The sequence below is a fragment of the Amblyomma americanum genome, chromosome 5 (genome assembly GCF_052857255.1).
Source record: "Amblyomma americanum isolate KBUSLIRL-KWMA chromosome 5, ASM5285725v1, whole genome shotgun sequence".
Lineage (NCBI taxonomy): Eukaryota > Metazoa > Arthropoda > Arachnida > Ixodida > Ixodidae > Amblyomma > Amblyomma americanum.
Window position 1 is genome coordinate 174018990 of NC_135501.1, and position 71898 is coordinate 174090887.

At 45.4% G+C, this 71898-nt stretch overlaps 2 protein-coding genes and 1 long non-coding RNA gene across 3 annotated transcripts; 1 reads left to right on the forward strand and 2 right to left on the reverse strand.

The window, feature by feature from the left end:
- Window positions 1-14429: 14429 nt before the first annotated feature.
- On the forward strand, window positions 14430-27947 carry LOC144134364 (uncharacterized). The gene is made up of 7 exons (XM_077667288.1): window positions 14430-14611; window positions 16783-16936; window positions 18324-18445; window positions 19864-20011; window positions 21509-21685; window positions 23889-24005; window positions 27792-27947. Exons 1-7 carry the CDS (start codon window positions 14451-14453, stop codon window positions 27939-27941), a joined length of 1029 nt encoding a protein of 342 aa, XP_077523414.1. The 5' UTR covers window positions 14430-14450; the 3' UTR covers window positions 27942-27947.
- A 2406-nt stretch (window positions 27948-30353) lies between these two features.
- Window positions 30354-45257, reverse strand: LOC144135319 (uncharacterized). Its single transcript, XR_013315448.1, has 2 exons — window positions 45143-45257; window positions 30354-30748 (listed from the first exon to the last, which is right to left on the reverse strand). It is a non-coding gene; the product is annotated as an uncharacterized LOC144135319 (long non-coding RNA).
- Window positions 45258-46599: 1342 nt separating this feature from the next.
- Window positions 46600-58187, reverse strand: LOC144134365 (uncharacterized). The gene is made up of 4 exons (XM_077667289.1): window positions 58025-58187; window positions 54735-54948; window positions 51630-51783; window positions 46600-46719 (listed from the first exon to the last, which is right to left on the reverse strand). Exons 2-4 carry the CDS (start codon window positions 54902-54904, stop codon window positions 46600-46602), a joined length of 444 nt encoding a protein of 147 aa, XP_077523415.1. The 5' UTR covers window positions 54905-54948; window positions 58025-58187.
- Between the last annotated feature and the right edge of the window lie 13711 nt (window positions 58188-71898).

Below are 71898 nucleotides of genomic sequence, written 5' to 3' on the forward strand. Positions count from 1 at the left end.
GTACTTTTAAAGTGAAATTATCTGTGCTCTGTGTTGTTCCCTTGCTGCTGGTCAAGCAATTTGGTTGTCTCCTCAGACAACAGTAAAAATGCAGCTTTGTTTTTATTTCAGTTTGCGCGCAAGGAGTCTTCCGTGGTTGCCGCCTCGTGCGCCAGGTCACTATTCTCTACAAGACAGCATCATTGCTCAAGCAGCAAGCTTCAATTTCGGCCTAACCATGGGTAAGCAGGGCTACAGCCTCACTCTACGCAGTCATCACCTTTGTCACTTTGATATCATTGGTGACCCCCTTAACTCGCTACGCGCCGACGCTGCTGACACCCAACGCTGTATTTTCAGGTGAACTGTACATCTACAATGCTGAAAGTAAGTGCCGAAAAAGATTATAGATCGCAACATAAACCCTTGTAGAAGCCAAGTCCAAAGGGGTATAGCTTGAAAGGAGCCTGAATCACCCTTCTTCTCATACTGAAAACTGCATTGAGGGGTCTAAGGCATAAGTAAAGTAGTTTCGTAACCTAAGAGGCTGGAGGGCCACCTAGGTCACGTGACCTTGTGGCGTCATCACAACCTGCCCACCGGATTTTGAGCAAACTGCCCACCATGGTGGATAAATTAATGATTGGTGGCTAGAGGTAGTTCGGCAACAGCAAATAGGCCACGCAAGCCCCACCTGTGGCAGCGTCTGCCGTTGCAGGGCAGTGGCGCATCACTTAACCGGTTAAGCACTTTGCCAGGAATGGTATAAGGACTCCCAGGGATCTTTGAATGCTAAGTGGAGAAGGAGAAATTCTGCCTATATTGGCATTATTCCATTACGCAATCGCTTCATACCTTTAAGGCGGAGCTTAAGTGTCCCCTCCAATTTTTTTTTCAGATTTGATGTCCGGTAAGAACTGCAAGTTAATGGAGCTCAGTGATATAATGAGGTCATTTTTACACCCTACACTGTAAACAAGAATCAACCGAAATGGAAGTTTAAATTGTTTGCGCCAATCTTTTTAGATCCATATGCGCAAACATTTACTCTGTCAATATAGAGTAATAATGTGCTAAATTACCTATTTTACTTCCTGTGCTAAATAAAGGGGTATAAAGGAGGAATCTCCTCCTTATAATTCTAATTTTTATATAGAGTTTCTTGGTCTCAATTCGCCCCAAGTCCACAATGGAGTAAACAAAAAAAAAACACCATTTTGCGCCATCCTTCCCGACACCTAGCGTGTCGTCTGCTTCGGTTCAGTCGTCTGATAATGGCGGTGAGTGACGACCCCCTGGTTACCACCGTCGCTGGATCTCTGTTCACTTCTGCGCCTTCACGGGCGCCTGACGCGGTACAAGGTATCGGATTGTCTCCGCTTTTCCTTACAGTTTAACCTACATAATTGAACTCCTCTTGAGAAGCCTCCAGTGCTCTAACCATACCTGACCTTCTTTTGTTAGTGTCTCCACCCCGTTAGAGTCTCCGATTAGGCCTAATGCACACAGTAATTTCATTGTGGTTCTTGCGGTGTGTTGCAGCAAATTATAGTGCGCTGCATAACATGGAAATGTGATAGAACATAGGTTCAACGCTGAGCTCTTGATTGAGCTGATGAGGCTACATTTTTCCTCCGTCGTATTGAAATGCCGAGCCTTAAAGAAATGAATATGAAAGCGAACACTCCCTACCAAACTGCTTTCAGAGGTATTTTTATTTTTAACTTATTCTGCTCTGGTTCTCAGTCAAGTATAGCGTGGTGCATGGCCGTGAACACTTCACCGCGACTCCTCAGTTTTGAACTACTGATTCTAATGCTACATCCTTTTATCTACGAACACAGCCAACCAAACAGGCTCGTACAGCAAAAGCAGACGACAAGCAGACGACTCCTGCTGCCTCCGCCTACGCAGCCGCTGGGCTTGCAGACGGCGAAAAGAACGCGTGACGCGGGGTCCCATTAGGACAGCGCAGTTTCCCAAGTTGAGTTGCCGACGGCCTCCGCAGCTACTGCCCCTTTCCGCCCCTGGCACTGCTGCAAGGATGAGCCTGGATGAGGATGAATAAACACGCCGACATTGCGGGCTCAATTTCAGTGGGTAGTAAAAAATTACTCCATTGCACTCCCGAACAACTCCCTTGTATAAGGGAGCATATGAAATTCTATATTTATATGAAGTAAATAAAACCTCCTTTTGGGTTTGCGCTAGATTACAAGCCATTTACTCCCATTTAGGTGTTTTTTGTTAACAGTGTATGGAAGCACGGTGCCATCAATCCTATAGATACTTCACCTGCACACGTTATTACACCGCTACCAGGAAAAACACGGGCATTCGTCTTCTAGCTTAACATGAAGTTTAAACCAGCCTGTACTTACATACGGAACAGATCTGAGATACAGGACCCGCAGAGTTCCGAGCTAACCTTCGCCATTTAAGTTTTTCGTGTGGTTAGGAACGCAAACAAGCCTGAACACCATAATACTCGAGTAAAAATATGAATATTTCGAGAAGGAAGAATCCGCTTCTGCGATTTGATCTCGCAGATCTGGACTCCTTCCACTTTATTCTTTTTTAAGCGTTCGGGTGTGTTTGCGTCAGTCGGCAAGCGAAAATACATTGGGCGGTAGTTGGGCGCTGCCACCTCCGGGTATGCACTATGTACAGTGTAGAACGACTTCTAGCAGGGAACCTCTTTGGAAAATCGTTACCTTTAGAGAGCCGCTTTAAATCTCGCTCCGGCGTTCGCAGCTGTCAGGACGATCGCCAGCAACTTGATTGCCGGCTTTTGTGCAAAAACGTTAGCGGGTCGAGCTAAAACAATTTGCGAAGGGTAGGTTTGAGGGCGGTGTAGAGAAGAGGAGTAGATTGTCAAAGCTCCACCTGCCTGGCTATGGACATGTCAATGCTGTCGAGTTAGCGAGTGGGTTCAGATTTACAGTAGTGTGGGCAAAGAAAAGGAAGTAAGAATAAAGTTTTCCTGAGGGACGCCGTAGTAGAGGTCTTCAGATCAACTTAGACCGCCAGGGGTTCTTTAACGTGCGCTGACATCACATAGCACAATGGTGCCTTTTGCGTTTCGGCTCTGGCAAAGCACTGGCCGCCCTATTTCCATGATTTAAAGTTTCAAGTTTCAAGTTAATTTTATTTACATTATAGATGTGGGTAAGTCCAGGTAAAAAGTGATCGCAGATCACTTGAGGGACCCCCGGACCCCCCTTTACATGGCATGGCATACAGCAGGATAGATGAGTGCTATGTAAAAGATTACAAACGTCGGAAGATCGGCCAACGCTATAGACAAAAGTTTTTTCACAGACACAGATATACATACAAAATATTTTTTACATAATATATATATATATATATATATATATATATATATATATATATATATATATATATATATATATATATATATATATATATATATATATACACTGAAACAGCGTTTTATTACTTATGTAAAGGCTGGGGGAAGCGTAGCGAGGCCGCGCCGAGGCTGACTAGATAAGATGGCATCCATGTAAACAAGCAGCTGTCGCGTTAAGGCGTGCTTGCTTTGCGCGACGAGAACAGCTTCTGCCTGGTTCACGTAAATGAAGCTAATGAATGGGGCATATTATTGTGAAGCTCGATGAGGTGGAGCTGAGGTGGATTGCTGCAGTAAAGCACATTACAAATTTGAACTTGATTTTTCAGGTCTGGAAGCCAGTCAGTTCTCAGGTGAGTATGAAAAGCTTACAATTTTCATAGTAAAGCGGTGACCCACGGAGAATACTAACTTATAATGCGTGCATGGTTTATGGTTTATGGCGGTTTAACGTCCCAAAACGACTCAGGCTATGAGGGACGCCGTAGTGAGGGGCTGCGGAAATTTCGACCACCTGGGGTTCTTTAGCGTGCACTGACATCGCGTGCATGAACTTAAGCCAAATATGCTGGCGCAACAGGTGTTTGCAACATTAGAGCCGAGCTATGTGAAGGATGACAGGGTACTGTTTAAAGGGACTTGACAAAATTCGCTTGCGAGTACTCGTTACGCAGTAAGTAGTTAAAGTAAAGCATTCGGTGTAGAAACCAGGATAGAAAACTTCTGATGCATTTGTTTACCACTTGAGTTTGCGTGTTTATTAAGTCATCACCAATTACGGTTTCCTAAGGGACAGCGAAAGGGGACATATCTTGTTGGAAACTTAAAGATGCTGTGTTATTGCATTACTGTGCCATAAAATAAAAACAACTTTTATTGTTCTTAGAGTGTCATTTTTTGAAGTGAATACAGCGAAAGGGGCGACAAACGAGAATATAGGGTGATCAGTTCTACAACATCACTCCACCTCCCCTGTTTGTGCGCGCTATCTTGCGCTGCTCTATGTTGAATGTGTGCCAATCATTTTTCCCAGCCTTTGGTGGAGGACAAGACAAGGAGAGGTAAGCCGACTATTGAAAATTATGTTCTATATATGGCGCACCGCTAATATTGACAGTGCGAATACACAGTTATTGAACTCCTTTCACAATGCGCAGTCTGTAGACCGCCAATAATAAACTGCAGGAACTATTTTCCCAATGTTTTTTCATCTTCACACGACCTGCGTCCCGCTCGTCAAGCCTGGATGGACAAGTCTGATGATGGTAGCGTAATTTGAAATTCCATATCGTACTCCCGTTAGAACAGTGAGCTACATAAAGAAAAAGCATAGTCACTAAGCTTAGAGACCAAAATATAGCACCATGAATCATAAAGTGAGCATGAATTTTATATCCTATTTACCACCAAGATGTGGATGGGGCATGCACTGTGGGGGAGAGATAACAGACTATCCCTCGCTGGAGTGGAATGGATTCCAGGTGAAGTTAAATTTACCAGAGCAGAATATTCAGGTGGGCAGATTAGATAACGAAGTTTTCGGGGCCAGTGTGGCCGGAATCGGACCAGGAAAGGCGGAATGGGGGTTAGTGTGGGATGTTTTTGTCCCTACTCTAACGTTATTGGGCTGATAAATACCACGTCCACTGATGCGACGTGTTTTGTTCTCGCAGCCACGTCTACAGCTCTTCACAAAGCGGAATCCATCCGACTCGGTGTAGCATAGCGCCATCTATACACGAATTAGCCAAACAATTCATGACAGCTGAAGACAATATGCGGAGAGCAATCACATAATGCCACCAGGAGACTAATACAACATCGCTGCAGAGCTCTTTGCACACGCACTCTGGAGTCTGTTCTATGACAACGTACAGTGCGGGGTATTCGCAGTACCGGACAGCAAGAAGCCGCTGGCAGAAAACACATGGCGCGCGAAAACAAACATGTTCGCCTGTCCTTGCTGTCCATGTCTGTGGCTTGCCTCCATCCACATTCCTTATGTTTTGCAGTTCAGTTGGGATCAAAGTGATAAAAGTGGCTGCAGTCTAGTAAGAAGTCTCATTTAAGAATTCTTAAAATACTCTGTGTTCCTTGTGGCCTATATGAAAGGAACATGGCTTAAACATATCATATGTGAAAATTTGAAATACGTACAGACTTTGTATGACAGCAAGCAAGTCATACGGAAATCCGAAAGCAGACAGAAATCTTGTCAAAAAGTTATAGAAGGCACAGATTTTCTTACATTTTCTATTCTCATACGGGCTCCGCAATCCCTTACTTCTATATGCACGGATGGTATAGAGCGTTTCACTGCAGAGCCAAGCTTCAGTTAGAAAGACTTTGGCAACGTCTATTCCACTGTTCCACTATGCTGCTTGAATAAGCGATACGAAATTTAGAACGGAAACCAATATTCCCTCAATTATCGATGTCGCACTGCACAAGAATTATTCCCTTTTCTAATAAATGACGGAGTTTATGGTTATATTACACAACTGCGACGACAAGGCGCTATACACTTAAACTTGGTCAGCTTCGCCGTATGGGTTATAAGAGCTACGCTGTTTTGAGGGGAAAACACAATTTTGGGGTAATTTTCCGAGGGGCTGAATTTTCTAATGTTGGGGCTGAAAACAGTTCAATGTACTTGGAAGACTGGATATTCTTATTTCGGGTACAGATTTATAAGCATCGTTTCCACAGCTGGCGTCTGCGGCGCCCTTTTGAAATGAAATGGCGTCTACCGGCTGAACATTTTCGTTGTTAGCATCCTAATGGACACACTGGCGTAGAGATGCCTAACGTTTCCTTTGCTCAAGTTGCTTTGTACGGATATCATTGCAAAGACAAAGGTATCAAACTGACTGGAGCATAACAGAAAGCCTTAGGATTTCTTCTGTAGCGGTCGGTTGTGGTGATTAAGGACAGTGCTAACTTTTAAATCCCTTAATTGCCCGACGCATGTTATATACTCTATTATAGGCTACTGTTAAAGCAGCCGAATTTTTCAATATATCGTTTTACCGAGCCATTCCTTGTTCGTCTACCACTGACAGGTGGACCTTGAGGTGCTATGGCCGACATCTAAAAAATAAGGAACACTATTAAGCTCCGCTTTTTAACGCGATAACGTTAAAGGCCCTGTTAGCCAGAAAGTCCGGTGTCGGCATTGTGAGCGATAGATCACGAGCATGGACCTGGCAGGTGGTCCTCAGAGAGCAATCTAGGAGGCAGGTGAGCCACATAGGTCACGTGACCTTGCGGTCTCATGACAACATGCCCACCGTGCCAGGTGGCAGTTAAATTTATCATTTCTCGCTCGGGAAAAGCAACCTGGGCCGAACAAGGCCCACCGCTGGGAGCACCTGCCATCGCAGGGCAGTGGCGCATCGCTTAACCGCTGCACCATTGCACCAGGAGAAGTATAAGGACTCCCAGGGATCTATGAAAGTAATAATAATAATAATTGGTTTTTTGGGGAAAGGAAATGGCGCAGTACCTGTCTCACATATCGTTGGACACCTGAACCGCGCCGTAAGGGAAGGGATAAAGGAGGGAGTGAAAGAAGAAAGGGAGAGAGAGGTGCCGTAGCGGAGGGCTCCGGAATAATTTCGACCACCTGGGGATCTTTAACGGGCGCTGACATCCCACAGCACACGTGCGCCTTAGCGTTTTTCCTCCATAAAAACGCAGCCGCCGCGGTCGGGTAAGAGAGAATTAATTTCTGCATATATAGGAATTAACCCATTAAACTATCGCGTCATACCTTTAAGGTGGAGCATAAGTGTACTCTCTAATATTTAGGGTATGATGCGATAGAGTTAATGGCTCCCATCAGTGGTTTACCATCGCACTAAGTCATATTCTTTTTTCTTATTCACATATTTATCACACTTATCCCAACACGTACAGTATCCTTATTTGTATCTATCAACTCTCTGACACTGAAGTTTATGCCCATAATGTTCTTATATTTAGTATCTCGCTAATTAGGAAATCTCTAGTTGCCTCCACTAATTAGCACAATAAAAAACTTAAAATTTATGCCAACACCACACACACATCACTCCATCCCCTTTATCTCTGCGGAATCAATTTGTCTACGTGGTCTAGTCGATAGGACGCCTGGCTGGCGACCCACAGGGAGTCGGTTCGAACCGAGGTTAAAATTTATGGAAGTATTTCTTTGCCTAAAATCAGTCACATTATAAAGTTATGTTGTGTGAGACACACGGCGACTTTAAATTCTTATTACGAGTCCTCTCTTCAGTTAATTTCAATCCATATTTCCACGCGTAACGCGCTTTTCAGAACATCATGCCAACGCTGCCGGGACGAAGAAACACTACAATAGTTAGCGTGTTATCATTGCAATCATACTAAAAACAGGCGAATTTCAAAGTTATTACTTTAAGTGCTTATATTTCTATTATAAGTCGACATTGAAAGCTGACGGTTATGATTTCATTGCGTCAGTTTTTGACACGGCGTCTGAGAAGAGCAGCAGACCTATAAATCGATGAATACGGAATGATCGTGCCTGCTTCGGTAAGGGCGCGCAGGAAACAAACCAAAAGAAACCCCTGCTCTCTGAATAGTCACTCCAGAAATTAAACTTGCAGCGACATCGCCTTGCAAACCGTTTCCGTCGCCCTCTTGGCCATCCTGGTGCTGTTCGGGTTTGCTGCGGTGGTCGCCTTTGCCTTTGTCGCAGATTACGGTCAGTGCACACTACCATCCTTCTGCTGCAGACTGCGTAGTGTGGTGAAAACTTCAGGAAGGGAGGAGCAGAAAAAGCTCTTTGGGGGCTGGACCATAGGTCAATGTTAACAAAACGGTCATGGAAATGAAGATGCACCTTACAGAAGACGTGAAGCCGTGCTCCGAAAACAAAATATCCATGTGCCCACAGATGTGCTAAGTTTTGCCACGCTCAGATACGGCAGGGGTTGCTCCTGAAGCCAACTAAAACTATTTTCGACTGCACGCTTTTCACGCACGTGGCAGGTGCCTCCGCAGATTATGCGTTATTGTTGGCAATGCCTACTCCACTTTGGGGGCTACCCCTAAAGAAACTTTGCAAACTCCTGAGTCAACCCTCAGCAACTAGTACGCGACAGCGTGGGAGAAACTGCGCGCAGCTTGACATAGGCCATTTAGCAACTTCTTCTTCTTCTTCTTCTTCTTCTTCTTCTTCTTCTTCTTCTTCTTCTTCTTCTTCTTCTTCTTCTTCTTCTTCTTCTTCTTCTTCTTCTTCTTCTTCTTCTTCTTCTTCTTCTTCTTCTTCTTCTTCTTCCTTTTCTATTTCTTTTTCTTCTTCTTCTTCTTCTTCTTCTTCACCCCGGGTATATGGCACATACCCACGTGGGGGGATTGGCCAAGGTGTAGTTGAAAAACAAAGAAGCCTCCTTAGAACCTCTTCTTTCTTTTTGCTCCTTACTGCTTCTTCTTTTTCCCGCGTTAATTATTCCACAGCCTGCGCTGTCGCATTAAATCGACTGATGGGAACTTCGTTAACGTAGCAGTGCTTGCCGCCGAACGAAATTTTGTTCTCACACCACCAGGTCAGCCGCCGAATATGTGCTCTAGCATTAAGACACTGGACATGTGCTATCGCAAGAGATGTACTGTCGCATTAAGACACTGGACTAAGACCGTTCTCGCTTCGAGTTGTTGATCAGTATCGTTTCGCGGTGCCAATTGCTAGCCGTCCTGGCTCGCGGCGTTGGCAGAACGACTAAACAAGAATATCGGCGGTCACAAGTTCGAGCCCGAGACCAGGAACTGTGAATTTTATGAGAGAACTGCATAGTTTTACTTTGTAGACGTACGACTTACGCTTAGTTGGGTGCGAATAAGTAACTGCTCATATAACTCATAGCTACATCTTCCAGGCAATGCATTTCATATAATAGGGAAACATGGCCCGCAGCTTTTCTTAGGTAATATATGCTACCAGACTGATTAAGATGACCTACATGAAAAACAAATGCACAGTCTGCGCATGAATTTTGAAGGGCGCTTCATCTACCACTGAAATGCTGGGAAATTTAAACTTCGTATTTCATCCTTTTTTTACAGTATTCGAAGTAAAACATGGATTATTCGGCTGCAAAATTGTAGCTTCTCGGCGACTTAGGATGTGATTACAGGATGCTTTTGTTTAACCTTTACTTAGAGACAGTAAGAGATACATCAGTGCCGTCCGTGGAGATGGATTGTAAAGCAAAGTGGTCATTCTGTACTTGGTGCAGCACAACAAAGACGTCTAATTAACTGAAGTTAGCTAATCAGCTTTCGAATACCGGGTTTTTGGGGTACAAGATTATACTGCGAAATTGAAGGCCCTCCAGATCGGAGGCGAGCGCAGTTTTTAGACTTTCGGAATTAAGGCAAAAATACTGTTTAGAAGCCTCATTCAGTTCGCTTTTTCACGTTGCATATTTGTGAAATGGCGTCATTGCGCTTAGTACCCGCTCCCGAATCACACCAACGTCTTCAAAATCACAAAATACAAAAAAACGTGGTCTGTATTTGCTGCATTAGAAATCCGAGCTGCGCCATTTTTTCAATGTGCAAAGAGGAAAAGCCAACTTAACGAGGTTTGAGAGGTCCATTGCCCATCTTCAATATTCGGCACCACAATAAGAATTCAGACCATTTGAAAGCTGCGCTCGCATACAGAGTTGAGCGCCTTCAGTCTGTGGATGTAACCTAACGCCCTAAAACCAAATAAGAGTAGCCTGATTTGTCAGTTTTAGTCAATGATTTGTCTTTTAGTTGGCCTATCCTCACAAGTTCGTCTTGCTGTGCAATCCACATGCATAGACTGCAGCAAAGTACCTGTCAGTTTTTTTTAATGTAAAAGCTTGTAAAGTTGAAAAAGTCATCGTTATCCCAAACAAGATCAATTAAAACTTCAAAAATGGTAGTTCTAGCTTCACGAAGCCCCTAAGATATTTGCTGTCCTGACATTTTCTGAAGGGTAATCCTTAGATGTGCTCCAGTAAAACAGGCCATATTTAGCACGTAAATTGTTTGGGGGCAGTTTCCTGCAAATAAAAATTATAAGTTTTGCACGCCCAGGCACGTGACTGTATAGGTTCGTGTTGGTTTATTGGGGCTTAACGTCCCAAAGCGACTCAGGCTATGAGGGATGCCGTAGTGAAGGGCTCCGGAAATTTCGACCACCTGGGGTTCTTTAACGTTCACTGACATCGCATAGTACACGGGCCTTTAGAATTTCGCCTCCATCGAAATTCGACCACCGCGACTGGGTTCGAACCCGCGTCTTTCGGGCCAGCAGCCTAGCGCCATAACCACTCAGCCACCGCGGCGGCCGTAACTGTATAAATTAGAAGGAACTATACGAGTGAATAGTGGCCCTCGAGAGATTAATGTTGAAGTTTTCTCGCGAGTAGTTCTTTAACGTTTGGCACAGTTCCAACAAGTTCCAGCTGATCATCTATTGGCACTGAAAAAAAATATATTGGCATGCCATGTGTTCGTTCGTTATGCGAACGCAGAAGACAACGATGACGAAGACATCACTGACGATCCCAACGCCATTGGCGATGACGGCGGCGGTGGCGGAAGCCTTCCGGCACCTCCTTGGCCAGTGGAAGTTGTGATTGGCCGGCGAAGTAAGGCGACTACTACGTCAGGTGAATATATGACTCTTCTTCTTTTCAGCATGGCATGTATTCGTTCACATAATTTCCCTGTGGGGAAGTTCTCATATCAGAGCACAGGCCGGAGTTCGCATGTTACACGGTCACGAACTCAGGGCCAACGAATAGCACTCGCGGTTCGGGATTTAATCGCGGATAGGAGGCTGCGCTAACACTCTGCGGTCCCATTGTGAGGTTGGCATGCTCTATGTTACAAAAACACTCGCAGCATTAACGACCGAATGCTTCAAAAACGGTTGATTTAAGTTTAAGATGACATATTTAAAGTTGTAGCTGCCAACCTGAAAACTAGTTCAAGAGGTCTGCCTGAGAACTTATATTTTCTGGCGATAGCGTACATAATGGTATCAATTACAATCGCGCCATATTAGAGCGCCATTTATTGGGTTCGTCAAGCGGTAGGTAGCCAAGGAACGCTACCATATTGGTTGCCGCCGGTGTTAGCGAACATGAGCAGAATTCAAGACTGAAAACGGCGCGAAAAACGGGACAAGATAAAGAGAAGCAAGACACACAGCACCGCTTTCCAAATTCCTGCGGCGTCTACACTGAAAGCTTTCTCGAGCTGCTGTCCTTCTACCTGCGTTCTACCTTCGTTGAGTTTGAGGGAGAGCTGTACGTCCAGCGAAAAGGGGTGTGCATAGGATCCTGCATTGCGCCCTTGCTAAGTGACCTTTTGGTTGCGCGAGCTGACAGAAGATTGAACGAGGCCCTTCACGACAGAAATGTCGAGCGGGTTTTTTGGTTCGTTGACGACTACTTGATAATCTTCAGGCATTCAAGCGGCGGCTTCTCAAAGGAAGTTGAGGACTTTCATACCCTATTTACAAGCATTTTTCGTGACATTGAAGTCACCAAAGAAGTGCCTGAGGAGAACCAACTGCAGTTCCTCGATACAAGGCTCATTTTGGAAGACAGGCACCTCTGTAGGAAGTACGCTGCACGTTTGCAGAATGGCTTTCTACCCTATTCTTCGGCGCACTCCAAAGTGGTGAAGCGCGGAATAGCTGTGAGTGCTTTAAGGAATGCCCTCAACAGGTCCTGTCACCACCGCATTTTCGAAAGTGTAGAGGCGCAAGCTCAAAGACTGAGTGCTGCTGGTTATCCGAAGGCTATCGTCAACAGCATTGCCAGCCATCTTTTGAATAAACTGCGTAGACCAGTCGACTCCAAACAGCCTGAGCGAAGTTCGGTCAAGACAGCGGCCATCCCTTATGTCCATGGCGTCAGCCATCGGCTGAAAAAGATTGCGGGACGAGGTGGTGTGCGTGTAGTGTTTTCGGCACCCAAAAATTGCGCACGAGAATCCTGCATCACTAAGCACGTGACGCAATATGTTGACTGTCAAAGCAAGGTGATATATGAAATCCTTCTGTCATGCGGTGCCACTTATGTTGGCCAGACTGGCCGCTGCTTAAATGACAGATTTAGAGAGCACGCTAATGATGTCAGAGTAGGCAGAGGGATCACACTCGCCAAGCATGTGACAACATGCAAATGCACTCTCCAGTTCAACCAAAGCAAAGTGCTGCGCACGTGCGCAAGCCAACAAAAACGAGAACTGTACGAAGCTTTCGTCATCCACACGAGAGGTGACAGGAGCTTGAGCGTGCCGTCTCTTCGCATATCGAGAAAAGAGATAGCCTTTTTAGATATTGACCTGCAATAGTATCAATCTTATATAATGGTGTTCTTTTAGTTTACTTTATGTGTACTTCCTGTATTTATTGCGCTTTCGCATGAAATACACTCTGTTGTAAGTTCGGTGCTGTGTGCGTTGCTTCTCTATATCTTGTCTCGTTTTTCGCGCCGTTTTGAGTCTTGAATCATGAACCAACTGGCCCTACAATCCTCCCTTTTTATGAGCAGGATTTCAGAATAAAGATTTACTTGATAGTAATGAACAAAAAACCTGAATGGATATAAACTTTTAATTAAGTCAAAAGAGAAGTACGTACAGATAAAACAACTCAGGTGTCTGCGTCAAGGCTGACTTTGTTTTTCCTTCCTGGTCTGCTGTACGGACTAGCAGCCGTAATAACCAAACATAAATAAAGAAAAATAATATTTGCTTTTTTCGCGATTGCAGTTTCTAGTTTGTGTTTAACTGTTAGTGTCTTGTGGCGTCTATCCAGTTTTTTGTGGGGCTTTAAATCTTGGAGCCTTTGTTCATTTCTCGTGGCATTCTGTGAATTTTCTCCAGGCGCTTGCTCTGGACTTTGCCAGTAACGCAGCTGTGAGCAGTTACCCGTAGATCGCACGGGATTGGTAGCAAATTTCCCTTTTGATATTGCCACAAAAGTGTCTGCTCGCAAAGACAGACGGATAGTAATTGAGGGCGCCGCACCCCCCTTAGCTTGTCAGCATTCAGGACAGGCGGCTTTCTAGTTACACTGGTATCAAGTCTTCATAGACGTTTTCTTTCCTGCTTCCACAGGACCACTGGTGCCCGGTCCGGGTGTGCCGGCACCACCTCACGTGCCGCCAGTTATACCAGATGGTCCTCCGCACGGTACGTCGCCTATGTCACCAGGGACGCCCATGCCACCAATGACAACATCGCAGCCACCGTCCCCGCCTCCGTCTGGGTCTTCTAGCTGTAAATATATATATGCGTTCATGCTTTACACGCGGAGGTTAAGCTCAGGTGAAGAGCAGGGCGGCGTAGACCTGACGTCACGGAGCCATTTCACGCTATAAGTACTGTGAAGAGCAATATGAGAGACAACAAACTTTTTGCATAAACTTGCGAATTTACCGGTTATTTCTTCACTAAATTTGAGAATGATTTCTCATATAGAAAGTACGGGATAACCAGGGCGTTGTTTTTAAAGTTTGGGTGGCTTTTTTGGTCCTGGTGTGCTCTTAAGAGAGCATTCAGGAGAAATCAGTCCAATTTTCTTCTTTTATTACTCAATACTATGGCTCCCACCAGCCTGTTCCCCTTGATGCCTAGCTGTCCGGCAGCAACAGGCGTGCTTGTGTTCAGAGAATTAGATATAAAATTTTCCCGCCACTTCAAACAAATTCATGATGTCATTAGCAAATAGTGGCTACATTTTCACCGCTAGGACTTTAAGGGCAGTGTGGACTACCCGCGTGGATCCTCCCGCTAAAAGCAGTTCTGACGTTCACAGTTTGCTTAGAGAAATGGCCGGGGGTAGCGAAAGCTACACTTCATGTTCTGAAAAATTATAGCTTGTGAAAGGTCCGTTTTCATTGTAAGTAAATTCTTTTGTCGTTAGAACGTGGTAGTTTACCGCTAAATGCCAACTTCAGATTGTTTTCAGCTCCTGTTCAAGAAGCATACAGCTGACAAATGTGTTGTCTCGCACATTGGCGCAGTCTCGGTGACGGAGCTGGTCTGCACAGTGGGAGACCTCGCCGTCCTGCCGGCGATGGTGCCCCCCGACGGCCTTTGCCACTACCTCTACTACAGCGACGTCGTTGTCTCCGAAGGTGCGCTGCACGGCTCACGCGTCGACACCAGCTGGAGAATGTTCCGGGCGGAGATCCACAACCGCAACACGACCAAGGGCGGCATAGCATTCGACATCAAGTAAGAGAGATGATAGTGGGTTGATGTGTCATTCCATGCCTCTGGTATTTCTGGGAGTGAGGCTGCAGCTCCAGGTAATGTTTAGGGGGTAGGGCCACGCGGCTTGCAACCAGTTGTTGTAAACAACCTTATTGGTGTTCTGGCACTAAGTGCCAAAAAGGTGGTCCTATAGGGCAACAGTTTTTTACTGCGTAAGCAGCATGAGTGCTTGCGTGTGTCTCTGCGTAGCCACCGAGTGAAGCCTCTGGCCGCTGCAGCGAGGTACCAGCTGAGCGTGTAGAACGGCGCTTCGGTGAGAGGCAAGAGTGCAGATGTGCATCGGCGAAGGTGGAGCTGCAGGCGCAGCGACGCCTCCCCCCCCCCCCCCCCCCCCCCCTAGAGAGCGGTGAATTCGGCTCATTAGCAGGCTATAAATCTAGCCAAAGTATAGCAAAATTTAACTGGAGCTTTTTTCAGGCAGTGGAATGCGGCAAAAAGGAAACACGCGAAACGGAAAAGCACGATCCTAAAAGAGCATTCTGATTATGCAGTTTATCGCGTCGGACTATCTTAACTATTATAAATTTTTTCCCAGGGTGTTAGGAGAGGTACAACGTACTTTGGGCCCTGTCGTAAATAAGAAACGTTCCAGATTTAACCATTGCCGCAATTGCCAGTGGATTCACTTACACTGCATGGCTGCGGCGGTGGCTCAGTGGTTAAGGCGCTTGGCTGCGGACCCGAAAGACGCGGGTGCGATCCCTGCCGCGGCGGTCGAATTTCGATGGAGGCGAAATTCTAGAGGCCAGTGTACTGTGCGATGTCAGTGCACGTTAAAGAACTCTAGGTGGTGGAAATTTCCGCAGCCCTTCACTACGGCGTCCCTCATAGCCTCGATTCCTTTGAGACGTTGAACCCTCATAAATCATCTTTTACACTATGTTTATAAAGTTTAACGAAGCTTCATTTTTCCATGGACGAGTTTTCATTTGCGGCGGCCAAGTGCTTGCGCAGCCGTTATAGCAGAAAACGTGTTTGATGCCGAAAGTATATAGTCGTGCCCAGATACATGGAACCAGAATATTTCGAATTATTTGCAACAACGATCACACTTATTATTAACTTGAATATCGTGTGTAAAATTTCGTGTGTTCGCGTGTGTGTGTATCTTACTGCATACCTATACCTAATGGCGCTCTTCGATAACTTACCGCGCGCGGACACGTCACCTGTCCGGCCTTGGGCGCCTCCTGGTACTGTTATTGTGCTGTGAAACTGCGTGACTACGTTACCTTGGGGTCTGGTTCAGTGTGGCATCAATCGGCTTAGTTTTATTAAGCAGTTATTCTACTTATAATGCACTGGATGGAAGGGGATGGTTACTAAAACCGTTTCAGGTCCGTCCGTGTCTTTGGCCGTCTCGAGTAAAAAAGATGCGGTGCGTCTCCGTTTTCGTGCGCGTTTTCGTGGTGTTGCAGCCAAGAAGCGCCGCCAAAATATGCCAGGTGCGTTTGATTCCTAGTGTACCCCGGAGAGAATTGCATAGAACAACTGAGTTTGCGCGAGCTGTGCGGCCTATTTGGCGGCCTGTTGCGCGAGCGCAACTATATTGAGGCGAAGTTTGCGAATCTGCTTCTTCTACTGTTTCATCAGGCTGCGGTGTGCATGTAGAGGAAGTCCGGGTCCAGCCAGCTCTGGTGTCATTTTGTTTGGTGTCGCGTGTGAGCCGGGACTGAACGATATGGTGGTCGCTGTCAAGGGTTTCCTGTGACACCTCGTGCGACTACATTGTTAGCCTGTGAATTACTGCGGTGATGTCGGGTGTGGGGTCGCAGATATTTCTGGTGGCTATTCCAGAAGGTGATGTGGAGTGCCGTGGCAAATAATACAAGTTTTAACCTTCGAAAAAAAAAAGCCATACAGGAGGATTGAAAGACAGTGACTCGGAGAGGACGAGCATGATGCTCTACGGCCTCGTCAACCTTGTGGCAAAACGGCGTATCTATGGTAGTGGCGCATATACTCTCGTCGTGTTGTTTTAGCGCTTTTGAAAAATATCAAACGTGCACCAATTAGCCCGATCCGCCGCTCTTCTGAACACTCGTCCCGTGCACTTTCGAGACTTCTTTCGCTGAATCTGAGGCGGATTTGTTGTATTCTATTCTATTATATTATATTCTGTTCTGTTCCAGCTTCGTGAACGCTCAGCATTTCGAAGACCCGAAGGTGATAATGGAGCTCAACGCGCTCGCCAGTATGAATATGAGGAACTACGGCCTTCTAAACGTTGTGACCAAAGCCAGGAACCTGGTGGCTCTTGTGGACAAGGCCAAGCAGCTGCTGCAGGTTAGTGCAGGGGAGGATGGGCTCTTGCTGGATTGGGAAACCAACACGGTGGACACTGTAGCATCCAAAGATCGCCCACAACAAACTCTACGAACAGGATCAGTGAAGAGTGTACGAAGCGGAACATTAGGAGAAATGAGAAAAATTTGCTATTTTCGGAACGTTAATTTCGTCGTCATATGAATAAACCGAGGATAACCTCTGATGATTGCTACGAAGAGGAATAAAAAGTTTATGAAACGCAATCTTGTAAAAAAGTAGAGAATATTTTGACTGCGATTTTTGCACGTTGATTTCATCGCCATATGAATATGTGAATAAAAATAAATTAATGAATTTCAGCCGAGTACGCCCAATGTCTGGTTTAGGGAAGTGAGAGGTTTATCACTATAGAGTCGAAATCTGATTGATCTAATTACACACCGATTAAATATGAAGTAATCCCCGCTGTGGGCAAATAAATGAATTTTCTAAAGTCCTTTACTGCGAAGTTTTCTGATTTGCCGTTCCCGTCATAAACAAAATGACAGCAAAACAGCATTTACATTTTCGTTCGCATCACATGTGCATGAATCCTGTGATCGAGTTAAGCAAGGAAAATATCCTGTGCAATATTTTACCGAGATACCCGAATGATCCTCTCCTTCACAAACTTTGTTCCAAGATCAGTGGAAAACAGCGGGAAGTTTGAAGTAACATGGTCATAGCTTGCTGTTACATGTCGGATGAGCATTCAATATGAGCAAATATTAAGAGATAAATGCCTCTTAAGAGGTACCCTCCGATCTGAAGCTGGCGAAAGCTTTACATTGCAGAGTGTTACAAAAGGTGGCGTAGACATATCAGAAAAATCGGGAAAGTCTTTGGCGGGCATTCTTACTAAATATTGCGAGAATATGCAAGCTAAAAGCTTTCCAAATGCAATGGTTAACGGTCCTGGCTGTGCTGGCTACGGCTTTGTGATTCTAGTTTATTTATTTATTTCTTTATTCATTTATTTATTTATTATACCTTCAGGGCCACTACGGCATTATAGGGGGGAATGGTTACAAAAAAAGTAAAATAAAATTTAACAAACTGGAGTTAACTAATCAGACAAGGTACAAACATGACTTCTACATATACATCGTTAGCTAAGGCGTTCAGGAGAAAATAAAGATAGCAAAATATAAAATGTATCCTAGTTATACAATGCTAGCGAGAACGTTCTTGAATAATTGATGATCGGTGATGGTGGTCGTCGAAGAAGAAAGGTGATTCCACTCATTCGATGTGCGTGGTACGATTGACTGAAAAAAAGTTTTGGTTCTAGAGAAAGGGATTCAAACCTTATGAATGTGGTCAAGACTCTGCGATACATACTCACTCCCATTTAACCCGCTTGCAGAAATTCAAAGACATACAAGGAAACAACCACGATAAAAAGACAATAATTGCCATCGGCCTTTACGACTACAACGCCTACGGTGCGTGGAACATCTACCAGAGCCAATTTAAATCGGCCGTCGAGTGAGTGCACCCATTTCGAGATAAAGTGTAAAGAACTGCACGTAGTTCATAATGACACTGTAGCATGTGCCCCTCTGTGATAAACGCGTACAGTGTACACTCCAAGCAGAAGGGAGTGCGCCAGAAAACAGCTTACTCCTCTTTTACTCCCACATAGGCGTATTCATGTTTGGAGTGTAGAGCAACCTTGAAGGTGTCCATAAAGTGCAGATGACATGAAATGTCTGCTTCGCTGCTGGCGCTCAGTATGAGGACGCGTGTGCATTCAGGAGCAGTATGGAAGGGAGCAAACGTTTTGCACAAAATTGCAATTTTTTTCTCAATTTTTCCACTGAGTACCAAAATCACTTTCAGATATTACGCGCTTAGGGGAAAGCTGTGTAGAAAAGAAAAAAAACTATACTTGTCACACATAAAGATAGAGTACTCAATGAATGAATGCTCAAACTTTGTTGCCTTTCAAATTTGGCCACGACGGCACATATCACACATAAAGATAGAGTACTCAATGAATGAATGCTCAAACTTTGTTGCCTTTCAAATTTGGCCACGACGGCACATCTAAAGCCGCACCTGTTTTCATTCCCATTACAACGCTTCTTGGTGAAGCTAAACCTTGTCAATGGTCCGGCTAGGTAAAAGCTAGTGCTTTTGGGGCTCAGGTTGACGTTTGTGGACATATATTGCGTGTTTTAACTGTGGGCAGAGACGTTGATAAACTGGTGTAAGGGGGTAGGTGTCAGTATCAGGTGGTTAAGTCGACAAGTGTAGGGACGATTTTATGCCGAGGACGTCGAAGTCACCCCGAAAAGAACTGCTTTATGCTCTACACCTGGGCGAAGGGAAAGCGGCAGTTTTCCAACCAACCGTTTTTGTGCCAAGATAAGTGCGCACACTAAGCAGGCCCGATCGGACCACACTTCCAGTTTGCTTCTGCAAAGCAGTTCTTTGCTTCTTCCGTTTAGGGGATGAAAAAAAGAGACGAGCCGGACGCAGTATTCGCACCTCTTTTGTTCCATTAAAGTTCCTCCCCCTCCTCCTTCTCCTTACAAAAGTTTTTTAAGCAGTCTGTGGACTGTCCATAGATTTCTGTCTACAAAGTTCATAGACTCTCTATAGACAAATCCTAGAGAACAGCCTATAGGCAATACAAATCCGATTGACTGTCTATAGGAAATGTATAGATTTATGGCCATACACTTTTCTTAGCGTTTTTCTATAGACAGTCCATAGACTATAAACCGACAAAAAGAAATATCTATAGGACAGTAATAGAGCCTAGAAAAATTCTATAGACTGTCTACAGACCATTTCTATAAGGGCTGGGCCCTTTCTTGATGTACGTCCGCGCGTTCATGTCGGGTAGTGTCCCAATGGAAGGACGGTGAAGAACCGGCTTGGGCCCCGTTCGTGTGCAGGGATAGTATGGCGGACACGGTGATTGCCCTCAGTTCCACTGGTTGGCAGGGGAGCGACGAGATGTGTTACGCCGCGCCACCCAGCGCCTTCGACTCATCGACCTTCGGAGAGCCGGCGAAAAGCGTCGCTAAGGCCTACCCCGACCTGGTGAGTCGCTTGGACTCTTGGCGCCACTTGTGTAATCCAGTGGGGTCCTGTCCCTTCCTTTTTATCGTGTTCTGCAGCTTAAGCCAGAAAGAAACTTATCACTTTACTGAGGGTCGGTCAGCACTTCTGAAACTAGTTGTGTTGCTATAACCTTAGTCCCTCAAAAAGCAACCCGCAGGATCTGCCCTGGTACTAAACGGTCATCGCGAGGATTTTCTGGTGCAGTTAGTCCCAGTTTGCCCATCCATGCTCTGAGTGCGTAAGGGCCTGACCGCAGCTTTTGGAATAGTAATGATTTTTGTGTCACTCTTTGACTGCGAACTGCGAAAAACAAGCCAATAAGGAAACCCCTATGCTCTACAGAAAGCTTGCATTTGGACATGGATTTCTGTACGGGTGCGCTCTACGCAGCGGACGCAAAAGTCCTGTCGCAGAGTCGTGTGTTGCACGCCGCACATTAGAGACCTTCAGTAAAAGGTCGTGTTTAGATTGTCCAACCAAGGCTTATGGAACTGGTGGTGGCAACTGGTGCCCGAAAATTCACCACCAGACCTATTTCTTAATATATAATGTACACTTTAGAGAACACGTGGTTACAATATTCGGCAGCGATCAGATATGGCGGCCTAGTCCGTACAACGTCGCCTCGATATCTATTGCGGCGTCTCCTCAAGGGCCATGCCTCACAACCTAAGCGTTCAGACTTCCCATGCCGACGAGTGAACTTGTTGAAACACTCGCATGTACTTAAGAGAAAAACATTTAGGTCTCCCTACTCGTTCACGACGGAAAAGCAGATGACAGCCACTGTTGTGACACCTTGATCGCGGGATGCGGAATGGTGTATTCACCAGATCGCCAGCCTCCAAGCAAACTTATCCTTCGTGCTAAGGACCTCCTGGGAAAGCTGTTTGGCGGAGCAGGCCAAGAGCGCGAGATTTAGTTTCGATATAACAAGGAGGCTTTTTAGTATATGTCACAGAAACCAAGGAACTTAGGGGATTTCTTTTAAGTTGTTGCCATAAACTGTACAACAGTGAGGCCGCTTATATCCGGTCAAGCCGAAGCTGTCGGCACAGCCGAGGCCGCATAAACCTGGTGTCCCGACTAAATGTAACAGACAACACTCCGTTAGTTTCCCGGCCGGGTGAAACTAACGGAGTGTTGTTGAAAGTCGCCTGGCCTACAGTGTAATGTTTTTCTTTGTTCTCCAAACTTAAGTAAATAGTGCTGAATAATTAGGTCATTTAAAAAAAATATTTGCTTCAGTACAGAATAGGTTTCACTCGTTCAGGGCCCTGCACCATTTTTTAAACCACGGGTATTTTTGCTGGGACGGTAGATATATGGACCCAGGCCGGGAGTAGCACATCCCATTACGCCGAGCCAGCTCACATACGACAACGGAAACACCGTTTGTAGCCGGCAAAGCAGTGACCGCTTACACTCTGAAGGTCAGTCCTTAGTTAAGGTAATGCGATGCAATTGTGTGCGCAGAAAAACCACGCGACCCTGGTGGCGGCAGACGTCCAGTACAGTAATTCACAGGCGAAGCTCGGTCTCTCGTTTGAGTTGGGAACCCTGTACTACAAGATGGACAATCCCGCGTCGCAACTCGACGCAATAGCCTACGCGAAGTGCAAACGCTACGGAGTCACACATTTGGACATCGTGGTGAGTTGGCGGCTTTTCTTAACTTTCTCGTTTACCTCCGGCCGAGTATTTCTGAGAAAAAAATCTTTATTTGTCCGAAGGACGTCATTCTTTCAAGCTTGTCAAAGGCTAATCTTGCGTGTAGGCGTAGCAGGTACTCTAAGCGTTGCTGATGTATATTGCCACACGTACCGATTGTTTTGCCAAAGTGTCATAAGGTAAAGCCGCTTTGCAAGAAGCATTATGGTGAAGTGATTTTCATGGACCATAAATCGATATGTGAATGGGCTGGCCACCACACGAATAATACAGTGGGTGCACTGAGCAGTTATCTTTGTGGACGAAGTCACGTGAAGAACAATGAAGATACCTGTAGATCACGGCTAACTACAATGTTCAGAGCTATTGGATATGATGCGCTGTCTATGCTGCTGAAGAGATGCGCAGATTGTTTTCGGGACCAGGGTAGTAATTCATGGATTAGTCTTGACACTTTAGACGCAAAGCACGACACTAGAAACAAGCCCTCCTTGAGGTAAGGGCTTTCAGGTTCTTCAGTGTCGCTCAGTTCAGGGCAGTCTACCGCTGCACTGGCCGGCAGTTCCTTGATTTACCGATTTATTGCACCAAGACAATACTGCGTGTTTAAAGATCCAACAACTATAGTTCTTGGCGCAGCTCCTGAACGCACCGAGGTGAGTCAAGCGATCGTTTTGCTCTGGTTTCTATTTGCTTCTACATGGTCCGTTGTAAACTTCCTTATGAATGTGTTATGCCTAGCCCACAGAGAGTTCATGAAGTGTGTTTGAAGCTAGAGGCTTGAACATAACGCATTTTCAATCCGAGCCTAGTTTGTTCCTTAAAATAGTTATGAGATAAACAGAAAAGAAAACGACGCATCGTTTGAATGGCTTAATTGTTAAATGGATGGAGAAAAAAAATCATTTAAATCTTAGCCAGCAAACAACTAAGCTCATTTAAGACCTGCACCCGCAATATATCTTTTGTGACTATGCATTGGTCCGTCGAGAACAAAGAACAGGTATTTTTCGTGACAACATTGTGAGCTCCTAGGACGTGGTGCGCCGTCTATGCGGCAGAAGTGATGTGGAGGTTGTTTTCATAACCTTAGTGCAGTCTTAGCTACGACACTCCGTACCTACGGCTTTACTCTCACACTTGGGATACTTTGTGCGGTTTCATGTTCTGAGGTTGCAATTTGCTAAGAGTTCGGGGCATACAGTCAGCAACATGCTAAGCGCTAGAGACGGATCAACAGTTCAGGAACTTTAGCAGAACTGGTTATATTCGTTTTCTCTGTTGTATCACAGAAAATATTTAGTAGCGATGAAAACGAAGCACAATGAAAATAATCCCATCTTCATCATCCGCCTGATTACGCCTACTGCAGCGCAAAGGCCTCTCCCATTTCTCTCCAAGTAATCCTGTCCTTTGCCAGTTGTGCCCACCGTATGCTCGCAAACCTCTTAATCTCCTGCGCCCACCTAACTTTCTGCCACCCCCTGATACGCTTGCCTTCTCTTGGAATCCACTCCGTTACCCTTAAGGAGCAGCGGCTATCTTGCTTTCGCATCACATGCCCTGCCCAAGCCCATTTCTTCCTCTTGATTTCGACTAGGATGTCATTACCACGCGTTTGTGCCCTCATCCACTCTGCCCGCTTCCGGTCTCTTAACGTTACACCTATCATTTTTCTTTCCATGGCTCGCTGCGTTGTCCTTAACTTAAGCTGAACTCTTTTCGTTAGCCTCCACGTTCCTGCCCCGTAGGTGAGTGGTGGTAAGATACAGCTGTTGTAGGCTTTTCTCTTGAGGGATATTGGTAAATTGCCATTCATGATCTGAGAGAATATGCCTTATGCGCTCCACCCCTTTCTTATTCTTTTAATTATTTTCCTCGCATGATCCGGATTAACGGACACTACCTGCCCTTCCAGCCCCTCGCTTCCAATTGTGAATTGCCGTTTTGACTGCGCCAAAAAGGGACAGTATATAACAAGAAAACTGAAAACAATATTTTTCTATGCCATTTGTGTGCATCTAGAAACGCCTACACCGGACTTAAGGAAGAGTTCATAGAGTCGCAGTTAGCTGTCAATTTTCGTTATTGCGCCACCAGAACTTGGTTAAATATGGAATTTATGACTGCGCGCAGCGTTAATTTCCGGAGTGTAATTGGTACTTATTGTTGCCTTATGTTTTAGGCCTGCACCAACTTCCTACTGACAAGGCAGCTGACAGCGGGAGTGAAAGTTGGTCACGCCCCTGGCCAGCGGTTTTTTGTATATCTGTGGGACGACAAGCTCTCCCTGGACCTCAAGGTGGGTTCGTGTGCAGCTGCTAATTGTTCGCTACCTCTCATTTCCACAATGAGAGTCAGCCGAGAGGCCTTCCCTATACACGAGGTAATTCAAGCGTGGAGTAACTGGAAACTGCCTTTCACATTTGCGGAGCTCGGATGTCCTCTTCAAGGTCTGTGAAGTGCCAAAGCTGGCTATGATTAGCTTTGACGACTGACACCTCGGTTTCGTGTGCTTCGTGCTTTCAGATGGTTTCCATTATTGTGCCATATAGTGCGTTCGTTGTTTAGCTTTCGTCTTCAAGGCGTACTGGTTAGCCTACTTGGTAGGCTATGGCGCAGGTATGTTGTTCGGTAACCGTGCTAGAACTGTAATTGATTTCTTTGAAGCCGTATGGCATGCAGCACTCAATAGCATTCTAAAGAGTATACATAATAAATACGCAGCAATTCTTGGATTGATACATTTTCAATGGGATGCAGTTTATGAAGGCAATTTTTTGGTATATTATAAGATTTCAATATTGCAGTCAATATATCCGTAGATCTCTCCTCGGCAGGCTGTCATAAGGTAAAGCCGCTTTGCAAGAAGCATGCATTATGGTGACGTGATTTTCATACGCCATATATCGATATGTGAATAGGCTGGCCATTACACGTATAATACAGTGGGCACACCGAACAGGTATCTTTGTCGACGGAGTCATGTGAAGTCGCACTACAACCTTCACAGCAAGGTAGCAGCAGTTCACAATTCGTAGCGAGCTGCTGGAAGTGTTAAAATGAATATGTCTACTTAGGGCAGGTAGTGACCACTGATCCGGATCACGAGAGGGAAATAACCAGAAGAATAAGAATGGGCTGGAAAAGAAAGGTTTTGCTACGCATCGGAAGAATGGATCGTTACCTCCAATACTTCCAAAGCAATGCCTTACAATATTCCGATACTCAGCTGATATTGATTCCCGTGATGGGTACTAGAGCAGCGGAACAGATTCCGATGCAAAGAGAAATCGAGACGACTGTGAATCGGATTGAAAGACGGGCGTCGTGGAAGAAGAGCACACGACAAAACAGCATGTGTCACTATACCACACAAGAAACACCGCAGTGAAAAAAGAGCACAGTGTTGTGCTCTAACCAATGCTGTTCACCGCCTGTTCACAGGAGGTATTCCGAGGCCTGTATTGGGAACAGTTCGGGATAAGAGCTAATGGAGAATACCTGAATAATCTGCAATTCGCTGATGACATTGCCTTGCTGGGTCACTCAGGAGACGACTTGCAGAGCATGTTCAATGAGTCAGACAGACAGCGGAACGGTGGGTCTAAAATTAACATGCCGATAACCAGAATAATCTTTAACAGTCTAGCAAGGGAACAGTGGTTCACAATTGATAGAAGTGGTAAAAAGAATATGCTTACATAGGGCAGGTAGTGACCGCTGATCCGGATCATGAGATGGAAATAGCTAGAAGAATAACAATGGGTGGAACGCATTCGGCATGTTCTCTCAGATCATGAATGGCAGTTTACCAATATCCCTCAAGAGTAAAGTATACAACACCTCTATCTTGCCCATCCATAACTACAGCGCAAACGACAGGACAGAGATGAAGAAGGGACACCACACAGCGCTGTAGTTATGGATCATCGTAAACACCAACTCGCCCAACAAATGCTTTTGTCGAACCTCTATCTTACCGCTACTCACCTACGGCGCCGGAAAGTGGAGGCTAACGAAAAGGGTTCAGCTTAAGTTAAGGACAGCGCAGCGAGCCATGGAAAGAAACAAATGATAGGTGTAACGTTAAGGGACCGGAAGCGGGCAGAGTGGGTGAGGGAACAAGCGCGTGTTAATGACATCCTAGTCAAAATCAAGAGGAAGAAATGGGCTTGGGCAGGGCATGCAATGCGAAGGCAAGATAACCGCTGGTTCTTAAGGGTAACGGAGTGGTGCCAAGAGAAGGCAAGCACAGCAGGGGGTGGCAGAAGGTTAGGTGGGCGGATGAGATTAAGAAATTTACAGGGATAAGGTGGGTGCAGCTGGCAAAGGACAGGGCTAATTGGAGAGACATGGGAGAGGCCTCTGACCTGCAGTGGTTGTAGTCAGGCTATGACGATGATGATGGCGGCAGAACTAGCGCTTTTCCAGTCTTCACTTGCTTGACTTTAAGGGTCTAACCTAACCTAACCTAACCTAACCTAACCTAACCTAACCTAACCTAACCTAACCTAACCTAACCTAACCTAACCTAAACGACATCTGGAAGATGTATGCGCCTGGCGGCATGCAACCGTCTTAACAATAGCAAATCTGTGGGAGGTGCAGGTGTTCAGGTAAAGCCAGTAAAATTTGTTAATCTCTGCAACTAAGAAATGCAATTGGGCTGGACATACACCTGCTTTTATTTTTTCTCTTTTGACTCCAAACTCTGACTGACCTCGCTGGGTAAATTTTGGTGAACCGGTTTTCATTGAGATGGCAGCGCAATGGCTCACAATAACCTTACGACTCGAGCCATTAGAAGACACCTTAATGTGAGCCCGCGCTTTCGTACTTTAGAGAACTAGTTCATCAAGCGTTTGAAAAACTAAAGGTCATTTGAAAAATATCGCGTACACGACTGGCAGAAAAGGTATTTTCTTAAGTACTTTGCCATACAACCTAATCTATCCTCACAACGCGGCAGCCGTATGGATTATGTTTTACCCTTTGCGGATCAGACTATTCGTGATTAATCCCTTCCCGCAGTATTGAAGTGTACTGCACTCAACTGTTGTGTCGTCATGCTGTTTTATATCCTTACGTCATTTTGTCACCATGCCGTTTTTCGTAGCCTGTTGTGAGGAGTGGGGTGTCACCCTGCGCTTCTTTTTTTGTGTCCCTCCGGAAGATGTGATCACGAAACCTGTGGAGACAGGGTGCCTGCTCCTGTCGTAGAAGAGGGATGACTGATTGGATTTGTGAGGCTACTGGTGATTATAATGACTTCAACCCTATAGCTCCTTCCTTATCGCTCAATGTTTCGCTGCCGGCAAGCCCACTATGTTCTTTTATGAGGTGTGCCTGCGACGGGCACAGATTATGATGAACATGCGGTGTCTAGCTTTGCGGATGGCCTGCTGTAACCCCGCTGCAATCCGCCCACAGTCGGCTATAGTTGGTAGCGCGTGGAAAAATGAAGCAACCGAAGCCGCACTGATGGGTGGCGGGCTTCACCACGAACGACAACACGCAGTGGCGACAAATCATATTCTCATAACAGCCAAAAACGGCTGTGTGGTTCCACGGCGATATATCAATTTGGTAATTTTCCACGGACATTTGTGAAGCCGTAGAGTGCTCTAATAATCACTCTTCACGAAAGTTCACGACATTTCCCAGAGGTCTCGGTTTTCATCCTCAAGCTAGGAGATGGCAGAAGAGGGCTGAAAGCTTCGATATTGATGATCAAGGATTGTTATGACGGCAGGGCGTCAGTCACCAAAGAGGGTCACCAGCAAAGCATAAACAGTACCTTAGCATTGACTATGGTGGCGAATACTCAAATATACACTAGGTGTACAGATCATAGGAAAGTATCATTTGTGCATTGTTTGCGAAGAATGAGCTGCGGAATGTTTTATGAAATATGAGCTTTCTAAAAGGTAAATCATTGCCAAAAACCAGCCGACAATCCGCTCGTTGTACCCTCAGAAAAAATTGCCCGATTGTGGAGGGCAGACATGTCACAGAAAGGGTCTTGCAAATAAGCTTTCACGGTGTCCCATATGTGCCTAACCTTTCTTGTCCGTTTTTTTCCCAGGTGGGAAGCTTAAAGCGGAGCAGCAATCTGCGCGGGGACATGTCCTGGCTGCTGCTGAACACGCACCTCGGTGACATGACGGAAAAGTGCGAGTTTGACCCCTTCCACCGTGTCAAGGTCATCAAGAACGAGTTGTTTAGGATTCCTTGAAGTCCAACGGTGCCAATCTAACATTTAGGAGTAAAAAAAACTGTTTCTTCAGAAGGGAAGATGACGCTTAAGAACCATCAACCTTAAAACTGCGCTTAAAGAGAATTTCGATTTCTTAGCTATACATGGAGTTGTGAAGCGCGCCTTCATTTCTTGATCTGCCACTTGACATCAACTCTGTTAACTGGAATAGGCGAGGTTAGTTAAAAAGGACAATTTAAGTTGCCCTGTATCGATGAACTACACCATTAAAAATACTTTTACCGAAAATGGAGCTTTATCATCGAGAAATGACTAAAAAAACGAAGTGCGGGTGTCGCCATTAACGGAAGATTCCGTAAAACAAAATGCGTGCGTCTCGACAGAGTCTCGACCCGGATCTCGGAGGCTATGCTACACAGTCATTCCCTTCAAAATGGCGGCTACGTGTCTTCCCTTTCTGTCGACGTCCCGAGCATGAATTTACAGGCGGGAAATTTAAGTTTAATAATCTCATCTGCAAATGTGTCTTTTGCTGCCAGACCAATGTGAGCACACCAAGAATGAGCAAGAGAATCTATTTTTGCCCAGAAAAAACAATGGGTCGTCAGTGTCAGGGCGTCAGCCACCAAAGAGGGTCACCAGCAATGCTTAAACAGTTCCTTAGCATTGACTATTCCCGCTGTGCTATTTTCCGGTAGACTGGGTCAAAATTTCTTCGTAAATTTCCTTGCCTGTACGTGTGCATTGCTGGAGTGTGGAAGGCGCGTTGGCAGTGTCTGTAAAATGCATTCGTAAGTAACTGGTGCTTCAGCAAATGTCGTGTGTTACACTTTACTTAACCACACGTTGCGTGCGGTTTTGCACCGAGTAAGCGTCTTCAGCATTGTGTAAAGTTTCGCTCATGTTCCGCGTACACGAATAATGTGCCCTCTACGCTCTCCTTCGCTCCAACGACTGTGAGCTTCTTTCATGTCAATCACATCCGGTTTCTTATGTACCTTATTACATGGCTGCATATGGCGTATAGCGAGAGTCGCTCAGCATGCGGCTGGCGAGTACTCATGGTTAGGGTATTGTTTAGGTAGTTTACATATCAGGAGCGCATTAAACTCCGCAGTTATATATTGATAGAGCCGCTCACGCGACATGCTGAGGCATTGGGTTTGTGTTTATGCCTATTGGATTGCGCCACTTCATGGTTGCCGGCTGCCTTTGTGTATGCGAAAACGAACCCCACATTTCCGCTCTTCACGTCGGCTGACGGCGATTTTTTTCTCTGGCATTACGAGGCAATATCAATGAGTCTACCCTGGCCGATTTGATAGCGGGATGCTGTGAATTTTTTCTAAGTTCTTCAGGCTTATGACAGGCTCTTACTCTTGCCATGCAGTAAACCTCAAACATGTTCCTCCGACAAAGAATTCTCGAGTGTTCAGAGTGTTCCATAAGGAGTGGAAGTGCAGTAACACGTGAACAGATTCTTTTCCGAGATTTCTAGCTCCTGAGGGTTTCTTCGTCTCGGGTTACACATTTTCTAGTTATTTTTAAGCACGAAAAATCCTGAATGTTTGAATATGTAGCTTCATAACTGCGCATAACAGCGTTGTCAGAAAGCTCATTTTATTTTGAACGGAGTGCTTTAAACTGCTTGGACCGTGTTTAGTTCGCAGTATGAGATAAATAAAATAAAATAGATCCCCAAGTACGAGTTCCGTACATGGTAAAGGCTCCTCGCAAAAAAAAGTCTCAAGCTTACCGTTGAACACACTATTATCAAGGCAGATATATTCAGTGATCCCACAAAATGCGAAAATATGATTAAATCTATTAATCCCAGTGCCGTCATTGTTCTTCTGGGATCCCAATCCGACTACCTATTGCGCTTTATTTCACGATTCGCTGTCACGGAACTGAAAACCCACTCGGTAGGACATGATAAGATTTTATTCCAGCGTTCAAAAAGTCCACCCCCCACCCCCCTTTGTGGTGGAGATGTGACAGACGGTGAGCTCTACAAAGAGAAACACGATGCTCTGCAAGCCTTAAAAAATGGCGTGTTAAGAGTGCGTCGTAAGACGAGAAAACAAAAAATGCGAAAGCAGATAAGAAAGAAATTTATTTTTCTTGAGGAAACGCAAAATGGTATAGTAAAGTGCACGCCAATAGAATATTTTGAGAAAGCTCTAAAATATCTAGATTTGTTTCGAGAACGTTGTTCGGGGAATCGCGCAGTAATGAGACGTGCTTATGCACAAGACGCGTTGTTGCGGTAGAAGTGCAAGGAAACGCAAAATTACGTTAAGAAACAAAGCAAACGCATGAATGAAGGCAAAAGAAAAGAACTTGAATCACGAAGAAAAAGCGCAAAGTGGAGAAATTCCTCCGATAGGTCGATAGCACCTACGGTTGGCGCCACAATTTTTTTTCGCATTGCAGTCGAAGCTATGCGAACGATAGGCGACAGCCTTCACAAATGTACAGACGTGAAGGCACTATAGCGAGCAAACAGCCCAGGCGTGGAAACTGTCGCTTATACGACTGGTAGCTTCCATGCAAGTGTCCACTATTCGTGAGACAGGCACAACGAATTCTGGCCGTGCGCCGAAAGACATATCTTATAATGCCCGTTGCCCTGCCAGCGACACCGACCCGTTGTCCCAGGGAATATGGAACATCTCTTTTGATGTCTGGATGTACTTCAGCCGACGGAAGGGGTCTTTTGTGGAGCTGGAGCTGCAGTTCAGGTTGTAGTGGCCGAGGTGCTCGTTGTTCACCAGCCAAGACATCTCTGCGCGGAGCTTGTGGGCGTGCTTCAGCTTAATCAGCTGCGAAGAAGACGAGTGGAACACGTGGTGGCGTAGCTCTCTTAAGTGGATCGTAAGGCAGCAAGTTTGAGCATGGTAGTGATGTTGCCGTTTTGTTCTGAGAAACATACGTATACATACGTGCACATTTTATATTTAAAGAAATTGGAAAGGTCTCCTGACCTAAAAGCAATGCGCTTGACTAGACCCAGGTATGGTTTATCTGCAAACAGGATGATATCATGGATCACTTCGCAAACTCGTTTCTGCACTGAAACCAGCACAAAGGTTCGAACGAATAAACCTGCAAATTTATTCAGGGGGAATCAAACTCATAATGCGCGCTGTTAGTGAACTCCTCAGCGAGAAAAACCTCAAGCAGTAAACAGAAGTTCACAAATGAAACTGATCTATACTATTTCCATAGCATACACACAGCATTTAGCGTATATGATGCATATCACAAAAAAGACATTTCACACAAAGAAAAACAACAACAAAAGAAAATAACCTGAATGTGCAATTCAATACGAAAAATCGCTAACAGAACAAAAATAGCGGTAGAAATCATAAGCAATAAAAGAATTCAGCTGCTTGACACTGTATACATTAATAGAATAGTATTTGTTGAGCGCAGCAGGAAGGTTATGGGTCAAGGACTTTGGCCCAGCAATTCTGCAAAGCCATTCTGGACAAAAGCATTTTTGAGCGAGAAACCGTTTATGAACTCAATTTTTTGATGTAATGTAAGACTCCACTACAACAATCAATATATCCGCAGATCACCTGATGATGTTCTTGTATTTTGTTTTCTATTCACGTCTTTGCTATCGTCAAAAGCGTTCCCCATTGGTTTTAAAAGGCTGTCTTAACTTATTGATGCGATCGATGGAAACACTTTGAAAGAAAGATGTTGCAACATGTCAGAAAAATGAACCATTACCTTGGACATTTCGACAACAGTGTCTTACCATTTTGAAATTTTCAAAATTTTTGCCCGAAACAGCTGGACATGTTCGGGGGACACGTAAGCTCGGCCAAGTACGAAATTTAAAGCCAAGAGTTTGGAAACTGCTCCGTGAAGGCGTTAATGTGCGGCTTCAGCATCCAGGGGTCCTTTCTGCACACACTTCCCAGATACAGGCGGCGATCCTTATTGTCTAACATTTTAACTTTTATATTTTATTAGTTACGTCACATCCTCATCTACAGATGCAAATTTTCACACCACGGTAGCTGCCGTGGAACAGAATTTTTTTCTTACACCTCCGAGGTTCCGCTTAGCAGTCCCTTTGTTCACGCCATTGACGAGCGTTGGCAGCTGAGAATTTATATTGCTCGGTCAAAATCAATCCTAAGGCTCTCTCTGGGTATGATGACGTTGCTTAGGCAGCAAAAGAGCCTTTATTTTTAAGTGTTCTGGTCCAATTCAAATTCGTTAAGATTAAAACCTTGAGCGAAAATGCCAGGACGAAAATACACACAGCGCAGAACTTTGAAACCACGAGGAACACTTAAGGGATCGACCTCCATCACATCACAAATCGCAGGTATGGTTTATCTGCAAACAGGATGATATCATGGATCACTTCACAAACTCGTTTCAGAACCAGTCACCCGCCGCGGTGGCTCAGTGGTTAGGGCGCTCGACTACTGATCCGGAGTTCCCGGGTTCGAACCCGACCGCGGCGGCTGCGTTTTTATGGAGGAAAAACGCTAAGGCGCCCGTGTGCTGTGCGATGTCAGTGCACGTTAAAGATCCCCAGGAGGTCGAAATTATTCCGGAGCCCTCCACTACGGCACCTATTCTTCCTTTCTTCTTTCGCTCCCTCCTTTATCCCTTCCCTCACGGCGCGGTTCAGGTGTCCAAAGATATATGAGACAGATACTGCGCCATTTGCTTTCACCAAAAACCAATTAATATTATTATTATTATTATTATTATTATTATTATTATTATTAAACCAGCACAAAGGACCGAACGAAATAAACCTGCAAATTTATTTAGGGGGAATCACTCAATGCGCGCTGCTAGTGAACTCCTCAGCGAGAAAAACCTCAAGCAGTAAACAGAATTGCACGTAGCGGCGAGCAACAAAATAATGATAAAAAGCAAAAGAAACACAACCAAGCAAACGGGATGGGCCAAGAAGCAGAAGATAGGGCACGCGCAAGACGCATGCGGACGCGATAATTAGCTACCCAATGGGAAGAACAGAAACAAGCCAAAGTAAAGACAAATGGGAACGTCGCTATAATTACAGATGCAAGACGCGCGCGAAGCAATTAACAACGGTAAAGGCGAGGTTGCCCTTTGCCTAAGAATACGCTGGCTTTCCTGGGACAGGGCACACTTAACACTATCGCGTTCAAGGTCAAGCAGCCTTCGGGCAAAGAAGGCGATTAGGTTAGGTTAGGTTAGGGGGAGCCTTAGTGCTAGAGCACTAAAACTACGGGAGCAACTTAAGCTCCACCTTGAGCTTAATGGGTTAGTGTCGATATACGCGGAGTTGGTCATTCTATACTTCATATTGTCACACGCTACATATAGACCCTGTAGGGGCAGCGAACATGTAAATAGCTCCTGTAAATAGAACCTGTACCAATATTCACAGATCACAGGCACCCCTCATGCCACTTCTGGTGCAGTGGTGAGGCGGTTAAGCGATGCGCCACTGTCCAGCGATGCAGGTGCTGCCACCAGTGGGACGCGCAAGACCCACTGAAACAAAAGCTAAGCCGAGCAAAACACAGCCGGCCGTTTCAGTTATCGCTCATAGGCATACATATAAACCTTTCATCTCTCAAGTTACAGTCCCAACTATCCCAGTCTGTCAATGTTGAAAAAAATTAACGCGACAGCATTAATGGTCTCCTTTCCCAGAAAAGCGAACTTATACTCCGTTTCATACATCAGGTGCAACGCTGTGAAAGGTACGGAAGTAGTCCAGACGGGAAAAAAAGGAGTTGTGTTACTCCGCGCTTGTTCTGTGCCCAATTGGTCTATGTCACGAGAAAGCGACAGCGTGTTGTCAGCAATAACAGTGCATTTAATCAAGATCATGACAAATGTGTCATGTAATAAGCGTGCAGTAATAACGTTTGCTGTGTTTCGCTGCCCACAAGTAAGGCACTACTTTTTGCTCGCGGATGCAGGCAGCGCAAAGAAGAGCGCTAGCTTTGGCAGCGTTGCACACGGTGTTTGAAGCATTTTTTCAGTAAAAACGGCGGAAGTTGTGGGAGTATGCCAAACGGGATAGCGTTGAGGGAATAAAACTGGTTTAGCGGTTGGACACGCTTTACCTGCGTGACAAACGATTGAAGGGGAACAACACAGCTTGTGTGGTGACCCAACAATGACCCCATGCTATTCAAGGCATGTCACCGTCACTTCGGGTTGCGACAATGCATTGTTGCAGCATTAAAATTAGTTGTCGAGTTTCATTTTCTTCATTCAATAAATCGATACATAGCTGGGGAGTCGAAATCAGGTCCAGTTGGTAGATATTTAAGAGAAAACCAGACATATAGACGAAGGACGAGAAAAGAAAGACACACATGCGACGACTGGTTTGTGCTGTAGGCACTGAGGCGTGGCTCGATCCAGATATATCGGATGCCGAGGCCTTTCCTTCAGGCTATCATCACTTACGGCGTGACCGTGGCGCTATCTTATGTGCCAAGACCGAGTTCTCAAATGTTACAGCGGAGTTAGCTTTCTGTAAGTTAAAACTCTCAAATGGGATGAGCTTGGTTATTAGGTCATTTAAGCGCCCTCCTGGTCCAGCGCTCCAACCGACTGTGCATTGTATGGGTGCCTTGAAGATATTCGTGCAAACCATATTCTTTTGGAATAGGATTTCAATCTGCCAATTATTGATCGAGAAATACTGCTGGTGGTGTCATGCATTCTTACTTGTTTGAATATGTAATGGATCAGTGTACACTCCGTCAATCTGTTCGCGAAACGAGGAGAGGTGACGGCACAGGCTACGTCCTCAGCGAAAACCAAAGAAAAAACCCCAGAGAAGCAACATAAACAGCAGGTGGGCCACTGCGAAAGTTGTGCAAGCAATCTACGATATGTTAATTGATTCCTCTTATACGCACATTAATTCATTAACGCTATCATGCCATACCCTTAAGGCAAAGCTTAGCAGTCCCCTCCAGTTTTTATTATTCTCACCTCAAGCAGGAACCATGCATCTGCACACCTTCGTCACGCACGATGCAATTCGTCATCATCATCATCAACCTGACTATGCCCACGGCAGGGCAAAGTCCTCTCCCATGTCTCTCCAATTAACCCTGTCCCTTGCCACCTGCGGTCACCATATTCCTGCAAACTTCTTATCTCATCCGCCCACCTAACTATTGGCCGCCCCCTTCTAAGCCTACCTCATCTTGGAATTCACTCCGTTACCCTTAAAGGCAAGCAGTTACCTAGCCGTTTCATTACATGCCCTGCCTAAGCCGATTTCTTCCTGCTGATTTCGACTAGGGTGTCATTAAACCACATTTGTTCCCTCAACCACTCTACCCGCTTCCGGTCTCTTAACGTTACACCTATCATTTTTCTTTCCATAGCTCGCTGCGTTGTCCTTAGCTTAAGCTGAGCCTTTTTTTCGTTAGCCTCCACGTCCTTACTTTTCCAGTCTCTCTTCCTCCAAACAGAATGTCACTAGAACGACCTTGGCCGCAAATTTGCAGCCATCAGCTTCCCATCAGCCTTCTTAAATTAAGCCACATCGCACCTGTTATCGTGAAAAGAAACGTTCTAGTTTCCGTGTTAACGCCAGCCTTTATGTAAAGTCTTTAAGAGGAATAAAGGGAAGTAAAGTTAAGATGAGAACTATGATTCACTGTTCGAAGTGGTACCTCAACGACCGCGCCGGTTTTTAGGGCATTTTTTTAGCGTTTACGCCTCATCTTTGTTGTCACTGCACGCATTTTAGGAATTACTTCTGTTTTCGGGTTTTTCTCTCAACGCTGCGTTAGCCACGCGCACTCCGCACATGCCTTTTGACTCCTTCAGAATGGGTTTATTGCTTTTTATGTTTTAGAAAGAGAGCTCTACTCCTCGTGGTAAAACTTCCGATTTCGATGTGGATGAGACAATGACCTTCAATGCCTCACAAGGTCAAACCGAACTTAACTGCGCAGTGGTATGGTCCAAGCTGTGGTAGTATGACCACGTGATCGTATGACTACGACCACTGAGTAACTGGCGTTTGACCTCCAATCATTGGCCTTGACACTTGATTTAAGACACTGTAGCTCGACCATGCTTAACAGCTTTCGCTCGTATAACTGAGTTCAAGCCAGGTTGTACCCCAGCCATCTTATGTTTCGTTATTTGTATTTGTTTTTGTTTTTATGCTTCTTCCAGCGGTGTTACGAGCACCAAGTCTATGCTCCATGCATGTATTCTGCTGTGTTTTCTACCTCGTGTTTAAGGTTAGTGTTCCAGCATGAACTATTTGTACCAAATAGCCCGCCAGAAAACTCAGCTACGTGCTTGCTCGTTGTGTGTACGCCGAAAATAATTCAGCAATCAGCATTTCGAAGGAAATTTCCGTTAAGCCTGGCATCTGGGATCAGTTTTGAAATTACTGTGGCGACACAGCGCAGTTTACTTCGAAATAGCCAGCGTTCGCCCCATCTTTGTTTTTTTTAATGCGAAAGCATTATAGCTCCTATTAGCACAAAAGCCGTCCGCCGTCCGCCGCGATTTATAACATGAAACTGGGGTGATGCACTGTGCAGAATGTTTCACTGTGGCCTTAGGTACAGCCCTTAAAGGGGCCTAGCACTAATTTTTAACCGCCGAATTTTTTCTGTGGCACAACAGAAAACTTGCTGTCTAAGGTGAACGATTCCGCACCGCTTAGAACCGGTAGAGACCTTTACCAAGTGCATAGGTTGGTTTTTCCTATCGCGATGTTGGAAACCATGATCAGTGAGCATGATAGTGATTGCAGGTCGGCGGAACTCATGTACTTAAATCTATGTTGATCTCACCCTCCAGAAGGTAAGTCATTTTAGTATATAAAGTAGCTTCCATTTTTCAAGCATAATTTCCACACTAAAACGTCTTAGGACACAATGATGTACGCCCTGTTGTAAGTTATCGTGGATCATCGTGGTTATCGCTTTATGCGAGAATTGGGAAGCACTGTGCCGCCGTCCAGCGGCAAAAGCTAGAAGCACATCGTCGGCGACTCAACGGGAAGATCGCTTTTTATCGAATGGTGTACTGGAGAGTGCGTACAGTGCAATAAAACATTAACACTCCGAAAGAAAAAAAACATGGTGTACTTAAAATAAATCAGCGATATTTTAACGAGATGTAGTCGAATATGGGGATTCACTGATAATGCCAGGGCTTCATCACAAGGTGTCATTTCAGTTTATTTTATGCCGTTTTCAGATCCAAATCGGAGTTATAAATCCTTGTTTCTTGGAGAGTGCAGTGCTCAATTATTGCAATATGATGACTTTTCATTTCCACCGTAACCATGAGATACGTGTTGTATGTGGTCCGTTCCCTTACGATTGCACTTAAACCCAGATTTTTTTGTACAGTATTTCGCCATTCCATACCAGCTGCATCTGCCCGCTCCATTCTCGAGAAGTCACATCTAGTACACAAGAATGCTTGTGAGCTAATTTCATTACGCTCCACTACCGTCACTACCGGGCATTATTTGCAATTGTTTCTATTACCATAACCGGTCCAAACCAGTGCTTCTTTACTCATATATTTCGAGATCTAACTTGAAGGAGACTTCAATTACAATATCTGCTGGCCATATCCTTTGATACACATTCAAACTTTGCTACAGAATGACCAAAATAGTTGCACATAAGTTCCAGGTAAAAAATATTTTATGTTTGACCTGCACCAACACTCGCTAACGCACACGTCAACAAGGTTGTGTTCATGGAAACAAAAATCTATAACGCGTGCTTTTCGGCTCTTTCGGCGTGCTTTTCGCCTCCCCCCCCCTCCCCCATCCCGCCTTGCGGTGGGAGTCGCAGCTCTCTCCCTAAGCACTCTCTCAAGCTACCTCCTCTCGAACTGTCTACCCTGTCCCCTCTCGTATCCTAGAGACGCACAAGGTATAGGTTTCACTAGAGTGAGTGATATAAAGCTACAGAGGTGACCAAGGTAACCACATAAATCACCGTAGCTGCGCGCCCTATATATACTTGCCCATCTGCGCAGAGGGAGCAGTGTGAGAAGGCGTGTTTGGAGCACTGCTGTTTCTCATATGTTAATTGCGTGTAATGAATGTTTTCTACCAGATGAGCGTCGTGTACCGGGAAAAGGTGTGCTCGGCGAAAACTTGCTGTGCGCATATTTGACACGGCTCTGGCTGCTTGAGACAAGAAATTCGACATACCTAAGGCAGAATAATGGTGAGGTAGGTCTACGTCTACGCCGATCATCACAAGAAGGCCGACCATCCAGAGAAAGAAATGGTTTATGAGACTTCAGTGTACGTCCGTGTCGTCGTCAGGAAATATGTGCCGTTCTCTAGACGACAGGTCTTGAATGTTATGAGGATTCCATAAACTACGCGGGCGAATGCATTGTCGTCGCGTGGATATTTGCGAGATAGGCTTACAATTAACTTTCTGGTTACCTTCGCCATTCTGCAAAGGATGTGTGACAAGGTCTACACATCGCTTTTTCGTGTTTCAGCTCGCGGAAGGTGTTCTGCAGTGCAAGATGTTAAAGCTAATGTTCCCGGGAAAGCGCACCTGTCCTGGTCGTCTAAAAACGTCCGTGTGAGTGTGCCCGGGTGGAGGGGATGTACACGTGAGCAGGGAGGGTGCGGGGGGCACCTCAGAAGCGGTTCCATCGTGCGGAGGAGTGATGGTGTCACTAGGCCGTGCCTTGAATGGGCGCGCCTGCCACGACCACGTCGGAAGTGCCTGTGCCGAAGCCCATGCTGACGTCGCTTCCGTCACGTGCTTTACGTCATGCCAAACCTTACTCAGACCCCTCGACTTCTCCTATTGGCCACCGCGCCTCCTTGCACTCTGCCCCACCCTCCTCCCCATTCTGCGCAGCAGTATCAGTAGCACTAACGCATTAACAGCTTCTTCAAGAGGGGGGGGGGGGGGGGGGCAACATAAGTTAGTATACCACAAATGCTAGTCGGTTATTTCAACGTGGACATCGCGAAGCCCAAGCAGTATCTAACAAAGATCCGAGCAGACAATGTAATCCTTCAAACCAACCCGACACATCTCACGGCGGTTCTCTAAACGTGCAATGTGTTCTCTCGCGGAGTACATAACAGCGTCGCCATCAAGCCCATAATAACGCACACATCAGGTCACAAGGATGTGACTGACTCGATAAGCATGTGTTCATGAACAAAAAAAACCATACGGAGATTCGTTCATGGTTCTTAAAGCAATGACAAGGCAGTCGGAGCGTTAAGAGAACTCTAAGCTGAATGGTCTGAAGCCATGAGACCTCATTCACTGCAAAGCCTTGGGAAACCTTTGAAAAACGAACCCGTAGCACCGATCTGGTAAGGAGCATTTGCAGAGTCTAAGATTTTACACAATTAAAAAACAAGTTTTTTTAGTTAGAAAAGCGCTTTTTTTTTGGCCTAATATTTTCAGCGACGTGGTACATCAGAATGCAGCTAAGACGTGCTAACAAGCGGGTGGGTTAACTAACCCTGAATAGTTAATTTTTTAACCACCACTGATAGGTTCCTTAATTACCAAAAGGTATGTAGACCACCATAATTATTATTCATGTCAGTTTCTAGAAATTTGAAAACGCGGTTACCCTCGATGTTGCGGCCTAACAAATTTTGCCTACATTGCGCTGAAATGCATGTGCTTTCGACAAGCTCTCAGGCAAAGCAACCTTTCCAATGCACGTGACTCGTAAAAAATATCCAACAATTTTGGCCACAGCGCTGAGGGTAACCGCGTCTTCGAAATTCTAAAAATTGATATGGATAGTAATTTTGGTAGGCTACCCTATTCTCAAAAAATAAGGAGCCTAACAGTAATAGTTAAAAAGTTAACTATCTATCTGGCCAGTAAGCACACCTTAGCTGTAGTCAGATGTGCTATAGCGCTGACAATGGCACGTTGAAAGAAGCACTTCTCTAACTCAAAAAGCCCATTTTTAGAAATTGTGTAAAATCTTGGGGAGAAACACCCGGTATAAGAACTCTTCGAGTATGTTTTTGCAGGCTAGTTGGTGCCTAAGCATTCTGGGTTGGTGCCTAAGCATTCTGGGCACTCTTCTAGTGCGTTACTACTCGTGCTAGGTTTGTATTGCAGCAACGTTAACCTTTTAATCACTTTGTGTGGAGAAGCGTGTTTTGATCGTGTGGCGAAATGGAAGGGATGGAAAATTCACTTTTGTTAACTAATCTTCTCCCTCAGGGTTATCGTATCCTCGTACACATACACGTAGGCCGTGTTGTTGTCCACCTGTCTATAGTACGCGCCGGCCTGATATTTTAGAGTGCCGCGGCCGCATGTCTCGAAAGAGAAGGCGATTAAGAATCAGTATTCAAGCGAAAAGCTTCATCACGCTAGGTAAAGCAGTCGTCGCGTAGGCCGGATAATGACCTTGAACGACCTTCAGCCTAACCTTGTTAGCCGTGTATATGACCATATGTGGTACGGTTATGGTGTCGAACCCTTGACCCTCACCTTGACCCATGACCTTTAGTTTACCTTTGACCTCTGACCTTTGACCTTAAGTACATCCGATGGCGTGATGTGAAGCCACGTTATGAGATCCGACTGGGGTGTCGTAAGACCATGTGATAGCAGGTCGTAACCACTTGGTCGTGTGGGTATATATAGAACGGCTGTCGCGAGCGTGTAGCGGAGCCGCCATGGACGAGCCTCAGACACTTAGCAAGCGTGCTTGCTTTACGCCGAATTCCAGGGTTAGCCAAGTTAAGCCACTGACATTTTTTTTCTAATCTTCTCCTTATTGAAAGTGCGCAACAATTTTCACGGTGTTCTCAGCACAGGCTCGAATCTTTCAAGGTCATGCTTCCCAGAGGAGTGGCTCATTTACCTCACGTGTACCCTGAGGAGAGGACACGCTTGGAGAGTGGACAGCCCCGTCTGAAGAATACGTCACGCTGGTGTGCCTATTTACTCACATCCTTAATGACGTAACGTGACCAACCCGTGACGTACAGCCGGAAAATTGTCTTTCATCGGTCCTCCAATGAATGAAACAGTAACCATATTTTGAACCATAAAATACATACTACGACTGCCTGCTGTGAATAGAAAGATTAGTAATTAGAAGATTAGTAGTAAAGATCAGTAGTAAAGATTAGTAGTATTGGAATAGATTAGTTGATTAGTGGTACTAAAGTAAGTAGTAAAGATTGGTAGATTAATAGGGCCTACATACGTGGCCAGGTTTTAAAGGGCAGCTTAATAATGACGTTATGCAAACAAACAATTCGTTATTAATGATGTAAGCGCAGTCTTCGCCGAGACTATGTTTCTGTGTTACCAGACTGCGATGGCTTTAAACTTCATTCCGCGCGTCTACTCTGTAATAATGTGTGCGTATATTCTGTGAGCACCTGCAAGCAACTCTGGCCAATATCCTCTCAAGTAGATACAGTGTGGCCTTGGTGAGTAGCGCGCAGTTTATACTTTAGCACAGAATGGATGTATCCTGTGCGCTGTGATTTACTCCCTAGAAGGACTATGCTATTTTGAAAGTGCAGTAAAGAACAGCTAAGCTCTTCAAACAGCACATTAAAGCATTAAAGAAAATGTCGAGCTAACAAAACTAAGCCTTGATTGTATCCTTCATAAATATTAACCACAGGCTGCAAAACTTGGCTATCAGCTAAGCGTACATCATCACCATACATTAAAGCCTAGAGCCGCTGCTCTACGACTGCTGCGCCTAATTTGTATAAGAGATTATAACCTAGGTTACTTTCTTGTAGCCTTCTCTTTATGATTACATATGGTGAGGTGGAATGATGATAATGCGCAACCCTGCCTCAATCCGTGGTGTAGCTCGAAAAAAGCCCAATGGGTACACTGAAACCCCTTTGGACGTAATGTGAACGTTTAGGACATCCGTGGGACGTCCATGTGAGTTTCAATGACCATTGAGAGGTTCTTCTGTTACGGCATGAAGATTATTAACGGTTCAAAATGTTATCTGGGAGCTCATTCTAGGACGAAAGGATCGGTACCATTATAACCTATAGGTTACTTTCTTCTAGCCTTCACTTTATAACTATATATGGGGAGGTGGAATGGTGATAATGTGCAAGCCCGCCTTAATGCGTTTCTGGCAAAACTGGTGATTACGACATTTTAACAAAATATTGTCGCGTATGATATGTTATACACCATGTAGTTGGGAGCATTTTTGTGGACATAAAAATCTGCAGTTAAAAGCCCATAACTGAACAAGAATTGACATACTAAATCGCATAATGATGGCTAGTTCACTTTTTGCACTGCGCTCCCAGTGCAACACCTTTGAGGGCGGTGGGGCATCTTGAAACAAGGTGGAAGTCGAATGTGATTGAGGGGAGTATAGAAAGGTGACATACAGACCGTTCGTTTTTCCTCATTTGCCAAAGTGGCCTTCGGAAAACAACAAATGCACCGAAACAAGCCATGCTGTTCATTGCCTTCAAGAGCGTTCTTATTTCAGATTTCAAGCGTGCAGCTCACTTTCATGCATCTGTTACCTCTCTTCGGCATGATAACACACACACGTGGTTTGTTGTCCCACCGCACCCTTCAAGAAGAGCTTGAATTTTGTTTTGGTCCTTTTCTTGTACGTCTCTTCTGTCCTCGTCTAAGTTGTCTTCTATCTATCTGGCCAGTTAGCCAGTCTTAGCTGTATTCAGATCTGCTATAGCGCTGACAATGGTATGTTGAAGACGTCTACGACGTTTTCAATGAGCAGACTAGCACCACTCCCTTCATTACCATTGCCATTTTTCTGTTCTTTCTTTCTTCCTTGCTTTCTGTGTTCCTTTCTTTCTCTCTTTCTTTCCTCCTTCCTTTCATTCGTTCTTTCCTCCTTTCCTTCCTTCTTTCCTTCTTTCTTTCCTCCTTTCTTTCTTTCTTTCTTTCCTTATTTCTTTCCTTCTTTCTTTCTTTCCTTCCTTCTTTCCTTTCTTTCCTCCTTTCCTTCTTTCTTTCCTCCTTCCTTCCTTTCTTTCCTTCTTTCCTTCTATCTTTCTTTCTTTCCTTCTTTCTCTATTTCTTTCCTCCTTCCCTTCTTTCTTTCCTCCTTTCCTCCATTGTTTCCTCCTTTCTTTCTTTCTTTCCTTATTTCTTTCCTCCTTCCTTTATCTCTTTCTTTTTCGTTTAATCTCGCCCTCCCCTGCTACTAATTAAGCCGAGCTGCCGAGCCACAAAAGAAGAAGAGCTTTCGCATCAGTGCTGTGGCGCACTGTTTCTGCAGGGTTTGGTGGATGTGTAAACCACGGGTTGGAGTAATTTAATAAAGGTGCGGCAGCGGTAACGAAGGTCAAGGAAATGAAGACGTATTATCTCGGTCACCTGAACCCGCGCTAAATCGTGCTGTGTTAGATTAGCGAGAACGCCGCACAAATTATTCGATATCTCCCCGTGATCTGTATTCTCTTGTAGTCGGACTTCGGAAGCGTAGAAGCCGAAATCTAAGTTTCGAGAAGCTGGCCGATGGGCGTTAATCTGTCAGGGTAATCTTAGGGGCGATGCCCTTGGAACCGATCGCCGCATCGATCGCCATAAATGTTGCCAGAATAAAGGACATTTCAGATGCACTTACCGCGTCCAAGTGCTCCACAGTTGAGCGATTGCACTTGGCGTAGGCCAGTTTGTCCGCCTTCAGGTTTGCGTCCGACATCATGTACAGCAGAGTGCCCAGCTCGAACGACAGGCCCAGCTTGGTGTCCGGCCTGGTATACTTGACGCTGTTGGTCATCAATCTGGCCAGTTTCTTCTGCGCACCATTGGATTAAAGCGAACAAGCAGATATGCGTTGGCAAATGCAAACTTATTTGTGTGGTGTGCCTAGCTTAGTTTGTTTGGGGGACAATATCTCCCAATAAAGAACTTTTCAAGTTTCACGTGAGCTTCCCCATGATTGTTTCGGACTGCCTGCCGCCACCTTCAAGTAACGCTTATGAATTTGACGCTCATGAAATGACTGTTTACAGGGACTAGTGCATATAGCCAGGAATACCAATCAGTAACCGGGCGTGAGAATGTGAAAGGCGGCAGACTGCTTGTCCCTCCTAGAAAGTGCTACCCTCCGAGATTTTTATGTACGCATTGTCTTCGCTGCCATGAGAACGAAGCCGTTTTTGCGCTGTTTTAAGAATGAAGTGTTCAGAAGCGGCTAGCGGCGGGTCATACAACAAGGCATTGTAGCTGCCAGAATGGACCTGCCTGGTGTGACATTGCTCGTCACACCAGGCTCTGCTCTGTCACGCCAATACCCCACGGAGACTACGATTACGTGGATAACGCGCACCACTGCAGACGCAGCAGTTTTATAAGTTCAACGCGTTTGTCGGACACCGAGTATGAGTGTGCGAATGAGTCTGCCGCTCACCTGTAAGCTTATTCGCATACTGTGTTCTTCAGGGTGACAACTTAACACTGCATCCGCATGCAGCATGTAATCATTGTAAAAATTTTATTACTGCACATAATATTTAACAGGCTTTAGGCAACTGAACACTAGCTATCCGTAAATATAATGACTCCGCCAAATGGTCCTTGCAAATCGCCAATGGCCTGATCACCGCGGTTGTTCGTTGTTAGCTTTATGTCAGGCCTACAAAATGTGCACTACAAAGGCCGAGTGGATTGCACAGTGAGCCCCGTGGAAGACAATTGCGTTCGGATATCAAGCACGAGAACGCAGGAAAAACCCGAGCAACCATGATCTGAGCCCACCCGCATTCTGGTTACCGCCGTGGCAGCGTGTTCTCATGCGTTCATGTGGTTGCGAGGCATTGTGATCGCATGCAGTAGCCTATCTTTCCAAGGTGATGCATCATATGCAAGATGTGTGCTGCTCAGACTGAAAACGACAGAGTTAACGACAACACTAATGGTTAATCTCAATCGCAGCACTTCTTAAGGGGATGTATTTCTGCGAGATGCGAGCTCGTCGTCTAGAGCCCTTCCTATTGCATAAACACTGGCCAAGCATAGAGAAGATAACGATAACGATTACATCGTTTTCCTTCTGTCGTAGCTCGAATTTGTCAAGCAGCGTGCCTTTCCAGAAAAGGTTTTAATTTCGTGGACCTTTCTGCATTATACTTTTGTTAGGACACTCAAGAGTCGTTGAGACAATGGAGGGCAACTGTTCTCGCTCAGATCGTGACACCAATCAGTTGTCTACCGCACGCTGCTTACAAGGTCTGGCACCCTCTTGTCGGTCGGATCGGCAACACCGGTAGGCGCTGCGAAGCACTTATCGTCACTCTCCATCTCCCCCGTTGAACTCAGGGCGATCACGGTATCCGCCTTCTTGGTCCTGCACATGAACAAAGCTGCTCACACACACCCACTCTTTGAGCGCTCGTCAGTGCATCCTATTCCAGCTAGAGAAAAAGGATTAGATGATTACAGTGCCACCACTACTCCGAGCAGAAAGGGCAAAGCTGCCCAGAGATGCCAGGTGCGCCCTTATGTTCTCCGGAGATAACGTAAAACATGTGGATCATTGTACTTATTTTGATCCACTTCTGGCTCATTCCACTACAAAGTTTATTTGGCTCTACGTTCTAGGTCGCTTTTCTAAATTTACCCCTCACTCAGTCCAGTAGGCTACGGCGCCAACATTATTTTGCCTAGCGGAGGCACTAGTTCCTATGCAGCATTGTTGCGCAGCCCAACATCGATTCTGGCTTTGTTCGCATGGAATTAAAGGCCGGCCGTGATTAACAGTCAATGTGTGCACAGTGCTAGCAAACTGATTTCACGCTGTTGTGCTGCGATGAATGAAGGGTTGTAAATGCATTCTTGTTTTGGCTGAACGTGCTCGCAGTGATGTAACGCTACAACTGCAACACACTTAGGAGTTCACAGTCCCAACTAGGTGACTTTCATCATGCGGTATTCGAATTTTTGATTATGTTAAGTAAAATATATATTACTGCATGGTAGAACCACCATGCTGGAACCTGCATGGTATTGCCATGTACATAGAGATGACGTCTCATTACATAAACCTGCCCATGCGAGCGATGTTTTAATGAAGCGAATGTAAGCCCCACGAATGCAAAAACATGAATGTTGCGTGTCCGCCAGGAATCTTCTTTGTTTCTTCAATGCGTACTGCATTGCGTACTGCGTACTTCGTACTTGAAACTGGCACTCAGAGAGCCGCTAAAGACATGCGTACGCAGTTTTCGCAAGAGCTGGTCACATTGCCCGCGCGTGCTGGGAAGGAAAGCTCGAAAGAAATGCTGCGGCCGAAGTGACAGCTGTCATGCTCTCCGCGACATCCATAGCTTCACAACCAAACTTAGCCAATCCAAACTTATCGCTGATCCACTATCAGTGCATTCTGGTCATGCCTTTTCCAAGCAGAGCTTTCATATAGATGTCCTACGACGACCCAAACGTGGCTCCATTCCAGGCGCGGGAGAGAGGAAAAACCCATTAAGCTGCGAGGGGAGGTCAAGGTTGCGTAGTCTTGCCTCAATATCCTTAGTGCCATGAGATGGCGCTAGAACTGGGATCGTGTGACACCAACATAATTCGCTTCATATCGCGCACGCATAAATCTCAGCTCTCGCTGAGATGATGACGCGGTAAAATTAGCGAAAAAGAAGATGCTGTGAAAATTGATATCGCTGCTGCCATACTCACTCGACGGCCAGTTTGAATTGCGCATCGTAAATGCTATAAGCGTCCGTGCAGTCGTAAAGGCCGAGTGCTATTATCGTTATTTTATTCTTGTCGTTGCCTTGCATGGTTTTTGGTTTCTGCGAAGAAAGCACGTTGGGAACAGTTAGGTAGCAAAAAATAGGTAGTCCATGTAATGAACTGCACAATTCACAGTGATCAATGCGAATGATGGCGCAAGGCAATGCGTTAGCATATCTGTCTTGATTTCGTGAGCTCACTGAGCCGAGCATTCTTTCTTCATCTTCATCCCTGGACGTGGATTCACTCTCTCCCCCTCCCCCAATCGGTTTCGCCGGCGCGCCGCGCCGCCGGCAGCTGCTCCGCACCACGTGACCAAACACGTGAGCAGCCACGGCGCCGCCATGGATCTGAAGGGTGGCCACGCAGCTCAATGGGTGCCACGCTCGAAGTGCTAGCGTAGTGTAGCTATCGCTAAAAACCGCACTTTCAGTAGTTGCATCTGGGGTGTTCCTCTTCCGGTACATCAGACTGTCAGGCTAACAAAAAAGAAAACTGTAGAATTAAGCTTACCGGCTTAGCGCATTAATCAGCGAAAGCTGGTTGAAATTAGTGGTGTTTCTGGCAGGTAAGGTATGAACGGTAGCGCTAACACAAGCATATGGACAGTCATTTTAAGCGCGCGGCGAGCTAACCAGATACAAAAATAGCCACTTGGCTTTGCTTTCTGTTTCTCGCAAGATTAGCTACTTGGCTTCGCCTCTCTTTTCGGGCATGTTTAGCTACTTGACTTTGTCTCGCTTGTTTCGAACACGCTTAGGTACTTGGCTTAGCCTCCACCTAACACGCGTCCGACTTTCCCGTCGGAATGGAGAATATGCACTTGCACCCGTTATATAGCCCCTCTACGAGCATCTCACGGAGCCCACTTTTCGCGAACTTCCGTCGTGGTCTCGTCTTCGCGTCTCGCCAACGCGACATTGATTCCACGCTTGACTCTCCGCGACGTTCGCAAGCTCCATGCGGCTGCTGTTACCCGATACGGACCATCGCCGTGTGTAGCGACCCTTCTCTTTACCTCGTTCAATCACCTCGCTAGTCTATCTCCCGTCTCTGACACGAGCGAGGCGCCGGAGCCTCGGCAAGTCGCGGCACCGCTTTCCTTCTTTCATTCCGACCTTCCTCCCTGCCCCCGAGGCGCGGCTGTCAGTCTTTCCTTCTCTCCACGTCCTATCTACGCCAGCTGCAGCTAACCGACTTTTCCTCACCTCCTAGACTGCGCGCTCTGCTCTGCCGGTGATAGCAACCGGCAGTGCTCGTTCCCGGTTTTCTCTCTCTCCTGTTTACGGGAGAGAGAACGCTTTACTTCTAACATGTTGCTGCTGCCGTTGTACCCCCAAAATGGCTTGTACTGAATGGCTTGTATAAAAATACTAGAGCTTTGGCTGTAAAAATGGGGTAATTAACTGTCTTTGGGTAGTCCCTGCTGTGACTGTGGGGTGGAGTCAGCAGCGTAACATACTAGAGGTTCGGGTAAAGGTCACAATGGTAACGTCATTTGATTGGTCCAATGAGAGAAGTACTCGTCGTACTCTGCTTTACGTGCGAGGAGGAACTCGCCGCGAACTATACGCCACGAATAAGTCCCAGACCCATATATCAGGAAGGGATCCTGCCAGCCAGTGGTGGAAAAAGACCGGCGGCTCCCAATTTCAACCGAGAGAGCTGTACTGTTTTGGAGCCGACAGCAGGGTTATAAAGCAGCCTTACTTTCTAAGATCAGAGTAAGCTGGCTGCAGTTCCCTTACGTACTCTACTCCGTATTGATATGTTTTCACTACTTCACACGTCAGGGAGTGGATAAAATTGCGGCCTCGCTCAATTGGTGGAGGCGATAGTTTGCGAGTCGACATATTCTCCATATTGTTTGCATTTATCCTTTTTGACTTGACGAACCATAGTGATTCCAATATAAGAATAAAGCCAAAAGTCACTGAAACTTGAAAAAAATCCATAGAGAGATATTTCTCTTTTGAGGTTCCTCAGAGGCAGATTAGTAAAAAATAATGCAATAAATTTTACCACAAAAGACGGTTGACAAGAATGTGTAGCAAAAGAACCTGAATGCCGAAGGTGTACTCCCAGCCCCCGAACTCCGCACGTCCTGTACTGTGCTCTACTGAATGCCAACATCTGCCGTCACAGTCCAGAGGGGGGGGGAGGTGGGAGGGGGGGGGGTTGGTGACTGCTCTCAAGTTTAGGCTACACTCGACACAAAAGCCGAAAAGGTTGGACAGCCGCCGCCTTAGCTCATTTGTAGAGCAACGCACGCAACAAGCGGAGGTCGTGGGTTCGGATCTAAGTGGAGGCAGGTCGTTTAGTCTGGAACTTCGGGAAATATTTTTCTGGTTATTCTCGTGGCGTGTAGTTGGAATTTTTCCTCGAAGGCAAAGCAATATAGTATGAGTACTTGCCGAAAATGCTTTTGGTCTATAATTTCTTATTGATTTACGGCAAATAGTAGACAATCCAGTAAGCTTTAACTGGCTTAACTCCTTGCTTTCGTACTGCGATACTGCAATATTCTACTTTTCTTTTTTGTTATGCGACTCGTTCCCTTTTTCGAAGCCATTTATTCAAGGTCGCATGCGCGCTCATTTCTGGAAAAGTCGTTTTTTAATCACTCAGGTTCCATACGTTCTTTTAGCAATCACTCTCGACATGTCCTCCACGGCGACACTCATTTTGGTTCCTTGGTCTGAGATAGCTGCGAATCCGCAATCCTTAAGTCCCTGCTCGTTTCCGCGTTTCCATTTCGTCAACAGTTAATATAGAAGCGTGACTCAATAAATCAAATAGCTTTTGTTCGAACTGTCCCTGAAAGTAAAATGTCTGGTTTGAGCGCAGAGTTTTTCGTCACGCCTGCTTGTACTGTTGGATGCACACAAGTTTCCACCTCGACTGCAGAACAATTGCAATTTGTAACTTTACTATGATGAATGGACATCCGTGTCGCTTAAAAAAACTGATCGCCACTGAGTCCGGGAGCTTTCAAGGCCCAAGATGTGAACGACGTCGTCCAAAGGAACGTTCACTGTCCTCAGGTTGCCCAGGGGTACCTAACACTGGTCACAAAAATGCTGGCACGCTCATAAGCACAATTGACGCACAAAGGTGAGGTGGCGCGATTACTCTAGGGGCAGCCATACCGATGTAAAGGTGAAATTCGTGCTCAGGAGATACAGGAGAGTAGCTCTGTTGTGCGCTAAGCCTTGTGTGCACAGAAATGTGATGTACCGCAATAGAAAAGTGATGTAGCGCTATCTGCTTCGCGACCTCACCCTTTGGGACAGCCGCCCGTAGAACGAGAAGCAAATGATTGTATACACTAGCCGGTTTGATAGCCGGATGCGACAAAACTTTTACGCTTAAAAGAAATTTCTCAAACTTTCTAAAACCATTTACGTAAATTTTCGTGCTTAGCGGGTTGAATGTTTTTGGAAATGTCTTCAAGCTTCTGTCTCACTGTGTTTTGGTTTTCAGTGCTTACTTTTGGTGCGAGGTGATTAGAAAAAGTTTATTTACATATGTACAAGTGAAACAGCAACGCTATATATGAACATTAACACTAAACATTCCCATGAACATTCACACTCGAGAAGCTAAGCGGGCCAACAAGAAATAAATGAGGACAGTGGATTAACATAAAAGGATTTGGGGAGTAGGCATGTCACCAGGAGAACAAGGAGGGACTACTATATGGCGTTGAGGGGTGCGAGGTGGGTTGGGCAGCCAGGAATGAGTTTGGCATATGTTGGAAACGGGGGTAAAGAGAGCCTAGAATCCTTTACTGTTTAGCTAAAATATTCCCCTCTATTGTCGAATTTTTAAAGTTTGTTTTAGCAAGCAGGCTTGGAGTTTGTGCGCTCATCGTTTCAGTGCATTGTTATGAACATTCTACGACTGCTCTAATTTGCACACTGATTCACCCCTTCAGAGACGCTGTTCGTGCAATACCTGAAGTGGCAGCAAAGTGAAAAAGTTTGACTGTATTACCCGTAGAGCATTTATAACTTATATTATTGATGGTTTTATCCGTAACACAATAAAAACGCAAGTTAGCAGATGTTGCGAGCCGCGGCATCTGCCATTGAAGCACCCGAGATGTGGTCGTACAGCATTTGTCCCTGTTGGGGCTTTTCTGTGGTCCTTCAATTGGAATGCTTCAAAGAACGTGAAGGGGGGGGGATTTTAAGACCATCGAATTTCGTATACGAGTAAGATTCTGACTCAGTCGCCCCATACTGATCCCGCGAGTTTGTCTCGGTACGTTGCCGTGTACACGCTTGAATTCTGGTATGGAGCATTTTTATCATTCTCTTCCATCACTTTTAAACTATTATCAGCCACTGAATTTTGATTTATTTAGTTGTTCCACTGTTAAAACTTAGATACCTGTTTGCTGATTGACTAACGTGATTTCATCTATTCTGGTGTTTTATCTAGCTCAAGACTTCTTCTTTTCTTCTGCATTGATCGAGTGTCTTGATATGCTTATCGCTTGTTCATTCATTGATGCTGACAGTGTTCATTTTATCTGGCCCAAGACTTTCTTTTATTTTGTTTTGATCGAGTGTGTATTTGTTTATCACTTGTTTATCCTCTGGTGCTGTGTAGACGCTGCGTTATATACGGCTCTGCAGAGTCGTCAAGCTGCCAGGTGGCAACTTTTTTTCCGTAGCCCCTCCATCTGTAGCACCAGATGAAAAATAAAGATTTGATTTGATTTGAACTTAGTTGTTCTTGGTGGTTTTTACGCAGAAAACACCGAAACGGACGACGCCATTCTAGCTACATTTGAAGCCAGATTTTCACATTGACATTCCGCTCATAAGTTGGCGTCCCTTCAATCCCCATTGCGTCGAACCTTGAATGGGCCATTCATTCCCTGCGTAGTTCTCCAATAGTACAGAGTAACTGTCCTGTCGGAAAAAATGTCTTGAAAGATGGGGCAGTCTCGTGTACTTACTTCTAACACATTTTTCGCTTTAGTTACGAGCTGGGCTAGTTTCCCTTTTTGTGTGATAACGGTGAGTAGGCCGTAGTTTTGCACGTTGTTCCCTGCCAGGGCATTCATCTCCTTGGTAACTTTTTGATCGCCGAGGATTTTTTCGTCGATGTATCTGGAAGCAAATAGGACAAATTGTTCCGAAACCATCGTGAGCAGGAACAACATTTAGAAAAAACTTTAAATGAAGTGTCAAAAAGCGAGAACAGTGTCTCTGCTCACGTGCAGTCATATGTTTGTCGGTAAGTCATAAAGTTGAATGGCGCAAGGGACCGAACACAGAAAGACACAGACAGAAAGAGCGCCTACTACCAACTGAGTTAATTGCGGAAAACATCACCTTTATATGCCAGTACATTATCACCACCAGTGCGTTATCATAGCCAGGACAAGCTAACAAGAAAAACATATGTACAGAAAAAAAATACATTTATGCATAAAAGCCAGAGAATTGCTACTCAGAACAAGGCATGAAAAATTTCTGTCTCTGTGTCTTCCTGTGTTCGTTTCCTTGCGCCATTCAACTTTATGATGAACCAACTAGCCCAGCAGCAAGTACTTCTGTTTGTCGGTAGTTTGCATTGTGCCTGTGTAACGTACCTTCACATGTATAATGTGTGTTTCACATTAGATTTGACACAATTTTTAAAAATGTATTTTTGAGTTAGAAGAGAGCTTTTCTTGGCAATGCATTGTCAGCAGTGTAGTACATGAGAATACAACTAAGACGTGCAAAATAGCAGGCCGGTTAACTAATACTGAATACTTAAATTCTTAACTGCTACTGTTAGGCTCTGTCAATATTGGGACGCTTGTAGCCTACTGAGTAATACCTATATCAGATTTTAGAACTTCGAAGCTGCGGTTGCTCTCGGCAATGTGATAATAATAATAATAATAATAATAATAATAATAATAATAATAATAATAATAATAATAATAATAATAATAATAATAATAATAATAATAATAATAATAATAATAATAATAATAATAATAATAATATTAATATAAAATAATAATAATAATAATAATAATAATAATAATTGGTTTTTGTAGAAAGAAAATGGCGTAGTATCTGTCTCATATCTTTGGGCACCTGAATTAAGGAGCCTAGCTGTAATAGCTAAAAAGATAACTATTCAATATTAGTTAACCAGCTCGCTAGTTAATACATCATAACATGTATTATAATGTTCTACACCGAAAACAGCGCTCTTCTAACTTAAAAAGCCAATTTTCTAAAACTTTGTAAAGTCTTGAGGGAAACAGACTGTATAGTCTTGCATACATTACAGAAATCAAGTAACCTATTTCAATGACTACTCTTTCATCTGATTTCAGTTGTCTGTTAGAACCAACGCACGAGAAACAACTGAACGTTTGCGGAGAAATAATCGATCGCAGTTACGCTATTTTTGGCTTTATTATCACAGCTCAAAATACGCATATAAGAAACAGCTGCTCCTCCGCATCCCGACCATTGCTTCTCTAATGCGAAACAATCCGGTGCCACATCAATGTTTGCCACCGAGTTCTGGTTCTAGCGCTCGACTGCTGAAAAAATTAAATTGATTACAGAAAGAGTTACACCTTCGAAAAAGCAATTAATCTATTATAAACTTCGAAAAGAATAGAGTTTATTACAAGCAAGCAACTGTGACGCGCTACATGCATGTTTGAACGTGCACAGGCAAATTTTTGAACGTTTACAAATTATTATTTGAAGACCTTCTAGGATGCGTCATTGCGGTTTGAATTGGTTTGGTTTATAGGGGCATGAAGTCCAAAAGCTAGTCAAGCTTTGAGGGATGCCGTAGTAAAGGGCTCCAGAAATTTCGACCACCTGTGGTTCTTAAACGTGCACTGACATTGCATAGTACATGGGTTTCTAGAAATTCGCCTCCATCGAAATTCGAACGCCGCGGCATGTATCAAATCCGCGTCTTTCGGGTTACCAGCCGAGTGCCATAACCAGTGAGCCACCGCGGCGGCATTAAACATTTCGTAAATAATTTATTTCCTTGTGTGCAGATTCTTGCGGGCTAAACGGCTTTAGTGAAGAGGTTTGTTTTAAAAAAAATAGAAATACAACAGTAGAATGGAGCGATTAGTACAAGAGTTGATAAAATAGTTGCTTGATCATACAAAACTTGAGCCGTTTTAAAACCGGTGAGGATTTCGGATGTCTGCCATGGCTGAATGAAGGACACTTCGTTCTGCTGATGAGCGTAAAAGAAATCTCAGAAAAAAAGGCTTAGTTTTGTCGCATGGATTACAGACCGCGTAGGTGCGATCATTGCGGAAATAAACATGATGCAGAGGTTGGATCAGTTCAGTGCGTAAATGGGACTGTTGAAATATTTGTGAAATAAGCAGAGCCACAAAATTATGCCGTGAAGCTAACATTGCGGATATCGCAAGTGAAGTTGCTGAATCTAATGGAAAAGAATTTCTAATGGATAGGATTCCATCAATTTAACGCCGACACTTCTGGTTATGTTAATGGAAGAGTTAAGAAGTTAGAAAATGCGTTAAGAACAGCTAGAAACAGCCAAGAAGCTTGAAATACCGGCAGCGCTTGGAAAACTGAAAAATTGCTCCAGTGCCCAATTCCGAGGGATCATTATCTGCCTGCCGCCACCAATGGCGCAGGCGACATGCGCTCCGAAAACAGTGCGAAAATAGCAAGTGAAGTTACTCAGTCTAATCAAAAAGAAGTATCGTGTGCTACCAAATGGGCACTGGACGTCCGATGGACGTCCTAAACATCCACAGGCCGTCTAAGGGAGTTTCAGTGGCCATCGGGTAGCGCTCATAGTGGTAATTCCCCGCACTTAGACATTGCGAAAATCGCAGGTGAAGTTACTCAATCTATTGGAAAAGAATTATCGTGTGCTACCAAATGGGCACTGGAACTCTCCTGGACGTCCGATGGACGTCCTAAACATGCACAGGACATCTAAGGGAGTTTCAGTGGCCATCGGGTAGCGCTCATAGTGGTCATTCCCCTCACTTAGACATTGTCTGTCTGCCTGTCTGAGGAACTGATAGAGCGGGACTCACTGGATGTCGAGAGAAATCCCGCCCTTGGTCTTGCTACGCTTCTTCATCTCCATCTTGAATTCGTTCCAGCTGTAGTCATTCTGGGCGCCGTGTAGCTTGTTACCCGTCACGAGGACATCGACGTAGTACAGGAAGGTGCATAGGCCGTCGGGCGGTATCATGTACGGCATGACGGCCCGGCTTCCCACTGTGCAGACCAGCTCATTGACGGAGACTGTGGGGGCGTGGGAGAAAGGAAAGCAGCGAGTCACGTGACCCTTTTGCGCATTCGCGGAATGTGCGCAACTGGAACGCTTCGTCTGCAGCGGACTCGGCAAATAAATAAAAAAGAACTATTAACATCAAAAACCTAAGTGCTCTTAGAGAGAGAATTCATCCACCGGCCTACATTTATTCCTAGCGGCTGCCTGGGCCAGCCTATAGGGGTAAAAAATATCCTGCTGTTATACAGGGCGTTTCACCTAAGGCTTCACAGAATTTCGAGCTGTAGACATTTTTAGTGAGAAGGACGCTTTTTTGGCATAGCAGTGTCAGTAGTGTTGTACGTCAGAAAACAGCTAAGACGTGCTAACTAACGGATTGGTTAACAAGTGCTAAATTAGTTAACGTTTTGACTATTATAGTGTGAAGCTCCTTAATTAGTGAGAGATGTGCAGCACATTGTAAGTGATATCCGTGTCAGTTTTTAGAATTTCGAAAACGTGGTTACCCTCGGTGCTGTGGCCGAATAAGTTCTGGCTACATCGCGGAAAAATACATTCGCTTTCGAGAAGCTTGCACGCAAAGCAACCTTTACAGTGCCCATAACCCGTCGAAATAGCCAAAATTTGTTGGGCCACAGCGCGTAACCGAGGGTAACCGCGGGTAACCGCGTTCTCGAGATTCTAAAAACTGACAAAGGCATTAATTACAGTGGTCTACACGCCTCTCAATATTTAAGGAGCTTACCAGTAATAGTTAAAAATCTAACTATTCAATTTCAGTTAACCAGTCTGCTAGTCAGCACGACTTAGCAGTATTCTGATGTACTATACCACTGACAATGATACGCCGGAAAAAGCGCCCTTCTAGCTCGAAAAGCCTATTTTTAAAAATTTTGTAAAATCTTAGATAAAACACCTTGCATACTCCTGCCGACCCCCTGCCACTCCCGCTTCCTTTCGCGGTTATTTAAAAATGAGGCGCGTCTACATCGCGCAAAAATGCCTCTTCTTTCGAGAAGCTTGCAGGCAAAGCAACCTTTCCAGTGCACATTGCGCCCGCCAACTGTGTTCGTTCTTTCTCTCTATCTCTAGAAAAATTATTGTACAAAACAGTCTAACTTGTGAAAGTTCAAAATGAGAAATCTACATCACCCTGAGTCGTTGCTGTCTCTACTGTGAAAACTGTATTTAGTTTGACTTAGTACCGTCAACGTCGGTTGCTTACTGAGATAACAGTGCACAGCTTCATTTATGTACGCTATGGTAAAGCCAACAGCCATAGTGAGCAGGTAACCTTTACCGTGTACAATTATGTACCGAAATCGTAAACAGGAGGGAAAAATATTAAGTAGCCTAGCTTAGCGCTGTTATTTTAAATATTCAACGAAGCCTCGATGTTGACGATAGGACGGTTAAAAATGGATCGGTAGAAGGAGTGAGTTCCAAAGATTTGACGTTGAGTGCAGTGGTACCTTTGTCCAAAAAGCTTGGCTTGGAAGATTGTTGGACAGGTACATGTGTGATCTGATTGGACAAACATCTTGAATATTAAAAAAAGTGTAAGGTCCTACTATAGAAAGTTTTAAGGTAATTGTCTATTCCAATCTGTAGTAACTTTGAAAGGTTTTCCATCGCCCGCGTTAGCAGTTAAAAATGCAATGGAAACCCAACTGTAAACGCTTTTGACAATCGCAAAAACGTTAGTAGCAAAAAGATGCAAGCCTTTTGACTGATATCTGCGGATACATAGAATTTTATATCAAGACCTTACAGAATATGAAAAAGTTTTGTTCATAAATTGGTTCCCGTTCAAAAATGCTTTTGGCTAAAATTGTTGGGTTTGAATGCTCCAAACATATGGTACTGACAACTGTTACGTTACCAATTATACGTCGCTTCTTTTTGTAAAGCGTTGTCTCCAAACCTTACTCTTTGCGTTATTATTACAACCAGCCCTACCGAAAAGTTCCATTTGAGCTGCTCGTATGAAATTATGCGAATATGGAGTCCATAAGGTAAATAAGGATAAGGAGTCCATAAGATACAGAAAAATAAATAGAATCCATATCATGTCCGTATGGAGTCCATAAGCATTCATCTTTTTCATACGAGTTCCATAAATATTTGGTGATGTCATATGGTGTCCGCAAGCTTCCAAACATGCTTCTCATATACTCCACACAGACTCCATACGCTGCATACAGTTCATATGGAGACGTAGTATTATGGGACTCGTCGTATGGAAATTTTCAGTAGAGTGTGGCGGCAGCCATGCCCGTGACCAGCAATGCAACCTGATGTTTCCACCGAATAGGACACCATTACAAATGGCTGGTAACACAGAGCGATGGTAGCGCTCTTCGGACTCAGAAGCCGCTACTTCGAAACCTATTACCAGGAATTTGGGACAAGTGCTACTTATGCTTCTCTTGCCGGCCACTAGGTTGCACAAGGCTTTGAACATTCAAAAATAGCGCGATGACATCATTCTTGGCGTGAGAAAGAAAGACTGACTAAGCGGCTCCAGAAAAATGTGATAGGCAGCTAGGCCTAGCGACAGTGGTTGGGGCATTGTCCCCAATTCCTGGCAGTGCATTGAATGCGAGCAGCATTTTATTCTCAGCTCTCCCTTTATTTTCCCACATTTGTTTGAAAAACCCCTCCCTGCCTTCGGACCTCTCTAGATGTATCCATTAATAACTTCTAGTAGTGCTATAAAACCACCGCGACTACTCCCTACTAAGTTTATAATATGAGAGACGCTCGACATCGGGTGCGAATGCCATAATTTTTTAGAACAAGTTTCTATGTGTTTTGCTAGAGGTTCCAACTACTATCGCATTCCCCTTTTTCTGAGACGTAACAATATCTACTGAGAGAGTTCTCAGGCGCTTAATAACCACTCGAGGGCACGCTGCCTGACTAGTAGTAAAGGATGGACAGTTACCGACCGGATTGGCATTCCACTCCTACCGGCAATGGTCATCCCATTACAAACATTTCAGGCAGTACGCAAGGCCGGCTTCCGATAAATAAATGATATTCCAGCACTCAGTAGGCGCATTGACAGCATAGGCTGGAGCTTACATGGCTTCGGCGGCTCGGGTTTAGTCGTCCCACCTTCAGGCGTCCCTGGTTTAGTAGGCCCACCTTCAGTCTGAGCAGGGTCATCAACCGTAGGATTCGCACCGGGCTCCTTCGTTGCTTTCGAAGGCTTATCCCCCTTATCGGTGTCTTTGCCGCCTGGTCTTTTACCTGCGATATTAAAGCAGTTCTTCCATTACGCCCGTCACGCACACAGAAGAAAGTTGACGCCGAACGGCATGACAAGGTGGGTACGCAGAAAGTCTGTAGCTTTTACATAGAGACGTTAGTTTTTAAGCTGAGGATAAAAATTTTGTGCGGGATTTGAGACAAGAGCGACACAGTGGTGGACGCTCTGAGCATTTAAGTGTCAACTACGCGTCCAATGACGTTCCAGCTGCACGGCGAAACGTCCTTTCAAAACAAAAAAAATGCGAAAACCAGTGAACCAGCCACATGTGTTAAGCTTAGGCGCTCTGTTTGCATCTCCACTTCCTTCTGGATACAAAAAGCTCAAAACGGTGATGCCCCGCACTTGAACTACTGGAGTAATGGCATATGAGGGAATGATGACACGCAACGTAGTGGAGGGTCGCAGTACTTACCAATCGACGACATGGCGGCTAGAAAGGAAAGAAGCCATTCCCATTATTGTGTGAACAGACAGTTTAGCTTGAGTGTGCATACTTCAAACCGCAAACTGGTAACTAACCTGCACCAGGTATTTGCCTCAACCGACATACACTGCTGATTACAGCCTTAGACGTAAGCTAATGCCTTAAGTATCGGCCAGGTATCGGCATACGTTGCGAAGTATATAGCTCTCCTCATGCCATCCTAAACAACGCTGCGATGGCTTAACTACAAAAACATGACGGAAGAATTGGGGCTCGTACTGTCGTCCTCCGGGTCGAAAAGGCCGCATTAATTCACTTCTCTGCTGGGCCTGTGGAAGTCCCTGCTTGCCGAGAGGAGTATTTGGTTGTTAATGGTCACAGCCTTGATCCATCCACTTCCTGCTAATGGGTGGCGCTACCTCTGCTGACTATACGAGAAAAAGAGTAGAGTACTTGTGGCGTAAAAACCGAATGAAGAAATTTGCATGAAGCGCTACACAAAATTGTGTAATATAGCTTAGAATATCAAAGAGCCTTGAAAGGGAGAAAAGTAAATAAAAGCAATGAAAATAATCGAAGAAAAAATACAAAACAGATAAAACAGCCACATGAATGTACTAAGCAAGGTGGCACCTGCCACCACCCCATTACAAAGGGGTTGCTAATTGTTATCTATGTACCGCCTGTCTTTGGCGAACATGGCCCTCGAAATGTTCAGTGGTGAAATCGTTACCCCATAGGTGGTGTTGGCGAGAAACTTATCGGCTCAACAGAATTAAACAGTTCGGGATCTATAATTCCCGCATCCTTTCAGGATAGCCCTAGCGCAGCATAAGTACACAGGATGCATAGTGCGATTACTACGCGCAATGGTAGTGTGGTACCATGACATAAAATAATATAATTATGACTCCGAGCACAACGTCCGGGTCTTATAAAGCTTACGACTGGGATTTTCTTGTACGAGTAGGAGACGATGAGTGCATCATCAAGCACTATCAGCTAGGTACAGTCTTTGCCAAAAAGAAAATGCTGGACGGTTTGCTTCTCACTCGTATATTGCAACTAGTATGCCAGTCCTCTAGCTCTAAATCTCTATGGTAAGGAGAACCCTTGTCCTCGCCTTACGAGAACTTTTTGATCTCTAGAGAAGCTAGGGAAGCCGTAACGGCTCTATTATTCGAATGAGAAGCAAACCATGCAGCCTGGTTACTTTTGTCAAAGGCTGTACACGGGATTTTGTTCATGCAGGATGAGTCTCGTGTTCAGAAAAGGGGTCCGATAGGCTGACGCTAGCACGACTCAGCAGTGTATTTATGGAAGCGGTGGTAGTTTCACCAGTGCGTATTGCATTATGCCATTTAACGCTCCGGCGATTCTATACTCTTTGAAATGTTTCACCACTGCTTAGATATGAAATGCAATGCTTACTTGATTCTTCACCTGGAAGAGAAGTGACGGCCGTCAGAAGTGTTCATTTTGCGAAGAAAACGCTTTGTTATCATATTCGTATAAAAGATTTAAAGCTTATGTAAGGTGTTGTAACAACACAAATAAGACACGCAAACTGGTGCTTACCCATGGTTAGGCAAGTCTAGGTGGTCTTGCTAGGCAACAAATATTCCTCAGGAATGAAGTTACTTATTCGATGAGTGGTCAGGCGCCTCCAGAGTGCTTCCCAAGGACACTCCTTGCTAAGCCTAGAACCACTGAAAAGGAAACCGGCGGATGTTTATAGCTTTTGCAACATGAACACTACTCATCGGGTGAGCTTGGCGCGCAGCCGATGGGATTTATCCCCCTAAGAACAGCACTATTTATTCAGTGGTATGCACTGCATTAGCTCTCCGTATAATGGACTATTAAGATCATCGGAGTGAGGGGCGACGGATCAGTTTTGCTACCGGTGGTGTCCAGCAAAAAAGCCCCCGTGAGCCCACGGTTCCATAGTGAAAGCAGGGCCTCATAGATATGAAATAACTTTAGTAAAACTTTGGCTAACGATGTGCCACAACCGAGATTGGTTCGATTTTATTGGGTTTAACGTCCCAAAGCAACGCAGGCTATAGGGACGCCGTAGTTGAGGGCGCCGGATAATTTCAACAACCTGGGGTACTTAACGTACACTACCATCGCAGAGTACACAGGCATTTAGCATTTCGCCTCCATCAGAATGCGAACTGCAGCGGCCGTAATCAAACACGGGTCAGCAGTCGAGGACCATAACCACTGAACCACAGCGGCTGCCCTTAAAAACGTCTTAAACCTGGCAGACAGGCTAGAGGCTGAACAGCCTACACATTAAGACGTGACATCTATCTGTAGGGCATCGATGATAGAGCAGCTCTTATGCTATTAAAAGAAAATGGTTGCGTAAGGCTAAGGCACGGTCACTGAACGCGGTGGTATGTAAAGCCTAAGCGTGATATGCGCGTGGCCCACCTAGTCTCTGCGTCGCCGGCCGTCAGGGTCCCTGACAGGCCCTGGTCTCTGGAAAGTGTTTGAGCAGCAAGGGTTCTCTGGCTGGACTCCAGTGGTGTCCTGCGGATTCCTGTGAAGAGAAAAAAAAGGAGAGCGTTGCGCTGACCGTTCTCCAGGGCAACTGGAGAGATGACGGAACTTCGCTCACAGACAGTGCTCGGGCACGTACCAGGAGGTAGACGGGAGCACTCCGACGGCAGCGAGCAGCGGTATACCTCCGAGGCAAGGGCGAGCTCCAGACTGCGAGCAACGTTCGCTGCGTGCGCGAGCATCGCGAGATGTTCGCTCTGGAAAGCGCGTGCGCCGATTGCCGTCTTCCTCCTCATTTCCTCTCAGTGGGTATAGCACGGCCAAGAAAGATGAAGGTGTACACAATCCAGGCCTTTGATGGCCGCGTTTCCACGCAGGCGAGAGGGAAAAGGCGTCGGTGTGCTCTGCGGTGTCAGTGCCCGTAAAAAGGCAAGAAACAGAAAGAACAATTGGCAGGTTGAAAGTGGAGAGACAGAAAAGACCCTAAACGGCACCTGCGACGGTTGGCAGGGGGAGGCTTCACGCAGACGCCCATGCCGAAGCCGCCGAATAGTTATAGCATTGCCGAATTGCTATAGCTTTAAAACCATTTTCACGATGCATATATCGCATGCCCTGTCGAAAAACACAACTCTGTTGTGTGTTGTGTTTTGCTGAGTGAGCAAGCTCCTGTAGTGATGAGAGAGCCAGTTCTGTCCCCACAAGAGATTACCTCACGATACTAAAGGAAAATCTGTCGTACGACAGGACGACAAAAATTTCTGTTGTATTTTGGGACCAGCTCTGCTGTACTTTCTACTGTACCGGAAAGGCTATGAAGCATACCAATGAGCAAAAACAGCCTCACTCAAGATGAGCACCAGAAACGTGCCCTTGGGGAAGACATGAACGACAGAGAAATAAACTTTTGATACTTTTAACCGCTTTATATTAGCATTCGTTACGAGGATATCCTCTCGCCATTTCTCCTCCATACCTTCTTGCCTGATCCATCTAGGCTTACTTGCGTTCATTACAATATTACTATTATCTCCTTTCTTTCGACGCATGCTTCTGAAGCGGAAAATGTATACAGAAGAGTGATAAAAATATTGAACAGAAACGAAGGCATGAACACCTTAGACCCAGTTCTCTCTGAAGTTGAGCAAAAGATGTAAACTAAAAATTTCATAAAGGATTGCCTGGAAGATAGATTAATGCGATAGATGGGCTGTGACGGACATGAAGTAGTACCCAGATCAGACTGGAAACCTTCGACACCTGGCTGAAGGATTAAAGAAGTAATTTTGAGGAAAGGGTTCCCATGCAGGACTTTTCCTAGGAGAGTTTCATGACTGTGAAGTGTGTGTGCAATTGCGTTTCATTAAACATTCAAGAGAACAGCTACATATATTATGCGTATACATATACTATTCATTACAGGGTATGATTTTCTTGAAGAAGGCTTTGAAACACACTGCGTAATATGAAGGCGGACAACTGGAGGAATATTGAAGACCTTAAGGTTTGTCATCCGGGGCTATGGTCGATGGAGAGGAACTTAGGTCTAAGGACAACGATGGATTTGTTTCCAGTATTCTTCAACTTACGTACGCCTTTAGCCGGAATTCGGCTTGTAATCTGTACTTTCGCAAGCAACCTTACGAGCTTTAACAATTACCAGTTTCTAGAAGCATTAAACTAGTTTAAATGCGATAACATTACAAGGACCATAAAGGCGCAAGCCGTCAGGTGCTGTCTGTGCCTGTGTGAAGCATGCACCTGCTAGCTGGTGTTTAGGGAGACCTGCCTCTTTGCACCTGCTACCTGTCAACCGTCTCCATGACCACTTGCTCCTCTCCCCTTCCCCCTCTCGACTTGTAGGGTAGAAGAGGGAGAAGACGCACGAATAATGACTCAGCAAAATGAACCTGACTAAGTAAAAAATGACTGGGACAACAGCATGCATACACACAAAAATTGCAGGGCACACTAAATCTGAGCCTTAGGGGGATGACGCGGTAGCGTAGTGGGTTAATTCCATAATGCAGAAGGCCATTCTCTAATTTACATTCATAGATCCCTGGGAGTCCTCATACCCCTCCTGGCGCAGTGATGCAGCGCAGCGGTTAAGCGATGTACGACTGGCCTGCCCTTATAAAAATAATGTATAGATAGCCTATATACTTTTTATTGACTGTATTGCCTTTCTGTGGATATTACTTTATGTCTATTCGTAGTCTATAGACTTTCTATAGGCAAATGTCTACTAAAAGTGTATGGCCGTAAATCTGTAGATTGTCTATAGAACGTCTATAAGATTTGTATTGCCTATAGACTGTTCTCTAGGGTTTGTCTACAAAAAGCCCATAGAGTTTATAGACAGAAGTATATGGACAGTCTATAGACTGTTTATAAAATTTTGTAGTGGTGTGATGGCAGGTGCTACCAGCGGTGGGGTTTGTATTGACTCAGGTTTGTCTTTCTGAGCGAGCAATAATTAGTTCAACTTCCACCTGCCATGGTGGGCAGTTTGCTCACTATTTGATGGGCAGGTTGTAATGACGCCGCAATATCACGTGACCTAAGTTGCTCTATGGCGACCAGGTGGCAGAGCCATGCCCGTGATATTTCGCTTAAGACGCCGATGCCGACAACGCCTGCACCGGATTTTTGGTTTAACGGGGCCTTTAACGCTGTCGCGTTAAAACATGTACCCTCTTGAAAAACTATTCATTCATGCAAAAATGAAGCTTGTGGCAGGTGCTGCTTCTATCATTGGTCGCGAAGAGCAACATGCGTCTCACAAGCCCTACCCGTGGATTTGTCTGAAACAATCATCCGCCAGTGCAGTGGTGCATCGCTTAACCGCGGTGCAACTGCGCTGTTAGCGGTATGAGGACTCGCCTCTCTCTATGAATGGGGCACATTTTGTCTGATTGCGTAGTCGAAAGTCGAAGGCAGTGAAAATTGCAATATATTGAGGAATGAAAGTCCATTAACTCGGAAATGAAATAAGATCAGAACTGTGATTGACTGCCGAGTGAAAGAAGCATTCTATCGGATTCCCTTGTCATCAATAAAATTCATTGCCCGTAATTATTTTTGCGTCTTTCTTGTGGTAGTTATCGTGCACAATGGCGCAGTAATTGTCCCACGTATCTCGGTGGACACCCAAACCGCGCCGTAAGGAAAGGAAGATGGGAGTGAACGAAGAAAGAGAGGAAGAGGTGCTGCAGCGGAGGGATATATCTGTCTGTTATTTTACTTTAAATATTATTCTGTCGTTTCTATAGATACATTTTTCAAAATTCACGCTTGGTCCTAAAATTTTGTCGTAATATCCTATGGAAATTTCTTTCTTTATGCCAGTACACCTTGGCCAATCTCCACATGTGGGTATGTGCCACGATTTAAGAGGACGAAGAAGAAGAAGAAGAAGATGAAGAAGAAGAAGAATAGGGATACGGATATAATGCGAAATTCCTGAGGGTAAAATCATTGAAATCAAATAAAATCAAATATCGACTACCTGCGGATCTGTAAAGTGCGCTGACATCGCCATGAAAACTGCTTTTGGGGAAAGGAAAATAGCGCAGTATCTGTCGGGCATATCGGCGGACACCTGAACCGCACCGTAAGGGAAGGAATAAAGGAGGGACTAAGAGAAGAAATTAAGAAAGAGGTGCCGTAGTGGAGAGCTCCGGTATAATTTCGACCACCTGGGGATCTTTAACGTTCGGCTACTGATTCAGAGTTCCCGGGTTCGTACCCAACCGTGGCGGCTGCGTTTCTACGTAGGGGAAACGCTAAGGCGCCCGTGCGCTGTGTGATGTCAGTGCACGTTAAAGATAGGTGGTCAAAATTGTTCTGGAGCCCTCCACTACAGCACCTCTTTCTTCCTTTGTTCTTTCACTCACTCCTTTATCTATTCCCTTACGACGTGGTTCAGGTGTCCGCTGATATCTGAGATAGATACTGCGCCATTTCCTTTCCATAAAAACCAATCTTCAATTTTTTCTTTAGCGTGCGCAGACATCGCACAGCCCATGGGTGCCTTTTGCGTTTCGCCTCCATCGAAAAACGGCCACAGTAGCCGAGCGCGCTAACCACTGAGCCACGGCGGCGGCTCAATGCGCGTGTTTTTGGTGCTAAAATTAGTCTGAATTAAAGGAAGAACACAGTAACTGTTTCCATTCTCGGTGGGAACCTCAACAACATTCTGATGGAAAGGATAGAGGAGGGGGTAAAAAAATAAAAATCATAAAATAAGGAGGGGCCGTAGGTAAGGATAATAATTTCAGCCATCTATAGATATCAAACGTCTAGTGGCATTTGTCGATGAACCATTTTCGTGCGGTATGGACGGTGAACAACTGTGCGAAAGATTTCGCGTCCATTTTCTTTCCTCTTATTGACTTGTACGTTGCAGTTTTATTCCAGGGGAATTTTAATAATATTAATAATTGGTTTTTGGGGAAAGGAAATGACGCAGTATCTGTCTTATATATCGTTGGACACCTGAACCGCGCCGTAAGGGAAGGGATAAGGGAGGGAGTGAAAGAAGAAAGGAAGAAAGGGGTGCTGTAGTGGAGGTCTCCGGAATACTTTCGACCACCTGGGGATCTTTAACGTGCACTGACATCGTACAGCACATGTGCGCCTTCGCGTTTTTCCTCCATAAAAACGCAGCCGCCGCGGTCGGTTTCGAACCCGGGAACTCCGGATCAGTAGTGAATTTTCAAAACGTGCAAAAAATGCGAGAAGTACAGAAGAGTCCCTTTCCTTATAAAGTCCTCCGTCAAGAAAAAAGACTAGTGTGAGTTGTATTTTCACCAAGGTTTATTTTCCCGCGATGCCTTCTTTGTTTATTACATGCTTTAAGACGTATTTTTCAAAGCAACGTGTTTTTTAAACTTAGCAATGTCCGCCGAAGCAATCACCTTCAACGCCAGCCAGCTCTCCCATTTGAAGCTAGGATCCAGACGAATTATTTTTCAGCTATACCTCCTTGTGTGACTGGCCAAATATTGTAGGCATTTCTACATGACGTTCGCGACAAGTGTTGCTGCCGAGTAGCATTTCGTGTCAAACTGTCACGGAGTTGGTGTAAGCGACTTGTCGACCTGCAGTCGGTTGCCATTATTCGCAAAAATTTAAATGAACTAGCAATATAACAAGCTTTTTTGATGTTTCATGCAACTCTGAATGGTTTCGAGTAGAAACAAGTGGCCATTGAATGGTCCCGTCGATTAAAACCACCTGATCATATTGCCACTGTCGCGTAGAAAGAGTAAGCAGCTGAAGGAAAAATTTTGAAGAAAAAATTTAGCTGCCGCTTAACTTCTGCTGAACCTGGTTAGAGAGCGAAAGCTGTGGTGTATTGGGCAAGCAGACGCGGCTTGGCGTCTGTAACGTTGAGTGCGTTCCGCACACTGGATAGGCCGCGCGCCCACTCTGCCGCCTTGGCTGGTGGCAGTTAAAATAATGGTTGATCACGAGATTTTGGTCACAGAATGACTGCTGCGGGCTATATATTCCCCCAGACTGACGTCCCAACCGCAGTCTCTATCGCGCGACATCACGCGATTGTCACGCGACTATTCTATCGCCATCTGCCGGCAAATCTTAAGGTCAAAGATCAAGCGGTTCAACACCATGGTGAACCCCAAATAGTAAGGCCTATAGCAACACTTGAACTCTGCTTCACTTGAAGGTCAACCGGCAACGCTCGGCAAAATCGGCTTACCTAGCGTACCGAAGCTTTCGCTTCAAAAAATTGATTTGTGATCATGCAATGAAATTGAAAATTGAAAACTGGATTTTGAAGAAAGGAAATGGCGCAGTATCTATCTCACATATCGGAGGATTGAATTGGATTGGAAAAACATTATTTCGTCAAGACGAGTTCGGTGATCGGAGGGCCGTGTTAGGTGGCCGTTAGTCCATGACTGTTAGCGACCTGGTTGAACTACAAGACGGCCGGGACTTGCGTCTAAGGGTCTGAGCTGGCCAGCACAGCCTCACACCGCTCGAGAGAAGGGATTTGTACTAGCTCCGCCGGAGGACACCTGAACCGCACCGTAAAGGAAGGGATAAAGGAGGGACTGAGAGAACAAAGGAAAAAAGAGGTGCCATAGTGGAGGCCTCCGGAATAATTTCTAGAGATACCCAGGTGGTCGAAATTATCATCCAATGTGACACGGCAATCTTGCGACGGCACGGTGTCAACCATCTCGCTTACACTTGCCCCAAAATCTTCGCAGAAATGCTGCCCATTACACAAGCTATCCTTCGGAATAAGCACCACTCCCCTGCAGTCATAATCCGCACGGACTATCAGGCTGCTTTGCTAGCCTTTGCTCGCAATCAACTCCCTCCCAATATACTGACTATGCTAGCTGAGTATAGACAACCACAACCAGCCGTATCGGTCCACCTCGAATGAACCCCACACCATTCTTCCACCGCGAGCAACGCTCAAGTACGCTCTGCGGCATCCATCTCCAGGTGTTCACGTACTTCCCAGGCTTGGCCGGAACCGTACTTGCAGGTGGTAGACAGGGCTGAACGCCATAAAGAGCGAAAGGCCTACCTCAAAGCACTGCGCATAGCCACTCACTCGTTTCAAGCTTCAGACGTTTGCATCGAAAACACTCCCAGATTACCGTCTCGATGGGCTGTGTCCCCTTGCCTTTTCTTACACCTGATATTTTCTAAATATTTTGTATTTATGTACAATGCCTTTTAGGCATATCGATTATCCATCTCAGTTTCCTTCAGTTGTTCAGTTTTCTTGCTCATCCGTGTTATTAATACCTGCTTACAGATGTCTCTATGATTTATCTGTACTATTCTTATAGATGAATGTGCTTATGAATTCTGTGTAAAAATTGCCCACTGCTCTCGGTGTAAGAGTGAAATGGGGGCACTTCGTGAGGTGAATTTGTTTGCCTTCTTTTCGCCTACTCGGCGACAATGTTTTGTTTGAAAAAACCCTAGAGATCACTGCGGAAGCCCGTATTGGGAGAATGCGAAAGCACTCGCGCCTCCTCGACACTCGTCGCCTCTCTTTGCCTCTCTTTGCCTCTCTTTGCCTCTGCTTGATTCTCTTCAATCACCCACTTTGGTCTTCCAGATTTGGCGCCATGGTTGATTTCCCGTCCACTTACTATATACCCATCCAACCTATTAAACCGTCCAATAACTTTCGCTTCTAATGAAAGAGCTAATTGCTGGATATCGATAAATTCATTTAATCTATTACTTTTCATTCATCACACACTTTTCAATCCATATCGAACTTATTTTCACTCTCTTGCGAATTTCTGCTATTTTGCCATCCACGGCTGTTTTTCCGTCCACTCATTATAAAGGCATCCACGCTATTTGGACGTTTTTACCACATTTTAGGCTATAATTTATTAACTAATCATTAAATTAACATACTTTTTTGCGCAGCATCCTCACATCATCCTCTATCGATTACAGCTATTCGTTTGATCTTAAATCTTCTGAGAACGTCACAACTGCTGCCGACAGGTTTTGATGACACGACCTCGCCGGCATAACCTATAGTAATGCTTTCGCACTAATAAACTTTGAAACTTTGGGATCTGTGATGTCTACTATCAGTCCAGGCGCATGACCGAGACTTAGAGCAGTCTTGATAAGCGCTATATAAGCAGAGGCGTCCGTGAATAAATACCACTTTCGTTCCTTTCCTGGCTGACTGCGTTCGTGTCTTCCCTCGGCCACGACAGAACAGGATCCATGACCAACAATCTCTTCGAAACGACACACCGCAGTTTGCTTGTGAGTCGTGACATCCGCTGATGACGGCGACTAAGTTTTTCCTTTTTCTGCTTTTTCTACCATAGGAAACCTTATTTTCAGTCCAAATAGATTGTCGGCATTATGCGGCAACCAATCGATACAGGCCGACCTCAATTTGTGATCGGTGAACCTTTAACAAACGCACTTTACTGCTGCCGCTCAAACCTAATTCAAAATCCACAATTTATTCCCAGCAAACGTTCTGTTCTTAGTTTTTGTGGGTTCTTCTGTTAGTAGAGGCATTGTTACCCGACTCTTCAAAGTTCACTTTCATCGCTTGGAATTACGCATACGCACATCCGAGGCCAGGAATCGGGTGATCAATCACTGCAAGTGATTGATCAATCACTGCAAGTGAGCAAGCAATCAGTGCTAAGTTAGAAAAAAAATGGCTGGGCTTCAACGTGTCTTGAACCTAATTACACGAGCGAAAGCTCTGTTAAGCATGTTGAGACAAGGTTCGCGTTGTTTGAATGTTTTATTACTGCACATCAAAGGCTTCGTCACCGTCTCGCTGTAGCTTGACTAAAGTGAAGACTGTTAGAACTTGGGTTACTCTGAGGTTAGAACTAGGTGGTACATGATGCCCACTGTCTCAAATCAAATGTCAAAGGTGAAGGGCCAAAATCAAAGTTCGGGTACCCAGTGGCCACTGTCATGTGGTCACATGGTCATACTACCGTAGCTTGGGCCATGCCACCGCGCGAAAAAGTTGGGTTGTACCTTGTGAGGCATTGAAGGTCATTGTCTCATCCACATCGAAATAGAAGTTGTACCCGAGGAGTAAAGCTTTCGCTCTAAAAGACCATGGGCGCTTAGAAAGGCGCGCGCGGCAATAGATTAGACAAGGTAGAAGCGGAGCTTAGACCCGTGCTGGCGCGGGCTCGTGCTGCAGAAGAAGACTCGTACGAAGAAGCTTCGCCACTCACTGATCTGCAAGCGTCAAGAAGCTGTTCTTTTGGCAAGTACCCATAGTCGGCATTCTCTTGCCATTGCTATTCAGAGATTTTTCCGACACTAATGCAAGGACTTCGCATTGTCTCCCTGCGTTCAGTCCCGGAGATATTCACCTTGCAGCCGTCTTATCGGGACTACATCTCCGACAGCTAGCTGGCCCCAGTACCGCGGTGCCGGTGGCCTTCGCTAATGTGCGCAATGACGCGGGTTCGATTCCGAGTCGCGTTAAGACATTTTCGATGAAGAGATACGGAACAAAGAGAGTATGGAACCTGAACCGTCTCCTTAGCAACCAGGGCAAGCGCGTTTACGACATCATGGAACAGAGAAATTCCTCGCAGATACCTGATAGCTTGATTCAAGTCCATTTATCTGCTTTGCGTTTCCTCTACTGGCTCCTCCGGAAGCGTCCACTCGCTTATCAGAGCAGTGAAACGCGATGCGGTCCATGATAACCCTAGTCTCGCTAGGATCCAGAGGGCCGGCAAGGATTTCCTCTCCCTTCCACAGTGGCAGCTGCTTTATTACGTCATGATGACGCCACAGAGCACCCACAAGAAATGCAACGAACGCTACTTTTGTGCCCCAGCTAGTTAATGCCACGCGGCTGCTGCACACGGCCGTGGTTTTTGCGGCGGCATAAGTTTTCCGCTGCGTGGGATCTCTTAGAGATGCGGTGTCTTAAGACCCCTTCACTTATAGCTCGACCTTGCGCGCATTCAGGCGACCATGTCGAAGCAGGGTAGCCGTCTAAGCAGCGCCAAAAAAAGCCGCCAGAAGATCCGTCGCAGCGCGAGCACTGTGGATGCCCTTGCGTCCGGCACGCCGGACCGATCCTCGTCGTCCACGGCCACCGGCACCACTGGCTCCCATCCCGCTGTCTCCAGTGCAGCCTCCGGCGTTCGGCCCACAAGCGACGGGCAGGAAACCAACGCTCGGACATCCAGCGACAAGTTGTTGGCCTCCGACGCTGGAGGAGCTGCATCGGCAGAGCCGACAGCAGCTGGAAAGCAAGGCCAGCAGCAGAAGTTCAGCGTTTCAACGCCATCGGGGTCCGCAGCGGGGCAGTCGGTGCTGACTATTGCATCGGATGCATCAGCCCTGCCCACCACTGCTCAGGTAATAACACTACCTTGCTTTTGAGACCGTAGACAAGGCTTTGCTTCTTGGTGGGTTGATTTTATAATTTTTTTTCGTGAACAGTTAAGGTCCATTGACGTCTAAATATCGCGAGCGAGGTCCGTTAAGATTTTTTTCTTCAGATGCAGAATAATGCCGGCGCTTGGTTTTATTAACCGGGGTCAATGAGAAACCGCTCTCAACTGCGATTGACTATTATTAAGAATTAAGCAGAGCAGCACATCCAGCAACCAGCGTCAGCTGTTGGACAGCAAAGCGAATGAAGCAAAGAGCGGCCAGTTGTGGATGAACTATAGCAGAGACGCATCGATCTTGGCGATAGGCGGGTGAGGGGTTAGTTGCGAAGTCAGTTTTTGCCCGGGAAGTGGCAGTTGCTGTGCACAGCCAATTCATTTGGCGCCTTCGCAACGCTAACTTATTTCACCTTTGGGCTATGTGCCCTGATTCCAATGACCTTTTTTATTAATACTGTGTGGAATGCGGGCTAGTTACCACATCGTGCTGTGAAGTGTTCTCGACAGCTGCATTAAAAAGTTTTCATCAAGTCTTGGACACTGCTGGAATCATTAACTAAATGCTATTTGACGTCACTGCCTGACGGGACCGTAATTCCACGAATGACATTTTCTCTTTACCCAAGCAGTATATTCCCCCGTAACGTGAAAGCATCGTGTCAACTCTTCTTCATCAATGCGAACGGTTCTCATCCGGCCTAGTAAGCGTTCACGACCTGCGTAGCTATAGTCATTTAAAGGTATAGCGAAAAACCAGCGATTGCTTCTGAAAGAATGCTGTCTTGCCATTGCCGTTAACCAAAATTTACGTGTTGGTTAGTAA

Bases quoted from the DNA above. Each gene is read 5' to 3' on its own strand.
- LOC144134364 (XM_077667288.1), top strand. From the start codon at position 14,451: ATGGTGCCCCCCGACGGCCTTTGCCACTACCTCTACTACAGCGACGTC. The intron at 18,446-19,863 runs GTGAGTGCACCC...GTTCGTGTGCAG, and splicing joins CAATTTAAATCGGCCGTCGA to GGATAGTATGGCGGACACGG. The intron at 24,006-27,791 runs GTGGGTTCGTGT...TTTTTTTCCCAG, and splicing joins AGCTCTCCCTGGACCTCAAG to GTGGGAAGCTTAAAGCGGAG.
- LOC144134365 (XM_077667289.1), bottom strand. From the start codon at position 54,904: ATGCCGTACATGATACCGCCCGACGGCCTATGCACCTTCCTGTACTAC. The intron at 51,784-54,734 runs GTGAGTCCCGCT...ATTTGCTTCCAG, and splicing joins GGGATTTCTCTCGACATCCA to ATACATCGACGAAAAAATCC. The intron at 46,720-51,629 runs GTAAGTACACGA...CTTTCTTCGCAG, and splicing joins AAGCGAAAAATGTGTTAGAA to AAACCAAAAACCATGCAAGG.